We start from the raw sequence: 72,089 nt of genomic DNA on the forward strand, positions 1-72,089 counted from the left end.
AGTAGTATATTTCTATCCACAGGATGAAGAAGTAAAACTTACTAAGTGATCTTTCGAAGGGAAAGGGAAACCTTATTTGCAACAAACGAGATTTCCTTTAAAAATTGAGGCTCCAAGGTAAATTAAAAGAGTTATAGTAAGAAGCTTCACTGATGTTTTGTAGCGTTACATCTCTTAGGCACTTCCAAAGATTGCACTGGTGCGTGTACATTTGCTGGAGCTGGAGTTGAATTAATATTACATAGTGCCCTTTGTATCCTGCCCATCTCAGAACAATTATTAAAATGAAATATAATTCACCTAATAGCCCAACTGAAGATAGATGAGAGAATTTATCCAAATTAAAATTCAAGCCAACATACGCGACTATGTTATGACAGCAGGATTAGCAAAATGAATTTAATGCTACTGCCAACATAGGTGAATGCTATTAGGCTGGTAATTGGTTTAAGACCTTACTGATTACGTCCTGATTTTTTTAAAAAAGAAATCAAAGAAAGATAAGATAAAATGAATTTATGATACAATTTACAAAAGGCAACAAAGAGAACAGTGTTTGCCTTGCAAGTGCAGAACAATGATTGTCTGCCAGCCTCTGCAATAAAATCATTTGTTATACTTCCCACTCCAAATTAGAGTCACATTAAAAAGATTCTCAGATACCGTACCATCAGAAACCAGACACCCGGCACATTATGCTTTGGCCTAGATTAAAAACAACACTACACACAAACCAGTGCTTCAGGGTCACATACAGCCTGCAACAAGACTCCAACTTGACATTCATAAAGTTGCTATCAAATTAGGAATTTCAGTAAGACAAAAGTAGGATGTTATTACATACATAAGGATTATTCCCATTGAATTAATTTACATGTGAATTACACTAAATTAAATGTATGTCCCATCCATGTGGGTTGGACGGTGGGTGCCATTGGTACTCAGGTAAACCTGAGATAAACCTGAGAATGCAAAAGAAAGTATGTTCAAGATCTATAAGAGTATACTAAGTAAAAGTAGATTTAATTGACTGATCAAAATATAAGGATTAGCAATAGCAATAGCAGTTAGACTTATATACCGCTTCATAGGGCTTTCAGCCCTCTCTAAGCAGTTTACAGAGTCAGCATATCGCCCCCCACACTCTGGGTCCACATTTTACCCACCTCGGAAGGATGGAAGGCTGAGTCAACCTTGAGCCGGTGAGATTAGAACCGCTGAACTGCAGATAACAGTCAGCTGAAGTGGCCTGCAGTACTGCACCCTAGCCACTGCGCCACCTTGGCTCTGGGTACCATCTGGCATAACTTGACCATAATTTGATTTTCAGCCATTGTTAGAATGGTCTCTTTTCGAAAGGAAAGAATGACCTCAAGAATGGATGCTCTTTTGGGAAGCCATGATTCATTTAAGTTAGTCAAGGACTACAATGGGCAATGACGTGGTCAGGATGATCTGCAAGGTTGGCCAATAATAGTCAAGAAGACAGATGAGATTGTACAACTAATGCCCTCTCCCTATGTATGAATGTCATACATGTTGTCAGGCATGAACAACCACATTCACAGTGAAGAGTTAAATTGGCTACTTTATTGCTCATGCATATTTCACAGGAATCTTCCTAAGGTTTGCAGCTGAGCCAGACTAAATAAGCTTCAACGGCATTCAAGAGGGGCCAAACTAAGGATAATGATAATAAATTATATACATGGAGTATTAGAAAATTTTGGTATTAAATATTATGGATGTTTAGCTAAAACAGGATATGAGGATTTAAGGTTAATGGAGGATTTTACAAATAAGTAAATGAAATGCCAGCATGTGGTTATGTATTGAATCTTGGTATATTTAAGGATGAAGGAATAAAATAAATAAAAGTGGAGGTATGATGATGTTAATATAGTAAATATTTGAGTTAAGATATTTGCATTAATATGAATTATGTTTGATGACAGTGGAAGAGATGCACAAAAGCCTTTTGTAACCAGCTGATATACTTTCTACAATATGTAAAGAAGGAGGAGTTGTATGTTTGTTTTGAAAATAAATAAAAAAAATTAAAAAAAGAGGGCCCAAACTTGCCTTTTTGTGCCTGCATAAAGATTCAAGACTAATCCCCTACTTGACTCCTCTGTGTGGCTGAGCCAGCCTTGTCGGATACACTCTATGTAAAGGAATATATCTTTGATTGCATGGCACCATGTTGGTTTTCTGATCCTTCGATATTGACTTTATTTATTTTTTTACAGTCTCCACCCACTACACAGATGCTTCTGGCTGCTAGCACACTATCAGAGTAAATTAGCCTCTTATATGCCTCCTGCCTGGGCTAATTGTAAATACCATGAAATTATGGTTGTGAGGAATGCACAGGTTTTTTTCTTCTTCTCTTGTTTCAAGTAGGACCAAGGTTTCACGTGGACTAGCTTTCTTTCAAATTTTCGAGTTTTAATTTTGCTTGGGAAAACAAGAACATACACGCCTGCTTTTGACATTCTCTGTTGTTGTTGTTGTTGTTGTTGTTGTTGTGTTTAAAAAAGAAAATTCAACTTCTTTTTGGGAGGTGATTTCTCATTACTGCAAGAAACATGTTTGTTCTTTGTTCATTAAACACTCCTGGTGTAAAAGGATTTATAACATTATAGATAATACTCAGTGAACGTTATAAATTATGTGTCCAGTGAGTTGGATTTTAATCTGAAGCTCACTAGGGCATTGTGCTATGTATTGTTTAGTTATGTATTTGAGACAGTTGTGAAATTTATGCTTAGATACACGTAAAAGCATTCTGATTTTGCTTTGTTATTTTACCCATTTTATCTCTACTAAACTTTTGCTAGAAAATACGTTCTCACAAATTTTGCTTCTGGTGCAACTCAGCAGGATATGAAAAAATTAAAGCAAAATTCTGCGCTTGCATGCACACGCGTGAGCGCATGCACACACACATCTCCTTTTCCTGTGAAATCATTACTTTTTAATCAGAAACCTTCTTAATTGATTTTCCTTCTCTACAAGCCTTTTGCCTGAACAGGCCTCTTTTGATTCAGATCAGATTTCATTTTAAGCGAATTTTACCCATCAGTATGAGAAAGAAGAGGGGGAGGGGAGACAAATAAGAGAAATCCAATCTTCTTTATCTGTAGACTTCTGTGTCATCTACATTAATTTCTATTTTTTCTGCCTTTTAAAAAAAAATGGCAAAAATTGCATCACATAAAACAAATATAATTAGAAAAAGATTACGTATTTTATGTTTCCTGCCTGGCCCATTATAGATATGGTGATGAATGGGATCTGTGGCAAGAATACAGAATTTTATTTTGTTATACCCTCTAGCATTCAGAAATCTTTGCTGCGTTCCCATCATATATAATTTTTCTAACTCTTCTTTACAGCTTGATGCAGTGCCATGTAGGAAGTTTGTTCATTATTGATGAGCAAAAGGGAAAGCTTCAAGAGAAGTCTGCCAGCAAGAAAGAGCAACTTGAAACTTCTTCGCATGCTGTCTAATCATTGTGCCTCATTTAAGCACCCAGCCATTCCTTTTTATTTATTTTACTTTGTCATCCAACTACTCCATCCAACTGGAAATAAATAACACTCAGATCTTTGACAAGCTAAAAAGAAGTAATTTTAAAGCCTATGGAATTTTGCCTACCTTAATTCTAGTGGATTCTGTGATAAAGGTGGGAAAGCTATTTGCAAATAATTGATTAATCCAAGCACATTATCTATTTAGGAGGAGGAACTTTCAACAAGAAAGGTTGCAATGATAAAAGGAAGAAGCTAAAAAAAATTATTCTTTCCTATAATTCTGACCATTTGCTAGTACTGTCCAAAACATTATTCTGCTGAGATGAAAGATAAAGGTAGAGATAGAGAGATATAATTTTTTAACCTGAGACAAAGATATTCTTTCAATGCAGAGCAAATGATGGCTTAAATTATGGATTGGATGAAAATCCTTGTGCTTATCTTAGTTACAAAATGGTCAAGAGTTCTATCTGTGTGTTTCTGATGTTTCTAGTACAATCTTTGACATATGGGTCTGCAGCTACACTTGCTTCCCCTACTTTGTTGTGTTAGTTGTGAAATTGTGTCTGACCCATTGCGATCCCAAGGACAACATTCCTCCAGGCCTTCCTGCCTTCTACCATCCTCTGGAGTCCATTTAAGCTCACACCTACTGCTTCAGTGACTCCATCCAGCCACCTCATTCTCTGTCGTCCCCTCCTTCTTCTTTTGCCCCCAATCTTTCCCAGCATGAGGCTCTTCACCAGTGAGTCTTTCTTTCTCATTAGGTGACCAAAGTGTTTGAGTCTCATCTTCAGGATCTTCTAAAGAGCAGTCAGGGTTGATCTCCTCTAGGACTGACCAGTTTGATCACCTTGCAGTTCAAGGGACTCTCAGGAGTCTTCTCCAGCACCACAGATCAAAGTTCTCCATTCTTTGGCGCTCAGCCTTTCTTATGGTCCACGTTTCACAACCTTACCTTGCAACTGGGAAAACCATAGTCAGTTATGTAAGACATTAAAAAGAAACTCCTCCTATGAAGCTTTTCAGATTACAAAGCATGGACAGCCTGGGTGCCATTAAGTGATAGACACAAACAAACAAAAATTGTCAATGTCCCTCCCTCCCCCCTACAATATGTTGTTCCAGGCCTCAACAGTAAAGTAAAGTGAGAGCCACTTTCAGAATAAATGTAAAGAAATCCAATGCATTCCCCCCACCCCCATGTGTAAAATAGTATCCCTTTGCTAGGAAAAAGGGTCTTTTTTTTTTGATAAATTGGAAATAGGGTTCCAGCCCAATATTATTAGTAAGGCATATATGCCTTTCATCAAATCCATCAGAGGAGAAGATAGCTGTTCACATCTTATAAAATCCAAAGTGTACATTCAAAGGAGATACTCCTTTGTCCTTTCCCATCAACAGTCTCCTGCAGGCATTCTTTCACAAATGACTGTACAGCTGTATGCAAATTGGCTTATCCATGCAGATGTTATTGGAGTTCTGCCAGGGGATTATCAATATGGGAAGGGGGAAAGCATTGACCACAGGACCACTCTTAAATAATTTCTGTCGCTCACTGACAAAGCTCCTGGAGAGGTAGAGATTGGATTCCATTTTAAACATGATTGTGCTGAGCAGTTAATATTTCCAGATGAAAGTCATCACTGGAATAAGGTCCATGAAGGAGAAGCTTCAGATTTTGCACTGATATTACATTTCTTTCTAGATTTCCTCTTTAATCCACAGATACATTAAGAGCCACGCATGCGAGATGAGTGGTATAGAAATCAAATAAGTAAGCAATAAAATTATACATTATGAATGGAATTCAAAAAATATAATATAAAAAGGGATTCCAAGAATAGAATCAGAAGAGTTCTTTCCTTTCCTCTGAGAAATTCCATGCAGTATCCCAGCCGTCCTCCAAAACTGCCCTGGAGTTATGAGTTTCTTGAACAGGCATGGCCACAGACTGGTTAAAAAAAAATCCCTTATTGCAAGGGAAATGGTACTGCATGCCTTTGGAATCCATCTTTGAAATCCCCTTTGGTAGATCTCATTGCCTTTTAGATTAAAAGGCTAAAGCTGGTACATTCTGCATTATTCGGCACGATTACATTCAAGCCAGGATTTTCAGAGAGATGCAATGTACATATTTTTTCCATAATTCCTTTCCCTGGAGTTCAGATGCTATGAAAGGTTCTGATAAATTTCTTTATTCTTATTCTTCTTCTTTTATTCTTATTGAACATTTATATGCCGCCCTTTTCCCTGAGGGGACTCAGGGCGGCTTACAACAGTAGGGGAAGGGAGTGCAAGACAAGACTTTATGGACTGGCTTTGACCAATATGCACCAAGGCAACTTTTATTGCAATTTACGCTCTATGCTATACAGCATGCTTAAATTAAGTGAGATGATCAGCGCAGAACTGAAAGGATATCTCTGTTCCATCTGTACTATATTCTAGTGCAGTGATAGCTAAACTTTTTGTTGTCACATGCTGAAAGCAATGATGCAATGCACAGGTGACCTCTGCCGCATGCCCTGTGCTCCATGCATGCACACATGACCCACGGATCCAACTTTGGGCCCAGTAGATCTCCCTGCAAACTCCTGGGAGCAAAATTGGGCCACGGGGGTACCCCCTGCCCCCCGTGCATGCAATAGCAATAGCAGTTAGACTTATATACCGCTTCATAGGGCTTTCAGCCCTCTCTAAGCGGTTTACAGAGTCAGCATATCGCCCCCACAGTCTGGGTCCTCATTTTACCCACCTCGGAAGGATGGAAGGCTGAGTCAACCTTGAGCCGGTGAGATTAGAACCGCTGAACTGCAGATAACAGTCAGCTGAAGTGGCCTGCAGTACTGCACCCTAACCACTGCGCCACCTCGGCTCTCCCTTGTGCATGCATCCTCCCCCACGCATGTGCGACAGAGGCAGAAAATCAGCTGTCTGGCAGGAGGCATGTATGCATGGTGGAGCTGAGCTGGGGCAATGGCTCACGTGCCCACAGAGAGGGCTCTGCATGCCACCTGCAACACGTGTGCCATAGGTTTGCCATCATGGTGTATATTCTAGACCTGCTTCTCTGATTTGATCGACATTAATATTTTATCTCTGAATCAGTTCAGTTATAGAGTATGCGAAAACTTCAAAGTGAGCAGGAACCTTTCCTCACAGATCAAAATACTTCTGTGTCTCTGGGGAAACTCCCAGTTGTCTTCTCAAAATTCTAAATCAGAAGCTTGGACTCTTTGACTCAAGAAATGTATACAGAACTCACTGTGAATACTGCATGGATGCCAATCCCATGTGAGAGTCATCTTGAAATTATTTGAACTCTGAGCGAAATCAATGCTGCCATTTAAGGCCATCAACCCTTTTTGTTTGTTTGTTTTGGCAAATCTGGAAAGTAGAGGGCTCAATAATAGACATTCACTGTCTTCATAGTACTACTATTCAAATATTGAATTGAATTGAATTTATTGCATTTATATGCCGCCCTTTTCCCCGAAGGGGACTCACAATTCAAGTCAGGGAAGGGGGTACAAACAAGGGATAAAAAAGATGAACATAACAATACACAATTTAAAAGCATACGACAACCATACCATTTGAGAGGGGGGGCAAAAGCTCTTTAGCCCCAGGCCAAGGTGGCGCAGTGGTTAAATGCAGCACTGCAGGCTACTGCTAGATCAGCAGTTCAGCGGTTCAAATCTCACCGGCTCAGGGTTGACTCAGCCTTCCATCCTTCCGAGGTGGGTAGAATGAGGACCCGGATTGTTGTTGGGGGTGATATGCTGACTCTCTGTAAACCGCTTAGAGAGGCCTGAAAGGCCTATGAAGCGGTATATAAGTCTACTGCTATTGCTATTGCTATTGCCTGTCGGAACAGCCAGGTTTTAAGGGCTTTGCGGAAGGCCTGGAGGGTGGTGAGAGTTCGAATCTCCACGGGGAGCTCGTTCCAGAGGGTCGGAGCAGCCACAGAGAAGGCTCTCCTCTGGGTAGTCGCCAGTCGACACTGGCCGGCGGATGGAATTCGGAGGAGGCCTAATCTGTGGGATCTGATCGATCTATTGGAGGTAATTGGCAGCAGGCGGTCTCTCAAGTACTCTCAAATATTCTGTTCTGAAAGTCTGACCAATCAGTTTTAACCTGTATCTCTAAAAACAATAAGTAGATATATGAACACGATGCTCACAGATACGTTTAAATAATATTAAGGTATTAAACGAACTGTCCATTAACCAAAAACCTCTTCCTTGCTCCTTCCATAATGTGTTCCCTCTAATTGTCTCTTTCAGATTCTCCTATACCTGGCTGCTCACTTCTGCCCTCCTAGATTATTCCTTCAATTCTTCTCATCTCCATGTCACTCAAGCATCTTCATCTTCTTGAGAGAGATCTTCAGGTGCTTCTCAGCTTGTCTCCTTACAGGTAAAACTTCCAACTCTTTCACAGTCCAAATTTACTCGATAGCCACTCATAGCTGTGTGTTCTTTCCACAAAGACTTGTACCTCTTTTTCCTTACATCTTGGTCATGAGTAATCTTTGTGCCAAGGTTCTCTTACCTCTTAGTTCCATTATTTTTCCCAAATAATTTTATTAAAAGATTATAATTATAATATTAAAAACTATTATGAATGAAAAGAATGATAGAAAAACAGAAAGAAATTAAATGGGGAAAATAGGAAAGATGTAAAGAATTTTTTTAAAAAAAAACTAAGAATATAGAAAAGAAAAATAAATATATAAAGAAGTAGCTTCCAACCTCCATCACAAGTATAAACTTTTTACCTCCTCTTAAATTACAACACATTTCTTTTTCTGTATCCTATTTCTTATTTATATTAGCAAAGGTCCATAAAGAACCCCCCAAAATAAGTATATCTTTTGTAACCTTGATCCAATAAAGCTATATTCCTTCTTTTTACTTCTTACAATCTTAATCTTTAATCCATTTAAATAATGTTCCAGAACATGATTTCCTTTCATTTCTTTGTTCTTTCTCATAAGATTTTTCAAAGCTTTAAAAACATTTTAAAGTCAAATATAGAAAAAAATATTCAGGTCACTCACTCTCTTGGTATAGAATATTTTGCACTACTGAAACTCTTAATCAAGTTTATGTGTTTTTCTCCATTAGTTGATTTCGTTAGTTCCCTCTCATGTCAAGCTGTTAAAATCTTATCTGATTGTATATAAAAAAAAAACAATAAAAACAAAAACATTATCCCATCTGGAGGATTCTTTAAAATTAATTCTAAAGTCATTTTCAGATTTATCTGAACCCTCATTTCATTTGTAGTTTTCTAAAATCAATTTTTTATCCATCTTCTTCTGTTTATTTATTTTTTTAAAATAAAGTTTTAAAGCTTGTAGTTAAAACTTTCTTTTGCTAAGGGGTTGAAGCCAAACGCTTTCAAAATTGTTGAGCCGAAGTTTTCTAGCAGCTGAAAAGTATTTAATAATCAATTTCCAATTGTGATTAGGAAAGTAAGTATGCAACCTTAAGAGTCCTTTCGAAGGTACTGTCCATGGTTTGAACAAGATGTATATTTACTTGTCTCTCACATTCAAAACCACAGGAGACAGCAATCTTTCAGCCTCCTTGTAAACAACTCTCTGGAGCACTTGTGGCAATTTCTCATCCTCTTCTTGTCCAATGAGGTCATAGTTGTTTTTCACAATGATGGTGAGTTCCACTGTTCTTGGCGCCATCTGCACAGTTCATCATTCTTCCTCTGTAAGTCACCTAGCCAGTTAGTTTCAAATACCCTTACTTTCTTATTTTTCTTTTTCTCTTTCTTCTTGAGGTATCTAAGCTTTCTCTCTGCAATTTCCAAAATCACTAAGAGCCGAGGTGGCGCAGTGGTTAGGGTGGAATACTGCAGGCCACTTCAGCTGACTGTTATCTGCAGTTCAGCGGTTCTAATCTGACCGGCTCAAGGTTGACTCAGCCTTCCATCCTTCCAAGGTGTGTGAAATGAGGACCCGGATTGTTGTTGGGGGCGATATGCTGACTCTGTAAACCGCTTAGAGAGGGCTGAAAGCCTTATGAAGCGGTATATAAGTCTAACTGCTATGGCTATTGCAGTTCAGCAGTTTGGCTGTTCAAATCTCACCGGCTCAAGGTTGACTCAGCCTTCCATCCTTCCGAGGTGGGTGAAATGAGGACCCGGATTGTTGGGGGCCATATGCTGACTCTGTAAACCGCTTAGAGAGGGCTGAAAGCCCTATGAAGCGGCATATAAGTCTAACTGCTATTGCTATTGCTACTTCTTCCCCTCAGCCGTAAACTATAACCCGGATCCAGCAGTTCCTATAAAGAGGAAGGACTTTCCTGTTCCTTCCCACTAACTATACCTCAAATTACTTCCCCATTTTAGAGAAATCAATATCCAGAACCTTGAAACTTAAACCTTTCTTGACTTGTATCAACTTTACTGCAAGCCACTGGATTGCATATTGATAATCCAGATATAAGCATCTGTTTCAAGCAAGAATGGTGCTAAAATGACAAATCATGTGATATATCAGTACAAGTTCTGCCCATTTACGTTTGTGTTCCAACATAGAGGCAAAGTTTATATCATGCCTTTGCTATATGTTTTATCATTTTTTCCCTCTCACACCTAAGAATTTGGAGATCTGGTATGGAGTATTTGGACTAAGAATAGCAATAGCGGTTAGACTTATATACCGCTTCATAAGGCTTTCAGCCCTCTCTAAGCGGTTTACAGAGTCAGCATATTGCCCCCAACAACAATCTGGGTCCTCATTTTACCCACCTCGGAAGGATGGAAGGCTGAGTCAACTCTGAGCCGGTGAGATTTGAACAGCCGAACTGCAGTCAGCTGAAGTAGCTTGCAGTGCTGCATTTAACCACTGCGCCACCTCAGCTCAAGAGAAAATACTGTGCTTCTAACGTTCCAAATGTAACTTCTTAAGCCCTCAAACACTTGATAGTTTAAGGGCACTTTGATGAGAAGCTCTAGAAAACATTGATTTATCTGTGGTTGTGCAGTAGTTAGAATTGGTATTGCAGACTAACTCTGCCAACTGCCAGCAGTTCGATCCTGACCAGCTCAAAGCTGATTCAACCTTCCATCCTTCCAAAGCCAGTAAAATGAAGTCCCAGATTGTTGGGAGCAATATGCTGACTCCGTAAACCAGTTAGGGAGCGCTATAAAGCACTATGAAGTGGTATATACCGTAAGTCTAAGTGCTTTTTCTAAGTGCTGTGTAATTTATATAGTTCTCTCACAAACAAGTGACTTTGGGTGACATACTTCCAAAACATTTTTTGAGTGAAGACAATTCAGCTATCAGAATGAAGGGTGATTTGCTGTTCTTAAGAATCATCCCTTGATAGAAAGGTCCTGTTTCTCAAATGTGCCAAAATATATGAATTTAAAAAAAGAGGGGGGGGGTTGTATCTAAAATACTTTGTGTCTTAGAACAGACCTGACTAGAGCCCATTCGAAAATGATTTTCCTATCACTGACCCATTTTTCTCACAGGTTGGAAGAGGCTTGTCCTGGATTATAAGAAGGTAATTTACCTTCTACCTATGAATCAAACTTTCTTGGGAGCTGAATTGGCTTTAATAAAATTCTCTTTCATCAGGCATTTCATATCAACATCATTTCAGAATGGATTTTAGTTTCCAGTACATGTTTATTTCGATTTTTTCCCCATGTGTTTATTTTGTTTTGTTAGCTGCCTTGACTATCTGCCAGATAGAAAACATGGGGTATAAATCTAAATACGTAAAATATCAATTATACAATGCAATTAAAATGCTCACTATCCAAACCTTTTTTTTTCTTTCTGGATTCCAGCATATTTTAAATGAAAGAGTTTGCTATATTTATTTGCTTGCTCTGTTCGTTGGTTTAATACAGTGTTTCTCAACCTTGGCGACTTTAAGTCCTGTGGACTTCAACTCCCAGAATCCCCCAGCCAGCTCTGCTCCACAGGACTTAAAGTCGCCAAGGTTGAGAAACACTGGTTTAATAGCTTTCCAAACATTGGTGCATAGATGTAAATCAAATGGGTTTTCCCCCCCAGAAAGACAAAACATTTTATTTTGACAGAAGAAATAAAGATATTTCCAACTATAATTAATATTGAAAATAAGTTTACACAAGCATAGGGTAGCATATTGTGATTAATTAAAATGCACAAATCTTATCATACTTTTCAAAGTGTGCGTTTATCTAAACATTCGGTTCTTAACTTCATTTGTTGGTAAGAAGGTGTGCTGCGGCAGGCATCCACTGATTCGTCATTCATCATTGTAACCTACCAATTGTTTCTAAAATGCCAATACTGCTACACATCTTGTTGAGAACTGCAGAAACTCTGGGGATCTTGCTAATATCAGACTGGCATTTCTCGGGTTATATATCTAGTTTTCTCTATCCTCCTTAATGCTCCTGTCCAAGCTGTAATGAAATATGTCACTCTACTTGTTCTTTATTAAGACTATAATTATACCAATTTTGATCTTACAGCTGCCTTCCTGTACACCTTTCCTATAAAGCAAGAGATTCCTTACTTAAAATGTGGCATCATTGATACCACTTCCTGGCAGATATCTGTGATAAAGTATGTGATTTGCAGGATAATTTGATAATGTGCATGATGCTGATTTTTTCCCTCCTTACCTGGTTCTAGTGGTGATAGGAGGATAATTACTGATTTCAGACATAATAGCTGAGTCATTTTATTTATACTTGTTAATTATTTGCTATGCCAAACCAACCAATAGAATTTAGCTCAGAGATGCATAGGCTCTTCAAATTGTAGTTTTTAATGCCAGAGAGATAAAGCTTATTAAATACAGGAGAACAATCATATTAGCTTTATATAATGAGTTAAATTGGACTCTACACAATTTTTGTTGAAGTTTTGTTCTCGCATCACCCAAACAGACTTGGAGGTCACCACTTAGAAGCCAACTTTGTCCTTCAGACTAGTGAACCTTTGGTCTAGCTTAAATAATGTGAATAACCTTAATAGCAATAGCAATAGCAGTTAGACTTATATACTGCTTCATAGGGCTTTCAGCCCTCTCTAAGCGGTTTACAGAGTCACCATATCGCCCCCACAGTCTGGGTCCTCATTTCACCCACCTTGGAAGGATGGAAGGCTGAGTCAACCTTGAGCCGGTGAGATTTGAACCGCTGAATTGCAGATAACAGTCAGCTGAAGTGGCCTTCAGTACTGCACCCTAACCACTGTGCCACCTTGGCTCTTATTAAGTAGATTAATCTTGAAGATGCTACCTACAAATAAACCAAGCAGCTAAAAAAAAGCTCAATTTTTCATAAACCAGTACTAAGCTTTTTGAGTACTCTAGAGAAGATGGAGGAGAAGGAGAGGAGGAAGAATAAGAAATAAACAATTGGGGAAATCAGATCAGTAAAAAAAAAACCTTTTGTTATCAATCTTCAGGTCATGCTCACTTCTTAAGAATCCACCGTTAAGGCATGTTCCTAGGAAAGCATCAGTAGAATGATACGATTAATAATGCCATTTGTCATTTGCATGTCCTTTTTTCCATTTGACATCGCTGTAATTCTTTTTTATTCTTTCCAATCCAGCAGAATGTGAGACAGAAATTGTATAAAAGGGTTTACGATTCATTTGGCTAACTGCCTTTCTTTAGCAGAAAGGAACTCTCTGAAAACAGAATGGAAATGGGATCAATTCTCGCATGATAAGGAAAAAAAAAACGGCAAAAGTAAGATCAAGTTGGATATAAACCAGATGAAGCCAGGAATTATACAGAAAACAGAATCCCCAATATATCCTTCTAATAGGGATAACAACTTAAAATGCTTATGGATTCCTCCATTTTAAGCTGCGCACTCCTAGTCACATTAGTTGGAGAACTGGAAATTCTAAAAAAATGTGATTTGCATGCTTTCCCTACCTACCCGGTTTAATCCAGGGTACCTGACCTGCATTCTTTGATATCATATTGCACAATGGAGAGTTCCATGTGACTTTCTGTAGATTTTTTCTTCTTCCAGTTTTTATGCATGTATGTATGTATGAGTGTGTGTGCGTGTGAACTCATGAATTTTTGATCAGGGCCAGCTGCTTTCTAACAGATTTTGTTTGTCTAACTAGAGCTGACAGAGCTGAATTGTAAATAATCCATCCGAACAGTCAAGGGCCTGCAAGCAATGTAGAAAACACTATATTCTGCCCTTGGATTGTCACCCAGGTTTTGCCAATCGAGATCTACCTGCAGTACAGAGGTGGGTTTCTGCCACCCTGAATCAAGCGAGTTGGTAGTGTTGGTGGTGGGAGGCTTTGCATGCACAGAAGCATCGCATGAGTGCGGACGAGTGAAATGGTAGTAAAATAAATTTAAACCCACCCCTGCCACAGTAGCCTTAAAGTTGGTAGATTTGAGCCATCAGAGTTTATTCACAAGGGAACCTGTGCTGAGACATTTTTATGTCCCTAGGCAAGCATTCTGCCAGTGATTAGAATCCGCATTAGACCAAAATTGCTATTTGAAGGAATGACTCAAGGTTCATGATTACTTCGAATGGACATAATCACTCTTGTCCTTGACTGACATATTGAGCAAAGGGAAATAATTGGCTCGGCCTCTTCTTCATGTTCATTCTTCTAGATGAAGTCATTAGCATCTCAAAGGCTTTCCACACTGTACAATTACTCATGGTTCTCAACCCAATAGGAGCAAATAGAAGATCATTTGATCTCTTTTACTTGACATGGTTATTAGCCTAATCAATAAACAATTAACTACACTATTTTCTTTAATGACATATAAATTTTATTAGTTTTAAAGACCTAGAACTTTGGCACTGCTATCCAGACTCTAAGATAATTTCAACCATCTAGCATAAATATATTATAGTAATCAGTTATTTCTTTAGCAGGAAACAGAAAAATACAGCAAAGAATGTAAAATACAGCAAAGAATGTTAGAGTGTTAACCAAATTACTCTATATCTTTATTATGTTTTCTCAGATGTTGGGAACAAATTAGACTTCATTGATTGCCGTACATTCACTGTAGGCCACCAACTGTGGGAAAAAAAGACTTCTTTATTTACAGTAGGGCTACTATATATATCACATCAGTGGTGTATTAAACATTAAGCAGACTAAGCACGTGCTTAGGGCACCAGGCCCAGGGGGGGCACCACAACGTTGAGAAAGAAAGAAAAACCCAATGAAGATTTGTACAGTATGTACAAGGTAGGTGGTCACCAAGATTGGCCAGTGGTTAGGACACCAGTGAGCCTTAGTCCGCCACTGCTTCACATATGCATCTAGATTTGGTAGTAGAAAAACAATGGTTATCACTGAAGAGTTTACCAGCCATAGCTTACCAAAGAAATGAGCAGAGAATTCAAACAATGGTCTTATGGTATACTTAATAGATTGTGTGTATTTTGAAGGTATCATGGCACTAAATTGAGCAGTGAAGAGAGAAAGGTTGAATTAAAAGAACAGGGAACAGAAAAGAAGATCTAGGCATCCTAAGGAATGTTTTTTACTAGCTTCACTAATGATGGTTAAAAAAATGGTGGGTTTTTTTTCACTGCCAAGGAGAGTATCATTGGAAAGTTTCTTATTACCTTGAAATAATCCAGAGATGCCATCCACCAGTTGGATCTTACCCATAAATTATGATGGAGAATTTCAGAAAAGTCTGTTATGCCACATAGAGCCGAGGTGGCGCAGTGGTTAGAGTGCAGTACTGCAGGCTACTTCAGCTGACTGCAGTTCTGCAGTTCGGCTGTTCAAATCTCACCAGCTCAGGGTTGACTCAGCCTTCCATCCTTCCGAGGTGGGTAAAATGAAGACCCGGATTGTTGTTAGGGGCAATATGCTGACTCTGTAAACCGCTTAGAGAGGGCTGAAAGCCCTATGAAGCGGTATATAAGTTTAACTGCTATTGCTATTGCTATTTTGTTCCATTTCTTAAATCCACTGGATTCTTGCTATTCTTACATACTCTTGGAGAGATGATAAAGAATTTAAAATGTGGGAAAGGAAAAGTAAGGATATTTTCTCTTCATTGGATCCTGCCATTGCTCTTAATAATACTGTATGGCACCTGGTATAGCAGATAGACTCCCATATCTATAATAATATTACCATACAGTATTTTATTTTATTTTTTTCTAGTATTTTCTCCAATTTATTATACTTTCACTTCTTATTTCAGCGAAAGTGGCTAAAGCCATTGAGAATTAAGATAAAGGAAGTCAAGAGGTTTCTGTCTAGTTAGTTGGGACTGCAACTCTCACAACATTTAGCATTAGCTAAATTAGTTGAAGTTGTTGGAATTATAATGCAAATTTTGGGGGAATCCTAAACTTGCTGATGTGTCATTATTGAATAATCTCCATGCAATTCTAATAAGCAAAAGGCATGCAAGATAGATTTCAGAAAACTGCATTTTTGTCAGAATGCAAGTATATCTTGCATCCAAAATAATAACCCACAAGAAAGGTGTTTAATTATGGGTTTTTGATAAGTTTTCAGGCATGCTGCTATACTTTCAGTCATACAATAATCTAATTAATTAGGCTTCTTTAACAATTGCTGTTAGGCCTGCATGCCTTCAGTATAAGAATGATTTATTATTATTATAATTAATATAGCAAGCATACAACAGCCTACAGATAGTCCAGCAAAGATAAAACATGCTGATTCAATGAAGAAACTGTCCCATTAACTTAAAAATAAAAAAAAATTTCAACAATTGTTTAAAAAGTAGACTCTGCATTTTTCCATTTGCTTTTCTGATATGTTAGGCAAGGAATAATACTGAAAGTCTATGGAGTTCTCAGTCATCCAGGTCATGGTTGTCCCAAAGCTGCTTTTTTTTTTTTAAATTTCAAGATGCAATTGGACTTTCTGCATCCAGAAATTCCAGTTGACTCTTGAATTAAAAAAAAAAAGCACTTTTGTGACGATACAGAAGAATGATCATCATTTGCTCGTATGGAGAGTGATATGCTATCTGTAATCATTGGGTTTAAGAGACCCAGTTTGGCATAGTGGTTAAGGCAAAAGGCTAGAAATGGGAGACACTGAATACTAGTCCTAAACCAGCTAGAGGATTTTGAGTCAATCGTTCTTTCTCAGTCCTAGAAGGAAGCCAATGGCAAATCATTTTTGGTTGTTTTATTTTTGATGTGACTAAAATATATGAAGAATGGTTGCAAGAATTTGGTCTGGGCTGAGGTGGCGCAGTGGTTAGGGTGCAGTACTGCAGGCCACTTCAGCTGACTGTTATCTGCAGTTCAGTGGTTCAAATCTCACCGGCTCAAGGTTGACTCAGCCTTCCATCCTTCCAAGGTGGGTGAAATGAGGACCCAGAGTGTGGGAGCGATATGCTGACTCTGTAAACCGCTTAGAGAGGGCTGAAAGCCCTATGAAGCGGTATATAAGTCTAACTGCTATTGCTATTGCTACTTGGATAGTCTAGAGCAGGGCTGTCAAACTCACGTCATCACAGAGACATCATGTGACATATCGGGACTCCCCCCCCTTTTGCTAAACTGGGCATGGACAAGGCCAGCATGTTATGCATCTGGCCTGTGGGCCAGGAGTTTGACAGGTGTAGAGAAAAGAAGGACTAAGGATGACATTATAAGCAATATTCTGATAATTGGGTGGCTGACACAAAGAAGAGGGAGTCAACGTATTCTACAAAGCACCAGAAGCCAAGCCAAGAAACAATGGACGGAAACTAATCAAGGAGAGAAGCAACCTGCAATTAAGGAGACATTTTCTAGCAGTGAGGACAATTAAACAGTGGAACAGCTCACCTTCAGAAGTTGTGGGTGCTTCACCTTTGAAGATTTTAAAGAAGAGACTAGATAGCTACTTGTCTGAAATGGTATAGGGTCTCTTGCTTAAGCTGTGGGTTGGGCTAGAAGACCTCCAAGGACCCTTCCAGCTATATTCTGATTGATTGACTTCCAAAACTCTTGCCATAAAAATTCCAGGGACTTGTCTAAATAGTCCCTAGGTGTCAACAGACACAAAGGCACATGCAGACAAACACACACACATATCACTGGATTTAATAGAGTATTAGTGTAACTGGTTGGAAGCTTGACAATTCTGTAAAGATGCCCTCATCATTAAAGTCATGTTTGTTACTCATTATTGTTATTCAACAAACACTGCCATGGTTGAAGGCAAATATACATGTCCCAGGATAATGTTGCAGGATCCACTTGAGTCGATCACTGGGACCAGAGGTTTAGTCTTCTGAGCTTTTGTACCTGTGCTTGAGCCCATTTCTCTTACCAAAATGCCTCTCATACAATCCGATGAGAGAGAAGCTCCCTGAGGATGGACTTCAACATGAGTCTGAAAGCTCGGAAGTCTTGGTTATCGACCGAGATTGGATACTGCAAATGTCATGGTTGTTATTCACTACTGTTAGTCACTATCACTTTGTTTAGTTATTGGAGACAACGGATTCTATGAGAACCAAGGCCACTGAGAAAGGGAGACCATACAGAAAGGATCCAGAAAGGATGGCAAAAATGGCCTTGATTACCTTGGAACCTTGATTCTGAACAACTGACTTTTAAGTACATAGGTTAGCCAGGTGTTTTTTTTACTCATTCTTGGGAATCTTGAACCTTCTGCTCTCATGCAGAATTTAAAAGTTCAGACTGATTCAAAAGTATGTACTATATTGACCCAAGAATGCTTACTGGACTGATCAGCCTTAAGGCTATGAACAGAGTGCTGGAAGCTGTGTTGAACTCTCAAATGTAATGACAGAATCAGGCCAGAAGTGAAACATGCCATTAATATGAGAGAGGGGGGGAGGGAGGGAGGGAGAATGGGGGAGGGAGGGAGGGAGAGACAGAGAAGAAGAAAAAGGAGGAGGAGGAGGAGGAGAAGGAGAAGGAGGAGGAGGAGGAGGAGGAGAAGAGGAGGAGGAGGAGGAGGAGGAGGAGGAGGAGGAGGAGGAGGAGGGGGGGGGGAGAGAAGTTAAGGCTTGTACTCACCGCATTACAAATGCTGAGAAAGTGAATGAAGCCCCCCAAAAAAGGGTTAATCAAGTTATCCGAAAGAATTGGCTAGCTTAATGAGGTGGTAAAACTCATTGGCTGGCTCCTCGTGTCAATCAGAGAACCGATTGCTGCATTAAAACCTTCTCCATTTTCTTCACATATGCATGTGACATTATATATTATCTCTAATATGCAACATTTTCTATTACCAGTAATAACCTCAGAAGCAGAAGAAAAGCCATTGAATCAATTGTGTTTCACAGCCACTGATTTAAATTCCCTGCCTGAATACCAGTCCCCCACTTTGATTTGCAAATCTGCCATAATGGGATGATTTAATTAAAACTTTGTAAAATTGAAGCACTCTTTCGAAGCTTGGCGCAGCCTTATCATGTCTGCCACCTTGTCCTCTTTAAGAAAGATATAGCTATAATGCTAATGAATGAATAATAAATAATAATAAATAGTATTCTTTGCTTTTGGGAAAAACCACTTATAAAAGGCCATCCACCTGGCGAATTTGTATTCAGAAAATTTATTCACATAATTATGAGTGTAAACTGAAAATAAGATCATAAGACTGCCATTCCTATGTATCAGGGTATGTGTTTCTGATCTGTAAACAGCATATCAAATGCAATTCCTGGATCTCACAGGAAAATATATTATAAAAGAAATAATAAATTAGGACTTTCACCCCAAGCTGAAAGGGGGGGAGATGGGAAAGATTCTTACCAATTGTCATTCACTCTCAATTTCATGTTGGTTGAAATAGTCCCATGATATTATAACCAGGCTGATTTGATGTTTTTAATGTATACAGAATTGGAAGGGACCTTTCAGTCCAACTCCCTGCTCAGGCAGGAAACTCTATATCACTTCAGACAAACTGTCCAATCGCTTCTTTAAAAACCCCAGTGTTGCAGCACCCACAATTTTTGGAGGCAAGTCATTGTAGTGATTGATTGTTCTGTCAGGAAATTTCTCCTAAGTTCTAGGTTGCTTCTCTCCTTAGTTAGTTTCCAAACATTGTTTTTTGTCGTGCCTTTGGGGGCTTTGAAAAATAGGTTGATCCATTCTTCTTTGTTGCAGAACCTTAGATATTGGAAGACTGCTTTTGATTCAACTAAACCTACCCAATCCCTGCAAATGTTCTTCGTGTTTTAGCCTCCTGTCCCCTAATCATCTTTGTTGCTGTTTTTTGGATTCTTTCTAGAGCAGTGTTTCTCAACCTTGGCAACTTGAAGATGTCTGGACTTCAACTCCCAGAATTCCCCAGCCAGCATTCGCTGGCTGGGGAATTCTGAGAGTTGAAGTCCGGACATCTTCAAGTTGCCAAGGTTGAGAAACACTGTTCTAGAGCCTCCTTTTTTATATATTGTGGCAACCAACACTGGATGCAGTATTCCAAGTGTGGCCTTACCAAAGCATTATAAAGCAATGTTAACATTTTATGTTACCTTGATTACATTTTTCACAGGAATGTGAAACCATCTCTGTGATGACAGAGAAGGTTGAACCTAACACAACTTTCCCCGTGATGATGGACCTATCCGTATCTTTAAAAGTTGGCATTGTGGGCTGGCTTTGTAGCAAACATGGCAATTATTAACAATGGACGGCCACAAAATAACCTATAAAATTAAATTATTTGGGGCATCTTGAATATACCTGTCTCACAGTTCCTGAAAACATGCTCCATTTTAAATTCTGTTCCTTTTCATAGTATATATTATTACAGTATTTGCATTTGCAGATAATAATATATATAATTTGCATCATAAAACAAAACATTTTCTGACAGATTAGATGGCAAGGTGAACTAAAAGGCACAAACAGATTTTATATTCCCAAAATAATTATAGCTACGATATGTAGTGCATTGTTTGGTAGCAAAGTCATGACCTGACTTGCTTAAGTAGTTTGCCTGGCATAGATAGATAAATCAGCCTTTCAAGCAGAGCAAAATTGTACTGATATACAGAGAGCATTCAAATGTATATGAAATGAAAAGTAATAAATTTGGATATAGAGAATTATCTTTGTACAACAGAAATTCTACTATCTTCGGTACTAATGAAATTCCATTTGTTGTGTGTAGTTTTCACAGAAAATGAATATCTATGAAAGATTGGTATTATACATGGACGTGTGTGTGTATGTGTCAGGAAATCCATGTGCATGGTGTCAGGGTTCTGTTGTGACTCAGCAGAAACCTGTGAGTTGTTTTGGGATGCGGGATAATGAGCAGCTGTTGCTCGTTAGGGTCTTCTCCTGCAGATAAAAGACTGATGGTGCCACGCCTTAGTTGCAGAAGTCAACGTTCTCCGTTCATGTGTAACCATTGAGAGAAGCCTTTAGCTAAGTGTCTGGATTCACGTAACCCTGTTTGGTATTTAGTTTGAGTGAAGACTTTTTGTAACAGCCATTTATCTATGTTTATTTTGGGCTTGCAGCCAGCTTGAGCCGGGACTGATAAAGACATTCCTTTACAAGCTTTGTGTGGTTGTCGTTTCTGAATGAGCAAAGAGGGGGGTCAGAACAGGGTTTCAAATAGCATCCAAAAGTAAATCAGAGTCCAAGGCAAAGGATCGCTCAAAGTTCCAATTTAATGAAGAGACCAGTGTTGGCACATCTGGGAAAACTTGAATCTCAAGGCTTCCCTGTTTTCCCACCCAGTGAAAAGTTCAAGATCTTGCCATCCCCACACCCACAAGTCCATCCCATGGTCCAATCTCCCACTGCCATGCTGGCAGCTTCCGTCCATCCAGTTCCGGTCAGGTGCAGAGGTACAGAGACAAAGGATGACCTTGGCTTTCTAGAAAGAATGTTGTTATGGCTACATATCATCTAACTCTGTATAATCCCCCCTCCCATTTTCCCACAATAGAAAATGCATAGTAGAATAATAAAAAGTGTGACAGACCTGAGATCCACAAGAAAACATGGTGTCTAGCTGGATGCTATAATTTGGAAATGTTCAACACTAACACTACAAATTTGAAGCAAGTACTAAGTGAGGCCAAAGCTTTGTCCTATGTACATCTCATGGAATAAATATGGATGTTGAGTGGACTGGATGCAGAAGGAAGCTCTACAGAAATTCAGCCTTACAGTCATTCCAAATTTTTCACATACTTTTTTCTAGAAGAAATATTTGCAAAGCAATTCCCACCAACATATCCCATGAGAGCACAACATTTGTGCTCTGGGTAGAAACAAGCTATTTTGTCTTAAGAACAGATTGGAAACTAGCAGGCTATATAGCATTACTGCAAGTTAAATTGTGAAACTTCCTTAAAGTCCTTCTGCTTTTCAGAGGGCAGGGGACATCCAGAAAGCTCTCCAGAAACAGGCCATTCGTATGCCTTGCTGCAAACCGTGTTGCCGTGTCTTCTCACCATTATGCAGTGGGATTAATAATGGAAAATATAGAAATTGCCACGCATGATGAGTTTAAGATTCTTTTGTGGAACTCTTGGTCCAATCCACTACAACAGACAGGACAGTAAATGCAGATTAACATTTTCTCCACTCTTATAGGATTTTCTATTTGCAGTGAATGACAGTTTCAATAAACTAATGAGAACTGTTTCCAGATAGTTAAATAGTTAAGAAGCATACATGAAGATGCACAAAAAATATATGTGTTTTTAAAAGAGTAAGTCATTGATCCAAAGTGACTGAGCTTCTATCACTGAAGATAGACTTAAACAGTGCTTCCCCTGTTAAAAATCAATATTTTAACCTCTACATACTTTTCAGAGCAAAATATAGAATTAATGCTCTTCCTTTGATCCACATGGTTTTCTGTTGGATCTCTATTCTTATCTTGAAAACCTGCCAAAAGGAAAGAAATTTTCCGAGAAAGTATTTTACCTTGCAGTAAAATGATGACATTCTGCATTGTGATGGTTACAAACATCTTGCTTATTACGAAGTGTCTATAGTTGGGATGTCCTTAACACCTATTGTATTTTGCGATGTGTTTTACTAAAATGCCAACAAAATGAGAACAGTTGCTTTATTAGAAACCTGAGGTAATAAAGTAGAATATATATTCAAGGACTAATTTTTTAAACATTGTTTTGTTTCTGGATACAATTTTTTCTCAATTTAAGATGATCTTTAGTATGAGGAGCCCATGAACCACAAAATGTCCAGTCAAAGCTATGTGTGAACATGTAAGATGATTTATTTATTTAAGCTGTCATGCATATGTGATATCAAAGAAGGATATGGACTGGGGGCAGCTGAAAGTGGAAGGCAGGCAGGCAGGAAAGGAGGTGGAAAGGAAAATCTGAAGAACTTTATGTTTCCCATGTATACTTTAATTAATTCATATCCAGAAGTAAATTCATGCACATATTTTATTTTATTTAAGAACATTTATTTTATTTTTTATTTTTTTAAGTTTTTATTTTACACACATAAACACATCAACAAGAACAAACACATGACTTAAGACAACTAAGAATTCAAATATTGACAACTATAAGCGAATAAGCAAGCAAGCAGGCAATTAATTAATTAAACTTCTCTACATGATTTCTGCATAAATCTTGAAGACTGCCTTTTACCATCAAGGCATCTGATCACTGCATATCTCTAATAGAATATAGACACTGAATTTGCTCTGCCTGTGCAATCCAGCAGTTATTGTTGGTTTGTGTGGATGTTTACCAATAATGTTCATTTAATATTAAGATATTTAATTTAATAGTGGGAGCAGTGAAGGGTTGGACAATGAATAAGAACACACAGTTATAGATAATTGGTTGAAGAGAGCTGGCCACTGCATGAGGGAATCTGAGCTGTGATTGGTTGCTGAGGATAAAGGGAGAGCTTCCTTGTTTCCCGCCTTTTTCCTCAGTGCTTTCAAATTTACCTCAAGATGTTCCTGCTGTGTTGATTTACCTGACAATGATCCTGTTTGACTATCTATATTCGCTTATCTTATTTAACTTATTTATTTATATAAAACTACAAGTTTATGCCAGCATCTCTGGCTTCATTTGGACACCAGCTGTGCAATTCCCTGACATTTAATACGTAATAGTTATGTAACTGTGGAGGAGATCTTCAGGAGGAGATAAAGAACACCGGTCCTTTCTTTGATTAGTTACCTCATATAGCAATAGCAATAGCAGTAGACTTATATACCGCTTCATAGGCCTTTCAGGCCTCTCTAAGCGGTTTACAGAGAGTCAGCATATTGCCCCCAACAATCTGGGTCCTCATTTTACCCACCTCGGAAGGATGGAAGGCTGAGTCAACCCTGAGCCGGTGAGATTTGAACCGCTGACCTGCTGATCTAGCAGTAGCCTGCAGTGCTGCATTTAACCACTGCGCCACCTTGGCTCTTACCTCATAACTACCTCTAAACATAAACCATATTATATACGAGATACTAATATACAAAAATGTTTTCCTCTCTGATAAGTATTTTAGAGCCGAACTGGCGCAGTGGTTAAATGCAGCACTGCAGGCTACTTCAGCTGACTGCTAGATCAGCAGTTCGGCTGTTCAAATCTCACCGGCTCAGGGTTGACTCAGCCTTCCATCCTTCCGAGGTGGGTAAAATGAGGACCCGGATTGTTGTTGGGGGCGATATGCTGACTCTGTAAACCGCTTAGAGAGGGCTGAAAACCCTATGAAGCGGTATATAAGTTGAACTGCTATTGCTATTGCTATTTAGCCTGTTGTATTTCTGTGCATTTGGGTCATCTAAAATAGTAGTGGCTGAAACTTAAAACTCCACAAAGCCATGAAAAACAGGGCAGCTCTTTATCTGCCTGTCTAGGGGTGAACGACTTTGCAAGACAAGATGAGAACTACTCTTAATACTAGAACGATGTAGGACAATGAAATAAGATGGGAAATGGTTGTTTATGTCAGCGGGGCTGAGATATTCTTTTCTTTTTCTACTTTCAGAGTGATTGTGATGGTGAACTTTTGTTTCGGTTTTTATTCCCTCAAAGTGGAGGAAAAAACTGCCTTCCAAATGGCAGAAGGCCTCTGAGGGTAAGGAGGAGGACTGTGGGAAGAGGCTGTCAGAATATGAGGTAAAGAATACGTATCTATTCTAGATGATCGATGTGGCTAAAATTCTGGCAGTTGGCTGGGAATTCTGACCATAAAAGTATATGCTGTGTGTGTCCCAAATGATCCTTTGATTTATATGTGATGTTTCCGTTCTTGAACTTGAGCTACTGTCTGGATGGAGCTCATGGTGTAACTGGCTGAGCCTCCTGAGATTTGTGACTTCTTCCAGAAGTGACTACAAAGTTAGAGCACTTTGGTAAAGACAGAATGAAGAGAAAGCAACATTTAGTGTAACAGTTTTTATGGCAAATGGAGACTTTCCTGAGGAAATTATTATATTGCATCGCTTGGCTGTCAAATTCATTCGGGGAGGAGAAAGGAAAATCCTAAAAAAATTAAGTAAAACTGCATTTACTGGGCTGCCTGTTGTAGTGTTTTTCTGGTGAGACCAGGCTATCAGGTCAACCTGGTGTACCCAAACATGGGACGGAACCAGTGGTGGGTTTCAAAAATTGTTCGAACCTACTCTGTGGGTGTGGCCTCCTTTGTGGGAGTGGCTTGCCGCCCATGTGACTGGATGGGAGTGGCTTGCCGCCCATGTGACCAGATATGAAGATGCCGATGACACTTGTCAGAACCACCTTAAATGACCTCCCACACAGCACTGGCATGCATAAGAATAGGATGTAAATTTGTTTTTTAAAAGACATCTTTGGTTTGCGTTAAAACAACTTCAACACATGCAATGTTCTGATTGCACCACAAACGCAGTAGTCATCCTTACCTTTCACAGAGGCACTGAGTTTTATAAATAGGAGCATGATAGTGTAGAATAATCATGTCCAAGCACCAGTGGTGGGTTTCAAAACATTTGGGAACCTCTTCTGTAGGTGTGGCCTGCTTTCCGGGTCCACTGGTGGAACCTCTTCCAACCGGTTCGGTAGATTTGACGAACCGATTCTACCGAATAGGTGCGAACTGGTAGGAACCCACCTCTGGACAAAACATATGGATTTCGTGTTCGCCTTTTCGGTTCCAATCCAGGAGCCTTCACAGGCAGTCGCTTCTGCCTGTGTTCAATTTAAATTTACCGACAAAGTAAAATTTAAAATTGAAATTTAATTTAAATTTACGAACAAGGTTGTCTATTGTGGTGTTGTGTGGATTTTCTTTTATTTTCCCTTCTTTTTTCTATCATACTGGCTGGATTTCCTAAAAAATCAAAAATATCTGCAGGGCATGTTATCCATTATTGCAAAGAAAGTTATATTCTACCTCCGCATGGGATTTCTGCCCCATGCTGCATTCACTCTGCCCCATATACACCTCTCCCCCCTCCACAATGAAATCATTAGGCTTTAGCAATGAAGTAGGCACATTAGTTTTCCCCATTAGCTGAGGAATATTTTTTTCCAGATTGGCTTTTGGATCTGTGAATATGTTTCAAGTTTGTTTACTTAAGAAAGATTTCTAAACATGCATAAGTGTACTACCTCTTTAAAAAAAATAATGCAATATAAAGTATTATAAACAACAAAATATTTCTTCTATAGTGAATAATACATGTGTGGAGACTGATTTCATTACCTGACTAGATAATTCATTAATACTAATGAGCGTGGGATCTACTCCCTATTTATATATAGTAACTTGCCTTTGTCCTGAATATTTTCACCTGCCCATTTTCAATTATTTTTTAAAAAGATATATTTTAATCAGTTTTTTTATTCCTGGCACATGATAATTTTTACACAGGTTCCACTGAATAATTTTGACAATGGTATTAAGTTATTATTAATAATCATCTTGTGTAATCTTCTTGCATGAACTGAGCATATAATCTCCTGTTTCTTCTGCTTCTTTGCACAAACATACTTTATAAGCCATTGCCAAATTTTAATTTTATTCCCCTTCCCCTTGATATTTTGTAAAATTGACAATGTAGTGCTTTTCCTTGCCAGCATTGTGTGTGCATGTTTTCATTTAATTATTTCAATATTCACAATATTGCATTTTATGACTCTCATACTTATAAAAATATTATTGTGTAACTTTTCTGAAAGGTTTAATGCCCACAATGTACATTTCATCATTTATTAACCTTTGGGTCAAAGTATTAAAAAAAATGAAATTATAATAGCAAACACAAATAAAATGGAAATAACCACATGGAATGGATATTCTATAATCAAATGAAGTGGAAGTGAAATTAAATTTATATATCCCAGTCTAACTTTAAGTAGAAAACAGATCTGCCAAGTAGTCTGTCCGTATATATCTATGTATTTTAAGATAAAAGTCAAATTATTTTTAGTGTTATAAATGTTTATCATAGTTAGAATGGGTTCATATGTTCAGTATTAAAATGATCTTACACCTTCAATTGCATGGGAAATTATTATTTTGGATTTGAAGTCTTCCTAATTTATTTAGTTGCTGGTTTGAATAAGAGCTATTTTTATGCACTATATAAACATATTATTGATATTACTAGCAACATGCAGTATTACTCCTATACACATTGAGGGAGAAACAAGTCTATTAGCTTTGGTGCTTGTATTCTCTTAAATATGTTGTTGTTAATTCTTTGCAATGGAGACTATTCTCTGTCCATGAGAGCTGTCCGTATTACTAAAGATCCATCTGCATTAAAACAGAAAAAGTGGTATAGAGTGATATAGAGTTATAAGGAAGGACTATCCAAGGAGAGAGAATCTTTTTTGTGAGATGTTGGAGGATGTGATAGAAAGTTAAAGCCAGACTACTGTATTTAGAAACATCAAGAAAAGAAAATATTGGACAACCATTTGTCTGAAATGGTAGAAAAAACAAAAATCAAAATTGGAACAAGCATACTTATTTTTTGTTATATAACATACATGGTACCTTGATACTCATTTAGAATAACAGAGTTGGAAGGAACCTTGGAGGTCTTCTAGTCCAACCCCCTACTTAGACAGGAAACCCTATACCATTTCAGACAAACGGTTGTCCAATATTTTCTTTAAAACTTCCAGTGCTGGAGCATTCACAACTTCTAGAAGCAAGTTGTTCCATTGATTAATTGTTCTAACTGTCAGGAAGTTTCTCCTCAATTCTAAATTGCTTTTCTCCTTGATTAGTGTCCACCCATTGCTTCTTGTTCTACCCTCAGGTGCTTTGGAGAATAGCTTGACTCCCTCTTCTTTGTGGCAACCCCTGAGATATTGGAAGACTCCTATCTTGTCCCCCCCTAGTCCTTCTTTTCATTAAACTAGATGTACCCAGTTCCTGCAACCGTTCTTCATATATTTTAGCCTCCAGTCCCCTAATCATCTTTGTTGCTCTTCTTTGCACTCTTTCCAGAGTCTCCACATCTTTTCTACATCGTGGAGACCAAAACTGAATGCAGTATTCCAAGTGTGGTTTACCAAGGCCTTGTAAAGTGATATTAACACTTCATATGATCACTGTTAATTGGTTGTGAAAAACATGATGAATACCAAACAAATTTTCCCATAACAGATAATGTAGTAAATCATAAGGCATCTGGCATTGATAAGTTCTAGCTTGTGAATTAAATAAAGCTATTTTATTTATCCCCCATGTATTTAATAATTAAATATGACTATTGAACCATGAATGCTTAGGAAATTAAAACAGACTGTGCATCAAGAATTATTAAAGTTCATTTAATTTATATATCTCAAAGCTTGTGCTTTGAGTACCAAACTAACTATGACTACTGGGGCAACTTTTTGCATCAAAATGTGTTTCAAAGTAGTTGAGTACAAAGGTACCATTGTATTTATGATGCTTTCAAGGAAATTGTGTTTTTACGGTGTCTTTAATTATTAACATTACCATCTCAGGACATGCCAAAGAAAAATGGAGTGAGGAGGGGAGATTATAGGGTAGAATAACCACATACTATTTAATTCCTGTTCCCCCCCCCCCCACAAAAAAAGTCAAAATCTAAACTGACTGCAGAATCTGTCCTACAAAAATTGTTTTATCTAATGTCCTGATGTTGGAACAAATTATATTCCATAAGATTTTGGTGGGAATCTTCCGTGAATTCCCAAACATTGACTTCCAATGGAGAATTATTACCTAATGACTTATCAGTCCATTTCTGGTTTGTTTACTATATCAATTGTTTTCTACAGGAAGGTGGCAGAAACAAATGCTAAGGATTAAATATCAATAAATGGCATAAGCCAGTGTCTCTCAACCTTGGCATCTTTAAAATGTCTGCACTTCAATTCTCAGAATTCCCCAGCCAGCATGGAATAGCCACTTAATTTTATTGGCATGTGGGCTGCAGAATTCTGGGAGTTGAAGTCCACTCATCTTAAGTATTCAAAAACACAGGCATAAGGTTTCCTGAGCATGAAAAGAACATAGGTATGAAATTTGCTACCACTAGAGCCAAACCTAAGGTAAAAAAATAGCAATAGCAATAGCAGTTAGACTTATATACTGCTTCATAGGGCTTTCAGCCCTCTCTAAGCGGTTTACAGAGTCAGCATATTGCCCCCAACAATCTGGGTGCTCATTTTACCCACCTCAGAAGGATGGAAGGCTAAGTCAACCTTGAGCCGGTGAGATTAGAACCGCTGAACTGCAGATAACAGTCAGCCTGCAGTACTGCACCCTAACCACTGCGCCACCCGGCTCAGATAGATGTAGACGGTATCAGGCTCAGGTTTGGGTCAGCTTTTCAGACCCTTAACCCCCCTGCTCAGGACTTGTTTTATTTAGCAGAAGGCTTTCAGTTTCAACTCATTTTGCTTTTTTCAAACAAGACTGAAGGTGTACATGCACCAGAGGTGGGTTTCAGCTTGTACACACTGGTACGCGCATACCAGATCGAAGAATTTAGCGTGCTTCTGGAGGCCCCGTACCAGAGCGGTTCCTCCCTTAGCCTGCACCCCTGTTCGCTGCCCCCACCCAAACGGTTACCGCTCTCTTTCCCCTACCTGTCTGCATCAGGTGTGCCCCACCCACTCACCCACCCACTTCCTTTGTCAGAGTGGAGGATTCTGCGATTGGGAGAAGCCCACGTGGCGCACGCTGCTCCCTTCTCTTTGATAGCCACCTGGTTTCCAATGGGGAGGGGAGAGATAAATCTATGTGTTAGAGAGGGAGGAAAAATGGATGGATTTCTCCCCCTCCCCCATTGGATACCAGGCAGCTGTCAAAGAGAAGGGAGTAGTGTGCACAACGTGGGCTTCCCAACATCCGAACTTCCCTCCTGTTCCTTTTTCAGCTGTTGGGAGAAGCCCAACAACCTTGCCTTTGGTGCCCGAAGCCCTTGGGGGAAAGGCCGAACTTTCAGCACCCAGAGTCAGGGCAAGACAAAAGAAAGGAAGGAAGGAAGAAAAATAAAGGAAGGAAAGAAAGAAAGAGGAAGAGAAAGAAAGAAAGAAAGAAAGAAAGAAAGAAAGAAAGAAAGAAAGAAAGAAAGAGAACTTATGATCAAAATTGAACCAAAATTTTGGTTGATAAGCAAGAGCATTGTTCAGTGAGTTTCCCCACCTTTTCCAAGTTGGCCACACCCACCCAGTCACATGACTGCCAAGTCACTCCCACAAAACAGGCCACACCTACAGAATAGGTTCTAAAATATTTTGAAACCCACCACTGATTTTCCCACTGCACAGGAGAAAAATCTTTTACAAAGATCTGTCCTCCAGGGTTTAAATTCTTCCTACCAACTTTTTAATGAGTACTTGGCCATTGTCTTAATGTCTCCGGGAAGCATCTGACCCAGCTGTTCAGTCCAGCCTGGGAACCATTTTTTATCCTTCCTGAGCAACTTAATGCCTTTCAATGTGCTCAAGAACAAAACTTAACAGAAGCAACAAGCTGGAGAGAAATGTTTAAAGCATTTGTTATTTGTTGAGAAGTTTTATCATTTCAAGGTGATAATCTGCTTGATGAGCCATACAATGACTTTTTTTTTAATGTTTGCATTAATAGTTCATTTTAACAGAGTCATTCGTGGTGATTTCATCAAAGCAAAGTAGAAACAAACAAAATGCAAGTCAAAGTTCATGGTCTCTCACGGGAAAGTCAGGATGAATTTGTTGAATTGTGGTAGGAGTATGCAGAAGGCCATTCTGCCAGAGATGAAGAGAAGAAGCCCCTTCTTATTCTATCAATTCATCCTACTTTGATCAAGAACAACATGTGTCTATTTGTAAGTTATAACAAAGGAATGCATACATTTATCAGGAATGAAAAACTGTACAGCATTTATCACCTTTGAAATTAAACTGGAAAACACATATCTGAAATGTTAATTATCAGCTTGAAAAAAAACATAGTTGTTTTTCTGCAGAGATCAAGGCTGGGTAATGGCTTCAATATGTCAGAAAAATAGAAGATATTCAGCCTGCATTATTTCCAGAAATATATTTTCTCTCCTTATACTAATGATACCTTGTAGGTGTTAATGCTACAGCAACATACCTTAAACACTGAAATTGTTGGTCTCTGCAGCAATTTTTTGTAGATTTTTTTTGTTAGACCTATGACAGTTTACACAGCTGTTAGCCATCTACTCACAATGTTCTAGGTAATCTGGAAGACCCTGAAATGTGTTCTTTAATTACCAGTAATTTAAAGTTGGCACATCTAGAAGCACCAAAATGGTACTTCACCTCATATCCATGTCTTTTGTTGGTTATCTCGTACACGTTTCTTTCAAAAATTGATTACATAATTGAAATTTTACAAGAGACAGAATTCTTTAAGCAGCAGAAGAAATCATTGTAGAAATTATTGATAAAATAAAATAGTTTAGCGATCAATGGACTAAAATTATATAAAAAATATTCTTGTACTAGAAAACACGGGAATATTGCTGTAATGTGACACATCATTCACACCATGTGAATCACTATGATGTCAGAAGTTTGGTGATAACACCTTTGTTCTAACCCCCCCATGACACACCTGCAGACACACACTTGTGTGCATGCACACACACAAACAATTACACACAGAGAGAGTCTGCATGAAAAACAACAAAACAATGTTTTTCCATTTTTGGAAGAAATGCTCAGCCTTGAAAATGAACCCTCATCTGTGAGGTTTTCTCTAAACTATTATTATTTGTCTTGTCTATATTCACGGTGGCACAATGGTTCAATGATTAAAGATGCTGAGCTTGTCAACTGAGTTCAAGGCCTGAAGTCCACAGAACAGGGTGAACTCTTGTTACTTACTCCAGCTCTCACCCACCTAGATGTTTGAAAGCATGCAAATAGATTAATAGGTACTATTTTGGCATTCCGTGCACCTTTGAGGAATAGCCATGTTGGTCACAGGACCATGGAAATTGTCTCCAGATAATTCTGGCTCCCTTGTCCAAGAAACAGAGATGAACATCCTGTCCTAGAGTTGGACATAACTTACAGGGAAATCTTTACCTTTACTTTTTAAAATCCAAATTCACACATTAAAAGCACATTAAGTAGCAGTAGAGAGAAACAAAGGTCAACCTGTTTGTTTGGAATATTTCTATTCCCTTTTTTAGTTGCAGTATTGAAGTTATCCGTTTCTCTGGTCAGAAATTACAGTCTTTAAAATAAATGGAGGTATTTTTTGCTGTCCTTAGAAGTTCAGGTTTAGCCCATCCTTCATACCTATAACAATAAGAATTTTAAGATGGCATTCAATCATTGCAATAACCTTCAAAGGATCAACTTTCTTGCTATTTCACTTCTGCTCTTCATGATACTTTATGCCCAGTAGTCATTTTCTGTGTGCATCTTATTTTATTTTTTTCAAACTAGTTATTTATGTTTGTTTTTCGTATATGCATTTTTGAGCTTCTTCACCTTAGGTCAGTCTTGAGCCAAGGTGGCGCAGTGGTTAAATGCAGCACTGCAGGCTACTGCTAGATCAGCAGGTCAGCGGTTCAAATCTCACCGGCTCAGGGTTGACTCAGCCTTCCATCCTTCCGAGGTGGGTAAAATGAGGACCCAGATTGTTGGGGGCAATATGCTGACTCTCTGTAAACCGCTTAGAGAGGCCTGAAAGGCCTATGAAGCGGTATATAAGTCCACTGCTATTCTGGAGTTCATTTTTATTATTTCGTATTTGCTTTAAAAAGTTTGCAGAATCAGTGTTTTCCACTTCACTTGAAAACTTCAACCTCATTACTGGAAGATGTTGATCAACAGCTGACCCAGAAATAACTTCTGAGAAATGTCATATAAAATGTGGTTAGATGAAAGCTTGAATAGGAATAATATCCACCAAGTATAGCTCTATGTCGTAGCTTTATTTTAATGTTTTCATATATTTAACAATAAGCTTTTCCATCAGGGTACTATCTGATTGGGAGGAAGGTCTGACAGTGCCAGAAGTAATATCACACACAGGCCAACTTATTATTATTTTTTTTCATGGACAGAAAAAATCAATTTGGGCCAGTCACATTCTCTGGAATCAAAAGAAGGGGAAACCATTATAGAAATTTGGCCAAGAAACTGGCAGAGACTAATCTATACACCAGTGATGACTAACCTTTTTTGGATCGTGTGCCAAAAGTGGGGGGAGTGCAAGGGGCTCGTGCACGGGCATGGCCACACTCACGACCCCAGCGCACATGCGACCAGTGCTTTCCCCTGCTTTTGCCAATATTTTTTCACTCTCCCTAGCCTCCAGAGGCTTTCTAGGAGCCTGCAGAGGGCAAAAACAGACTTCCCACCACCCCAGAGGCCCTCCCAGACGCTTCAGGACCTTCCCTGAAGCCTCCTCCGGAAATTCGGGAATGGTGACTTCCGGTTTGTTCCTAGGGGCATTTTTTGCCCTCCAAAGCCTTCAGGGAAGCCTCCACGGCAACGCCTCGCGTGCCCTAACAAATGGCTCCATGTGCCACCTGTGGCAGGCATGCCTGTTGTGGCCTGGCAGGACCGTTGGAGCTGCCGCCAGACTCCAACAGCGAGGGGTCTTATGAGTCGGCCCTGGAAGAGGTGGAGGACCCTGGACAGGGTTCCAACTCAGAGCAGGGCGAGGAGAGACTTGTTGGCCACCAGGTGGCGCCTGAGCCTTGGATCAGTGGGGAGGAGACAAGAGTGAGTGATCCAGAAAACACCTGTGAGTTGTTCCGAGATGCACGCCGTCGAAGGGCTACTCGGCGCCAAGAACAACAGCGTAATTACAAGAGGTGATTACACTCAGCTGATGCTCATTAAGATCCTCTCCTGATTGTAAGAGACTGCTTGTGCAGAAGTCAACATTAAGGACTAACAAGAAACAAACTTGGCAGGCTGGATTGCTGCCAGAGTTTGTTTGCATTGCTGCCAAGTTTTGTGGGACTTGCTGCCGGAGTGCTTATCTCTTTGTTTATGTGGCTTGCAGCCAACGAGAGTCTTGACTGATTAAAATAAACCTTCTCATTTATGTTGGTTTCGGCTTTCGCTCCTGGACGGAGGAGGGGGGGGGGTCAGAACACATGCCATAGGTTCGTTATCATAGCTATACACTGTCTGAGAGTCAACAATAATTCCAAGGCACATATGTACATACTCAATCTCATTATAATACTAAAACTAAAATTTTCTTCTGTTTTCACCATCAAAATGTCAAAAAAAAACCCAACAATCATACCACCGATGTTTTTGTTATTTTGACCAGACATATCTTCCTGGAGTTTCAATTTGTTCATCCCCAAAGTATGCATATCTTTGATATGTTTGTATTTTTCACACCATATAAAAATTTGTCTTAATATTCAATTATTACATGCTAAGCACCAATTGGATGGCTTTCTGCTGTGGTTTTTCTTTCTTTCTTTTTAAACCGATTTTAAGTAATCAGGGCTCTGATCCATATTTAGAACATTTTACATAAATTGTAGACCCTTTGGCCACTTCATTCATTTTGCATGAACTGAAAAAATAATTTCATTATGGCGTCACTGATCTTACTTTTCCCCCAATTCCATTTATTTGTGTGAGAGTAATTCTGCAGCAAATCAGGTAGAGGAAGATCTCTGCAATCTACAATCTATGTCTATTTATGATCCTAATAGCGACCGGGTGAAAAAGAAGAATCAGCTGATTCATTATGTTCAGTTGGGTCCTTAAATAAATTATTAAAGTAGAGATGTGCATCTTTTCGGAATTCTTGACTTACAGCCATTGATTTAGTGACTGTTCACAGTTACAATAGCACTGGAAATGATTTACAACCTATAAATTATAATAAAAGAATTCACAGATTTTATCGATATAGGAAAATAAATGGGATACCAAATGTAAGCATATGAATTTAGCATGCTTATACTGTGAGAAAACCAGAGGTGGGTTCCTACCAGTTTGCACCTATTCGGTAGAACCGGTTCGTCAAATCTACCGAACCGGTTAGAAGAGGTTCCACCAGTGGACCCGGAAAACAGGCCACAACTACAGAAGAGGTTCCAGAATTTTTTGAAACCCACCACTGGTCCTTGGATATGATTATTCTATACTATCATGCTCCTATTTATAAAACCCAGTGCCTCTGTGAAAGGTGAGGATGACTACTGCGTTTGTGGTGCAATCAGAACATTGCGTGTGTTGAAGTTGTTTTGACGCAAACCAAAGATGCCTTTTGAAAAACAAGTTTGCATCATATTCTTATGCATGCCAGTGCTGTGTGTGAGGTAATTTAAGGTGGTTCTGACAAGTGTCGTTGGCATCTTCATATCCGGTCACATGGGCGGCAAGCCACTCCCATCCAGTCACATGGGTGGCAAGCCACTCCCACAAAGGAGGCCACACCCACAAAAATCGAAGAATTTTTGAAACCCACCACTGGAGAAAACCAACTGTTTATTTTTTTAAAGTCTCCTTTTCATTTGGCTACCTTTTTATTTGTTGATTCTTTAAACAAGAACTTTGAAAAGCAAATTGCAGGAATACAAAGCAAATATTAAGACAATTGAAGGTGTCTCCAAGTGCTTCAACAGTAACTCTCATTTTAATAAAGGAAAATATTTTTGGATATGAATTGAATCCAAATGAGATTATTTGCCAGGCTCTGAGGTGATCAATAGTGAAGCATCAAGATCAAAATAATAATAAGGAATGCCATTAAAACATTTTAAAGTACCATTGAGAGTCATGGACATTGGGCTATTAGATGGAAATTTTTAATATTATGGTTTAGCTAGAGCAAGATGCTTCACTTTGATTATTACAGCAAAATACTACATGTGGGGAAAACACCTAATTAAATAAAGAATTGGGTTCCTTCCAATTACCATTTCTTTACATATTTGAGACAGAACTAGAAATATAATGTCTGAACTGGACACTTGAGATACGGGTGGTCCTTGACTTATGACCTCAATTGAGCCAACATTTCTGTTGTTAAAATAAATACTTGTTAAGTTAGTTTTGTCCAATTTTATGACCTTTCTTGGCACAATTGTTTTTTATATGTTTTATTTTATTTTATTGTTATATATAGATCAATATCAATACATAAACAATGTGGCAGCTGGGTATCATTCATACAAATAACAATACTGATATCAATAATATTTTTTACATTTGCTAAGCTTATATACTCCTAAAATTAATGCTCATATTTGCATTAAGATATAGTCCTAGTGCCAATTGCAATATTATTTAAGCATGTATAATTATCTACATGTATAAGATATAATTAATACCATTGTTCAATCTCTAATCTTTCCATTTAATTATTTCATTTATTCTATTTAGTCAGGCCACATATTGTATTAAAATATAATCCCTATACTCCGTCCTGACATCAATATGCAATATTATTTAAGCATGTATAATTATCTACATGTATAAGATATAATTAATACCATCGTTCAATCTCTAATCTTTCCATTTAATTATTTCATTTATTCTATTTAGTCAGGCCATATATTGTATTAAAATATAATCCCTATACTCCATCCTGACATCAATATCCTATTATTTAAACATGCATATTAAATCCATCTTTCAATCGTTCATCTTTCCATCTAATTCAGTGTTTCTCAACCTTGGCAACTTGAAGATGTCCGGACTTCAACTCCCAGAATTTGCTGGCTGGGGAATTCTGGGAGTTGAAGTCCGGACATCTTCAAGTTGCCAAGGTTGAGAAACACTGATCTAATTATTGCTTTTATTCTATATTAAAAATGTGTATCCTTATTTCTACTTCTATTCTAACTTTTAATCAGGCCCCCATTACATTAAAAAACATTCCTTTCTCTCCCTCATCTCTCACCTATTGTAATATTTCAATTCTTGCTTGTTTTTGGCATGCCTCTCTTGGATCTTTGTGTCTATCTGCATCTACATTTTTACTATTTAGTCTGAGTACTCTTTCCATCTCTATCATCTTATGCCACCAAGCCTCCAGAGTATCTGCCCTAACTATCTCTCTTTCAAAGGTGTCTTCCCATCCCATTTTTAAATCTCTTAAAATGCTTTTTCCCTGATTTATTTCATTAGTGGTTATAATCCTTGTTGTCCTCTCCTTCTTATCTTCTAGTCTTGCCACAATTGTTAAGTTAGTGACCCAGCGGGTAAGTGAATCTGGCTTCCCCATCAACTTTCCTTGTCAGAAGGTTGCAAAAGATGATCACATGACTCCCGGGACACTACAACTGTCATAAATATGAATCAGTTGCCAAGCATCCCAATTTTGATCATGTAATTGCGGGGATGCTGTAATGGTCATGGAAAAAATGGTCATGTCACTTTTCAGTGAACCTCCAAATGGTCACTAATGCTAATTTTAATGCTTGAAGATCATGAACTCAACAAACTTTGCTCATTCAGTGTTGTCAATGAGCCAATCATGTATAAAGTTTTTGGGAGATCAGTGTTAGTCTGAAGAGAGGGATGCATCTATATAACCTATAATCTGTTGCAAGCAAAATAAGGGTTCTACTCTGAACTATGTGTCAGCCTCTGTTTTGCTGCTTGCTTTTCGGCTGCCATTGAACCAGGGAGGGAGGGCATGGTATTTGGGTGGGGGGAAAGTAATCTGTGCAGGAGGACTGTTAATTGGGAGTTGTTCTGACCATTCGTTTGCGCATGTGGAAGAAGGGGAGTTTCCCGCCAAGGCCAACTGTCCAGCATTCCAACCTGATGATGATGTTTGAAGATGTCTCCCACCTGACAGCTGTGGAGATATATGATGTGGACTGGGGTACCAAGGGGGGGGATTAATCATGTATTGATATCTATTGCTTTTGCTCAGATCCAGCTTTGCTTTGCTTCTCATCGTTTATAATCAGTAAAAGTACACTTAATTCTGAAACCTGGAGTTGAGTGGTTTCTTTCTTGGTTATTAAGTGAAGGAGCTCTGACATTAAGCTGGATTTGCCCCCTCTTCCCTTGTATATATTCTAATTCTATACAAAAGAGCTTAATATGAAAAGAGAAGTTAGTATGGAAAGGGCTGATTCACCTTTTCAACTTCAACAATTAAGTTAAAGGCTTCTATCTGAGTTCAGTTTGTCAGCAATGTCATAGCATTTGCAGAGAAGGTACCCATATCGTACATTGCATGTGAATTCAATGGGCATTTTAAAGCAATTAAATGCTTTGCCTCTGGAGCATGAGTAAGTCTTATTGGCATTAGTTCCATCACTTTTTCCCCCCTCTCTTTTGTTGGTTGAATTCTCCACGCACGACATTAGAATGAAAATCACAAAGTTCCCAGATTAGAAAAGGGGCGGGGGGGGAGTGCAAGGGGTGGGGGTAGAATCATATACAAGCTATTTGTTCAGTGGACTGTATAATGCTAGAGGCAGAAAGTATAAAAAGAAAACTTCAAAGTCTGCAACAAATCAACATGTCACTTTTAATCTACACTTCAATAAGTTATGCAGAAAAGCCCGGAGTTTCTGTCAGAACAACAACAGCAAAACAGATCCATGCCAGAAATCATATGAGCAAAATCTCCATTATAAGGTTGGTCTTAAAAACTATCTTGATGATCAACAGTTAAGCTGAGCACTGAGCATAAATAAAGGATCCAGTACATGGGCGACAACTTATGGCATGCACTGATCCTGTTTAGAATTCCAATGAGCATCCGTGTTATTTCAATATGATCAGTTCTGATCCAACAATTTTTGTCTCCCCCTGCACACTTTTGTGTGCCCCTCCCCAAAGAATGTTAAACACAAAATATTGAGTTTTCCCCAGTATATTAATATTTCTCTTTCATTGTAGATAATGCTATTTGAACTGCATAAGGATCAGCATTAATCTATTAATATTTCTCTTTTATTTGTAGATAATGCTATTTGATCTGCGTAAGGATCAGCATTTCAATGTCCCTAGTTATTTCAGTTTAAACCAGCAAGCATTTAAGGTTTCAGCTCATGATCTTAGTGTGCAAGAGTCTTTTTTTTAATTATTATTTTTTATTTTATACACATAAGCACATCAACAGAACACATAAACACATTAACAAAAATAACCACATAACTTAAAAACAACATAGGAACAATAAGTTCCATCGTATATCATACCGCAGTTCCGAATCGGTTTCTTTGCAGTTAGTGTTTTCCCTTCTATACATTTCTATCTTGCATTCATGGTCCCCTTATTCGTTATCCATTTTTATATATATTTCTTTATTTATTTATACTTAGCTACTTATGATCAAGCATTATTTACCTATATTGTGCTTTATATTTTTACTGTCATCTATTCTCTTACATGCAGTTATATTCTTTTTCTTTGCCATTCTTATATTATTATTATTATTCCATTTAAAAGGTTATAAGGTATAATTTGGAATGTATTATTTACCATCCTTCACACCTGCTTTGACACCACCTTGTTTTCTCTTTCTTTTCTTTTCTCCCTCCCTTCCTTCTCTACTTCTTTCCTTCCTCCTCTCCTTCCCCTTCTTCCTTCCCTTACTTCTCCCCTACTCTTACCCTCTGAGGAGGGACAGAGTCTTAGGAGGTGATCAAATCTAGATCTTACCATGAACAATCCACAACAATTTGTAATTTGCAGGGGTAGCAATAACAACCCTGTCTAATCAGTTTACAGAGTCAGCATATTGCCCCCAAACATCTGGGTCCTCATTTTACTGACCTCAGAAGGATGGAAGGCTGAGTCAACCTGGAGACACATCAGGGTCGAACTGCTGGCAGTTGGCAGAATTAGCCTGCAATACTGCATTCTAACCACTGCATCACCACAGCTCTGTGTACCTTACCAAATGTTGTTTAATGGTGGCTGTTATAATGCCTCTCTATTGAATACATTGTATATTCCATTTATTTTATGTATTTATCGTTAGATCTGGATAATGCCAGTTCCTGCAGCTAACATAAATATATATGGATAGAAGTTAGCATTCACCAAGATTTGTAGGGCTGCTCATTTTCCAACCCAATTTGAGCTGCACTTCAGGTTATTTGAATCAATTTCTTCAATGCATGGCTTCATATGGTTTCGCTTCCTCTTCTCTTTTCCACTGCAGTGTTTAAGCAAATATCAATCTGTGTACCTTAAGGAATTGTAGTTTATATTTTTCATTAACTGAAACAAAACAGGATCATGCTGTGTTTTGATATCCTCGGGTTTGTTTGTTTTTTTAACTTTGTTTTGTTTAAACTAGATTTAGGATAAAGTACTGTGCTCTTGCTTGGGACCTAATAGGAAATTGCAGTACTTTTCACTTGCTCCTTTCTGTGTGCAGAGGAGAGAAATTAGAAGGAAGCATGCACGAACTCAAGAAATGTAAACCATGTTTTATGTTCTTTGGTTACTTTTTTCTGGACTACTATCGATCATAATTAAATTTTGTCACATTTTGTATGTGGTTTGGTGTGCATGAACATGTTCTTATCTTGCAATGTGTCATTTCCTGATTTAGGGGATTCCCATGGACTCTCAGCGAGAGATGTCTTAAAAAAGGCACAGCCCAGATGACTTCCTTCTAGCCCATATTATCTGCATTGGGAAAGCAATGAGAGCATTTGCCTGCCTCGAGGTCTTTAACTAGGTAAGATATGTTTTCTAAAGCAGGAGAGTTTTGCTTCACAAATGAACCAGGCATATTGGTATCAATCATGAAGATCATTTGGATTTATAGTCATCATAGTTTGGCTTTGGTGTCCTGAAATCCAGTTATTTTATTTTATTGGGAGGAAGGTTTCTAGTTACAATATTAAGCTGTATGAATTTTGTTTGTTTGTTTATTATGTGGCCTTATTCTTCCCTCCAAAATTAGATATTTTGAAAGTCCTTAAGATTGGCTATGTGAACTGTTCTGAACCCACCTTCTCCGTTCAAAAATGAAAGCCAAACAGAACTTTAAAGGAATGTTTTTATCAGTCCCGGCTCTTGCTGGCTGCGAGCCGAAAATAAACACAGATAAATGCTCTGGCAAAAGTCCTCACTCATAAACTACAATAAAACAGGATTATATAAATCAGGTCACTTATCCAAGTGCTTTTTCTCGATGGTTGCACATAAATGGAGAGCTTGACTAGAACAGAAACAGAACGGAATGGAACGTTGACTTCTGCAACCAGGGCGTGGCACCATCTGTCTTTTATCCGCAGGAAGAGATCATAACGAGCCACAGCTGCTCGTTATCCTCTCCTGTGACTCAGTCAGCCCTTCTCCTGCGTGCATCCCGAAACAACTCACAGGAGGTTTCTGTGTACAGGCATACTGGAGCCTGCTTGGAGCACGGGGTACCCTTCTGGTACGGAGCTCCGGAGGGCCCACCTGCCCACCCGTGCTCCTTACCTGTTCTCAAGCCGGCCTCCCTCAGCAACCAAGAAAGAAACACTTAACTCCATTTTGTAGAATTAAGAGTACTTTTACGGGTTATGAAAAGATAGCAGCTAAGTAAAGCAAGGTCTGAGGCAAAAGTGCACAAAATCATACATATCAATATTTGTCCAACCCCCTCCCCCCCAGTAACCCCATCCCATTGTCCAATCTGCAAATCCCTCAGGTGTCATGTGGGTTTCATCTCCAAGGAGCATCATCAGGTTGGTATGCTAAACACCAGTCTTCAGCATGCGCAGTAGATGGTGAGAACAAAACTCCCTCTTAACAATCTCTCCTGTACCAAATCTTCCCCTCCCAAATACCACCCCCCCCCGTTTCAATGGCAGCCTAAAACAAAGAGCGGAGCAGAGGCTGACACCTGTCTTTAAACTCTTCAGCGCTTCCATGCACACTCATACAGCACCTGAGCAATGCTCCGCCGAGCAGCTGGAGCATCGCAGAGGATGGTAAAACGCATGTGCATGTGTGTGCATGCGGAGGACGCCCGGCCCCGTTGCAACCGTAACGGAACCCACCACTGGTGTGGGCTGATGGGTAAAAGTGGTGAGTCAGCTTCAAACAATATAACAGGTATTTGTCCCTCCACTAGATGAGGCTAGAGAGCAACAACAGTATATAAATATTATATATTGGGGCATGACATCTTGACTTACCACAGTTCATTTAGTGAGCGTTCAAAGTTACATCAGCACTGAAAAAAGTGACTTACAACCATTTTTTCACACTTATGACCATTGCAGCATCCCGATGATCACTTGATAACAATTCAGATGCTTGGCAACTGACTCATATTTATGACAGTTGCAGTGCCTTGAGGTCCTGTGGTCAGCTTCTGTGACCTTCTGACAAGCCAAGTCAATGGGGAAACCAGATTAATTTAACAACCGTGTTACTAACTTAACAACTGTAGTGACTCACTTAACAACTGTGACAAGAAAGGTAGTAAAAATGGGGAAAAATTCACTTAACAAATGTTTCACTTTGCCCTCAATTTTAGTCTCAATTGTGGTCATAAGCCGAGGACTACCTATATTAGGAAAGTCAGCCTGAGAGAGAGCCCCAATTGTCAATAATTTAATTTGTAATTTGTAATTTAATGATCTTATATGCTGCCCAATCCCGGAGGACTCCGGGCGGCTTACAAATACGAGATAAAATAAAAATAACAAATAGGGGAGAGAAATGGAAACAGTCTAAAATACACAACATGCATTCGGCTTAGCTGGGGGTTGGACCTGATTTATAGATCAACAGCCCCAGGCCTGCCGGAGCAGCCAAGTTTTGATGACTTTTTGGAAGGCCGCGAGAGTGGGAGGGTCTGGATCTCTGCTGGTAATTCTTTCCACAGAGCCGGAGCAGCTACAGAAAAGGCTCTCCCCCGAGTGGTCGCCAGTCGGCATTGTCCGGTCGACGGCACCCAGAGGAGGCCTAGCCTGTGAGTTCTTATTGGCCGTTGGGAGGTATGCAGCAATAGTCCATTCAACCAGATTATTTTTTCGTCTTCCACATGTACTTCAAAGCCTTCTTTACTTTCCCTTTACTTGCAAGAAGCACAACAAAAAACAACATGCGTATTGACCATCCACTGCTGAATTTCCTGAGAAAAGAAATTCAATATATCTATAGGATGCTAAATTTCTGAAGAGCAATCTGTAGTGATTTTGTACCGTATGATCTCAGAAGTGCTGCAGGCTTAGAGTTGGCTGACAGTAAACAGTTCAATCAGAGATAGTACAGTCTGATATAGCTGCACACTAAAGCTGGGTTAAATAGTTGCACTCACACCTTCTATTTCCTAAGACTTTGTCACTTTTCAATAAGCAGAAATGTCATTGGATTTGTTGACTAGGGTGCTTCTGAGCTCGCAGAATGCAACGCTGAATTGTATCTTAAATAATAGCAATAGCAATAGCAGTTAGACTTATATACTGCTTCATAGGGCTTTCAGCCCTCTCTAAGCGGTTTACAGAGTCAGCATATTGCCCCCAATAACAATCCGGGTCCTCATTTTACCCACCTCGGAAGGATGGAAGGCTGAGTCAACCCTGAGCCGGTGAGATTTGAACAGCTGAACTGCAGCTAACAGTCAGCTGAAGTAGCCTGCAGTGCTGCATTTAACCACTGCGCCACCTCGGCTCTATATAATAAGTCCAATCGTTTTCATGAACAAAATCATTGCCACCCACTCCCTGATCTTCAAAATGCTTCCCCCATTTTTAAAAGGCTCACGTGATCCACTCTTTGGCCCTCGTTTTCGTTCCTTCTGTAAGTATAATTTCTGAGAAGAAAAATCCTTGTCTTCTCCAATAGTAACTGGGTAATTTTTATTCATGGCTTCCATATTGATTAACGAAAGAACCATCTTTCCTCCCATTCCAGCAGAATTTACTATTGAATCAAGGGTAGAGCAGCAAGTCTCCAAAAGGTCACTCCCCCCCATCACTTTTGTTAATTAAATCTGTCTTCAAAGTAACAGAGCTAATGCGCTAAGGTCAGGAAAGGCAAATATGCCTGTATATGAACTGCAAACTGATAGCAATAGACTGTTATATGGGAGGTCCGGCTCCTGATTCTAATTCCTTCTCTCTCCCCCACTTTGGGAAACGATCAGCAGTCTGATATTGTGTCAGGTCTGTTTCTCCAGGTAAATGACTCCCTTGGGAGTGGAGATCTTGCAGGCTTACCCTGTAGGTAGAAATTGTTGTTAAAACATCAATTATTTATATGTTGCAATGCTCTTAACAACAAAAAAATAGGTGTCCTCTAGGAATTGCTGGATAAGCTATTAAAATTGTTTGTACTTTTGTATTCCCATGCGCATATAATAACTGATATATCTACCAAAACATTTCTTGAGTAAAAAGCAGGGGAAAGGGGTAAAAAGTGCATATGTTGAAGAACTTACGAAGGTACAGCAAATGGTTCCCTTAGGATATTTTAATTCAATGGTGATGCATTTTTAGTTACTTCTGCACTGCATTTCCACTTTTTTTTTTCCAAAACTCCCCTGTTATACTGTTCGCTATGAAAAAAAAATGAAGCTGTGCAGTGCATGAGGAGGTGATGGTGTGTGCAGGCAGAGAGCTTTCCCCACTCAATAAACTTTAACGTCATAATCAAAATTAATAGATGAACTATTGTACAGTTGTTCCAAAGGTCTTTTAAAAAAGGCAACTGGGCTTCCTTTATTTTTCCTTTGTTTTCCTTCTGACAATCAGGAGTGAAGAAGCTTCTGGAATGAGAAGCCAAACATCCTCAAGGTAAAACAGAAAAAATCCCAGTTGCCTTTTGAAAAAGCACCTTTGGGACAGTGGTGGGATTCAAAAAAAAATTACTACCAGTTCTTTGGGCGTGGCTTGGTGGGTGTGGCATGGCTTGGTGGGCATGGCAATAGCAATCAATAGTTAGACTTATATACCGCTTCACAGGGCTTTCAGCCCTCTCTAAGCGGTTTACAGAGTCAGCATATCGCCCCCACAGTCTGGGTCCTCATTTCACCCACCTCGGAAGGATGGAAGGCTGAGTCAACCTTGAGCCGGTGAGATTAGAACCGCTGAATTGCAGATAACAGCTGAAGTGGCCTGCAATACTGCACCCTAACCACTGCGCCACCTCGGCATGGCTTGGTGGGTGTGGCAGGGAAGGATACTGTAATATCTCCATTCCCTCCCCATTCCAGGGGAAGGTTTCTGCAAAATCTTCCTGCACCACCTTCCTGCAAGAGCCAAGGTGGTGCAGTGGTTAAATGCAGCACTGCAGGCTACTGCTAGATCAGCAGGTCAGCGGTTCAAATCTCACCGGCTCAGGGTTGACTCAGCCTTCCATCCTTCCGAGGTGGGTAAAATGAGGACCCAGATTGTTGGGGGCAATATGCTGACTCTCTGTAAACCGCTTAGAGAGGCCTGAAAGGCCTATGAAGCGGTATATAAGTCTACTGCTATTGCTATTGCTATAAATCCCTATTTCCTCCTGATCAGCTGGGACTCGGGAGGCAGAGAATAGATGGGGGCGGGGCCAGTCAGAGGTGCTATTAACCGGTTCTCTGAACTACTCAAAATGTCTACTACCGGTTCTCCAGAACTGGTCAGAACCTGCAGAATACCACCTCTGCTGTGGGACAATCATAACCTGGATCACTGACAATCTCCATAGAGTATTGTAAGCTTGGATATAATGGGTAAGAATTTAATATCCTACTTTTATAGGAATGGTGTTTTTTTTGGAGGGGGGGTTTGTACCATTGTGACTCAATGTGATCCAGTGTAAAAAGCATTCTTTTAGAGGACATGCATGGACAATAGATAATTGAATAGAAAGTACCAAAAAAAGTGATTGGGCTATTTGGATAAGAATAAATAAGAAAGGTGACTGACAAAACAGTTTTGTTTTTTCTTCGTTTTTGAAGTTTTGAAAAACTGTACATTTAGAAAAGGACTGAGTGTTTCAAATGTATGCTTTAAGCATAGGTGGATTCATACATGCACAGAGCAAAAAAAGTTAAATGGGAGATGGAGCCCTTTTGAAGAGCATTAAGTGTGCCTGAAGAAAAAGTGGAAAGTTGAACAGATTTTAGAAGATCAGTTAGTTGAACATTGAATGGAATGTGGATATTAGAAAAGATGAAGCTGATTGGAAAAGGCTGAAAATAATTGGAATATTCTTCATTGGCCAAGTGTGATTGGGCACACCAGGAATTTTTCTATGGTGCATAAGCTCTCAGTATATGTACAAACAAAATATTGCAAGTCACAATGCAAGACAGAAGGTAGTGGAGATTTACTGGTATTAGGAAGTTTGAAAAACCTGGTTGGTAGAAATGAAACGAAATGGCCTGTGGATTCAGGGGAAAATATACATAAGAGAAGAGATTCTTTAGAAAATGGAGATGAAAGGACTATATTATATATTATATACATGGGGGAGGGGAAAATAATGGCTAATAACATTTGCAAAGGCATTTTCAAAAGGGAGATGATCACATTGAAAAGCCATGATAAACAGACAGTTGTAATATATGATTGCCTCTATTCAACCTGGTAAGTGATATCTTCATTAAGTTTGTCTCAAACGTTCTGATTCAGCAAGTGTTTCATTTTAAGTAAGTTACTGATCAGGGTGGGTTTAATTATCTGCATGATTATCTACAGAGCTTTCAGGACAGTCTTAATATTGTTTAAAAGACTGATTCAGACAAACGATTAATGTAGGGATCTCAAAACATTAATAATTACACGTTCTGCAATTAATAAGCAATTTCAAAAGAAGTCGTTTGGAAGTTACAGATATGAGGTTAAGAAAGAGGCAGTAAAAGATGAAGGATATCAAAGATACAACAAATATGACCACAATATTTATTTATTTGTTAAGTTTGTTAAATTTACTGCCTACCTCACTGTGGGGCTACTCTAGGTGGCTTACAAAACATTTCCCCAGAATTCAAGTTCTTTTATTTGCAATTATGGACATATTTTTTTCTATTGAAAAGAACATGAATTTAGATAACAGGCGTCAAACTCATCGCATTACATTGCCATCACGTGATGTACCACGGCGTTTTTCCCCTCACAGAGCTGGATGGGCATGGCCTGCACATGATGCATCTGAGTCTGGGGAATGCTAGTTTGACACTCCTGACTTAGATTAAACAACTGTTGTGACTCAGCAGCAGTCTTCTGTGAGTCTTTTCGGGATGCAAGATTAATTATGCAGCTGGGACTCGTTAGGGGCTTGTTCTGGGGATAAAAGGACAGATGGTGCACGCCCTGGTTGCAGGAGTCAACGTTCCTTGGTTCGTTCAACATTGATTGATCAGCAGTCGTGGTTTATGTAAGATACACTTGGAAAAGTGCTTTGTTTTCTATAACCCTGATTCAAGGAGGCACTTGGAGAAGTGCACTGCATTGTAAGAGTTCTTGTTTGGTATTCTGTTATCTGGTCAGAGACTGTATTTATGTTATTTTTGGTCTCACAGCCAGTTTGAGCCGAGAACTGATAAAGAGAGTTCCTTTTAAGTTGTTTGCCTGTCGTCTGTTTAACGAGTGGAGAAGGGGGGACAGAACAGACAACCTATGTCACTTTATTCAAAAGTGGTTGGTTAAGGGGAGAAATTAATTTTCCTTATTATCTTAATATTTCAACTATAAATGAGGACAAGGGCACTTTTTTTCATTGAAGCTTCCTTTCAGAATATACCAGTAATCCTTGATTTATGACCAGTCACTTAAAGGCTGTTCGAAGTTACGATGGACCTCCGCAACATTACTTATGACCTGGATTCAAAATTCCAATGTCTGGACCTCCCACTGTGGTCACTTGATTGCATTGCACTGGCACTCAGCATAATGGCCCACATGTACAACAGCCATGTGTTGACAATTTATGGTTTTTTTTTCAAAACCCAACATTTATGTTTGGTTTAGAGCAAAAATCACACATTGCAAGCAATGGATTGAAATAACAACGGCAGCATTTCCTTAATGGCCCCAGCAAAAAGATTGATTACAATTAATTGAGCAATTGTAAAATTGATCAATTAACAATCAATCACCATGAAGTATTACTATAATTCTGTGCTTACCAACAATTGCAAGTCGAGAACAACCTGTAACCATTTTTAAACTCACCTTCTTAGTTGAGAAACTGAGATTCTTAGCCCAATTTTGTTCAATACTATCTACATTGACTAAATATAACTACTTCCTCCAGGCTTCAGAATTTTGGCTGTAAATGTTTACTTATTCTATTGTACAAAATTATTAAATAAAAGTAAGTGTGTGTGTATGTGTATGTGTGTGTGTGTTTTCGTAGATTTTCACGAATGTAGATATGCTGGTCTTGATGTATTCGGATCTTTTCCCGTGTAAGATTGAGATTGTCTTGGCAACGTTTCGACGAGGTCTCACTCACCATCTTCAGGCTGGTGTTTTCAGCTTAAAGCTTAAAAGCTGCCATCTTTCTATAAATCTTGGTGGGGGTGTGTGAAGTGCTGGCATTGTTTCAGTAAGCGGAATGATTGGTTGTGTAGTTGTATCATGATTGGTAGATTGTATTGATTGTGTGGTTATATCATGACTTAAGATGGCGAGTGAGACCTCGCCGAAACATTGCCAAGACAATCTCAATCTTACACGGGAAAAGACCCGAATACAACAAGACCAGCATACAAAAATATATAAATATTCTTGATCATTTATTTTGCATACATTTATTTTCTTTTCATGGATTAATGTTTCAGTTTGTACACAGATATTATTCAAATTTTATTAAAGGAGGTGGCTCAGTCCTTGACTCAAAAACAGCATTTGAAAAACGTTGTGCAGAAAATTGCATATGTTAGGTGAAATTATAGTAGAAAATTAATTAAAAGTGCATATGAAAATAAAGGCAAAATATTGTTTGTTTATGATGATTTAATTTGCAGGATGAATTAATGTCCAAACAAATATGACTCAACAGTTGATAAAGGGGATAAATATTTTATAACTGTGCAATTCAATAAATGTATATAAAGCACTGCTTCTCTATAATTAAAAGTTAAATAAATTTGGTCTATAACTCCGTAATCCTACTAAATTAAGAATGACTATTGTGAAGATGGGGGAAAAAATCTCAGGTTTTCATCTTAGCTCTGTTAATTTTTTTTTAGAAATAAAGAAAAAATCTACCATTTAAGATAGTTGAAATTATTTGCTACTTAATTTATTCTTTAATTTTCAGAAGACACCAGGGGAAATTAGAAGAAAGAACTTGGTCTTACTTAGGAATGCCTTGGCTGCCTCTTTGTTAACACCGTCTCTCCTATGTATTGATTTGCTAATATAGGCTGCCATCAATGTCTTTCCATTGCAATTATTCAGTTTTCACTTCCTGTTCAATGTAATGTCTTATTTGGCATAGTGATCAGCATAACCATCAGTAATAGGAGAATCAGCAACAGTGCAAAATATCAAATTAGTGATCTGAGTGAAGCTAGATTTGTATTAATAGGCAAGAGGAATTGTTGTTCTACTAGCTGTCAAGTCTTGTTTCAAAAATGTCAGCTGTTCAAGAGGTATTGCTGTCAAGAAACTGGAGGTGCTGAGGAATATACCATATTATTGAACAAGACATACCCTAATCATCTTTCCAAAAAGAAGGTACTCAGATACTGACAAGAGGATGATATCCAACTTGAAACTGTGAACATCAAAGCAATAATAGTGTTATGCAATATTCCAGGTTTTTAGAAAGCAGGAGAAATGAAATAAAGATCTGGAAGCTTGGTGGAGGAAGACATGGTATGTGTGAAGACATTTTTTTTTCTCGTGTGATAGTTTGGGATTTATCAGGCGGGAGTTTTCATTTTATAATTTTTTCTAACAATCTATATTTGAGCATGCAGTTGTGCAGTCATCCAACCCTGAATGATAAATTTGGGCTAATCATATTATGGAAGTTCATATTTTCACTTCCTCCTTTATCTTCTCTGGCTTTTCAAATTTTAAGAAAATAAAAATAATGAATTTGCATGAAAGCAATGAATGTTCTCCACTTTTTCCTCCTCCACCTTTTGGGTTGAGAGATTCAGATTTGTTTTTCAAAGTTAAGTTAGGCTACATTACCCTGCATTTCTCAACCTTGGCAACTTTAAGAGATAGGGACTTTAACTTCCAGAATTCCCCAGTCAGCAATAGCTGGCTGTGGAATTCTGGGAGTTGAAGTCCACATCTCTTAGGTTGCCACGATGGAAAAACACTGATTAGTCAAACCATCTTATGCTTGCAGGAAGTTAGCAAAAGATATGGTTATATTTTCCGTGTTGCACTGAAACATGAAGACATATGTTTTTCATACTTTGCATGTAACTTCTTTTAGTCATACCAAATGTTATATGCAATATGTAAGTTATAGCATTTTAAGTCATCTATGAAAATGCAAAAGGATTAAGATAAAACTGTGTACTCCCCTCTCGTTTCTTCAAATTATATGCTGAGTTAGTATGTATTGAGAGCAGATAGATTGGAAGTGTGGTTTTAAAACTGGACGAAGACAATCATGAAACATGGTGAAACAAATGAGACAAATTAAATTTTAAAAAGACAAAATTCATCACAATAAGTACAGCAATCAGCCTTCTAATTAACAATTAAGATATTGAACAGATTGATACCTTCTGCTTTTGGTATCTACTATCGATAATATCAAATACAAAGTAGGTTAGCAATTGATACAGCAGCAATGAAGGAGTTTGAAAAGATATTCAGATGTTATATTTTTATATCTATAAACATAAGATGTGCAGGACATGGAGTTTTTTACTTTTTATTTTTGATATATTATTGCTCTTTGTATTTCATCAAATATCTGAAGAAACAGACTGGAATTGGAACTTCAAAGCGGACCCACATCAGAACAGAAAATATACCTTCCTTGTAGTACAATGAAATTAAAACTGTTCCCCATGTTGAGATTTAAATCTTGATTCAGTGCATTCATCTACCAGAAATACCCCAATTCACTTCATCCTCAAATTTCTGCTGTTTTATTTCATCTCCTAATTTGTACTTCATAAATATAAGAAACAAAGAATATCTGTTTTTGAGATATTAATTAAATGATTTGTTCATTGACTTCATCTCTAGGTTAAAACATGACCTATTTCCATTATAAAGCAAGAATTGCAATTAACACATAAATAATGTTTAATCATTGCTGTATTAGAAATCATCCTCTAGCACAAAATATATCTTCGCAAAACTATTGCTCCATTTGCTGCTTGCAGCATAAAACAGCTAGGGGCAGCCTTTTTCCAAACATGTAGTAATTCCAAAAGTAAAACTTCTCATTTCAATCGTTTCTGAAATAATATCATTGCCTCTTCATTGAAGAAGCATAATATTAGCACAATATGAAAGCACAAATGCAAGAAGTTCTTTTTATTAGAAATATCTGGAGGCCAGCTTTAATGTTCCCAATTGTAATGGTGTTCAGATAACATTGAAGATGATTAGCTGAGATGCTTTATTCTCCCTGTTGCTGAAGGCCTGCAACATTATCATATATGTGTTGCTAAAACAAATAATGTTTAATCATAGATTTGGCAATTATATCTGGCAACTTTAGGAATTTCATATATATTTTGTGGGCTGTGTGTTAGTGCATTTCTAGGCATATCAATTGCTCTTTTAAGCTGCTCCTGTCCTGTGGTATGTGACAGTTAAATCCAGATGAAGAAAAAATGTTTGAATTGAGTCATGTTGGCAAAATCGTGGAAAGCATTCAATCTATGACACAAGGATGTATATCTTCTTTTGGACAATTCTATTGCTTATAGGCCCTCCCACCTTAAAACAATCCCAGTCTTATTACTGAATGCACTTACTACATTTCTAAAGTATTTTTTTCAAGGAATGCTTTGGGTATAGCAATAGCATTTACACCTATATACCACTTCATATCACTCTCTAGATGGTTTACAGAGTCAGAATATTGCCTCCCTCAACAATCTGGGTCCTCATCTTACTGACATTGGAAGTATGGAAAGCTGACTCAACCTTGAGCCAGTCAGGATTGAACCTCTGGCAGTGAGCAGTGACTTAGCCTGCAATACTGCATTCTAAGCACTGCACCACCATACCTCTGTAACTCTACATCATAATTTTACTATCAATAGCACTCTTGTTAGAACATTTACATCCCGTGAAAAATTTCCCCAGTTTGAAACCTAGAGGGAATTGTTTTTTAACCACTTGTAAAATAATGGGGGGGGGGGCAGGGGGTGTTTCTTTGTCCGTAAAGGATCTAATGAACTGCTGGGAATAGCTGTAAGGAAGTAAGGTATGCCAGCCAATCAGCTGTAAAAACATACTTTAAAACTACAGTAGCAGAACACCTCCAGAGTTTGCATATGGCATGGAGATGAATAAAGATGAGTACTATCTAGTCTGCCCCTCAAAAGTAAAAATAAAAATTTTCTTCTTGCAACAAGACAACCAGATAATGTGCATAAGTCCCCAGTGTGAGCTATTGTGTTAGTGCCACACTCATGTTAGTTAGTTGGTGCCATACTCCTGGGCAAATGAATACTATGAGACTATGAATACATGCATGTTCAGGATTTTTATTAATCTTGGTTTTCATAAACTTATTAGCTGCATGTACCATGTTTCCCAAAAAATAAGACAGAGCCTTATTTTCTTTTAGTCCCTGAAATAAGCGCTTGGCCTTATTTTGGGGATGGTCTTATTATTTTGAAGGGCAGGAGGCGGTGAGCATGGTCACCTCATGGCTACCGCTGTGTTGCAATATTTTCAGGGAGGGCTTACTTTGGGTGAGGGCTTAATTTTAGTGCATGCACTCAAAAGCCCGATTGGGCTTATCATCCATATGATTCCTTTTTGAAAGATAGCAATAGCAAAAGCAATAAGACTTATATACCACTTCATAGTGCTTTTACAACCCTCTCTAAGCGGTTTACAGAGTCAGCATATTGCCTCCAACTATTTGGGTCCTCATTTTACCCACCTCAGAAGGATGGAACACTGAGTCAACCTTGAGGCCCATCACGGTCGAACTACTGGCAGTTGGCAGAATTAGCCCTCAATACTGCATTCTAACTAGTCAACTTTGAGCCGGTGATATTTGAACTCCTGAACTAGCAGTCAGCTTAAGTAGCCTGCAGAACTGCACTCTAACCACTTTGACACCTCTGCTCGGGAATGTGGGGGCCTATCTCCTCAGGGTGAGAATATTTCACTTCCTGGATCCTCCCAGTTGAAGTTCTTTTAAGTGAAGGGGTCTGCAACTTACATTCCCTGCCTGACTGAGTGGGACAGGCCAATGAAATGGGACTCCTAGTATGCCGTGGGAATGATGCAATAGCATTTAAAAAATGGAAGAAGCTAAGTCTGCATCTCTTCATGTGTGGTGTAGGGTAGGAATCCAAACTCAAGCCACAGAAACAATCTTGAAATAATGTGCTATTCAGTGGCACAATCAAATTTCAGCAATGTATTTTTTAAATAATTGCTGGGGAGGAGGCCAGAAACCGCATAGATGGAGATGTAAGCAGTGTGGGAGAATTCTTGCTGTCATTCTCACCCTTGTTTTTGAAAAAAAATCCCAAAATGCTCGAGGGACTGAAGTGCTGTGAGTCTGGAAGCTAAGGTCCACCCGTGCATTCTGCAAATGGGAGATTGCAGCCAGCTACTATACATTATTTAAAAGAAATAGGGAAACGATGTGGTTATTTCCCTGCTCTAAATTAAACCATTATTCAGTGGGTTGTGATATTAATTAAGAAAAGCGTCTCCTAAAGAATGCTGTGTACCCTTATGGGACTTTTTTCCATAAGAAATATTCCATAAGAAATATTTCCCAAAATGTAACTTGGCTTTAAAGGAGGAAAAGGAATAAAATAATCCAGAAGGAGTACTTTTAGATATTAAGGCAAAATGCCTTCTTGCTAAACTAAATGCCCTGAGAACTGAAATTTTGGTTACTCAGTCCATTTGTCTACTGCAGAATACATGAGCCTCCCCTCTTTTACAAAATGGTGCAAGCTATTTTTTGAGGTGCTTTAATGCATTTGTAAGGAGTTCTACTTATTAAGTAATCCAGCTTTAGAAGCTATCAAGGTGCACCCAGTGGCACCTGCAGCCACTTCAGTTCTTCCGCTAGATACCGGAACAGCGAGGATGTATAAATAACCTGAAAGGAATGAAGCTGAGCTGCTCAGAGTGAAAACCTTTTGTTCACTCCAGATTTCATGCAAAATACTGTAATAACTGCAATGCCTAAAATCTGGATGAAATGTAAGACGGCAGCTTACAGCCATGTCCAGTAACAAAGGAAATGCATAAAGCAAGCATTTGTAATCCTATTAAAAATCCCCATGCTAATGAAGTTAATTACACATACAATCCAGGAAAATTGGTACAGCTTCATTGTTGAAGAAGCTTTGGGTGATTTAGCTGGCAAATGGATTTATGCATGAATTAAGGGGAGGGGGGGTTATTATAAACGAATGTATCAATTTTCTAGCTAACATTGTTCCTCCTTTCAAATCTGTGCACGTTTTTTTTTCTCCGCGTACAGGTGAAAGAAGAGTTCCTTTTGCAAAATCTTCTGGGAAGATGGCCACAAAACTAGAAAAAGCCTGCATGTTCTTCCTTTTTTTGAGAGTAAAGGATGGATCTTTGAAATTATATGCTGAAATTGTAACTCAGAATGATGGGAGTAAATCATCCTTGCCGTATACAATAGGCAAGCGGGCGTCTTCTTCTGTTACGATGTGGTGTGCTGGCAGTAAATCAATGTCATGTTCTATATTATGACCTAGAAATTTGTTGTATGAAACATTAACTAAGCCTGAGAGACCACACAATTATTTTCCGAGAGCTATATAAAGCTTGACAGCTTTGACAATAATAGTATCCCTCTGTTCTGTCAAATAAGAGCCAAGGTGGCACAGTGGTTAAATGCAGCACTGCAGGCTACTGCTAGATCAGCAGGTCAGCGGTTCAAATCTCACCGGCTCAGGGTTGACTCAGCCTTCCATCCTTCCGAGGTGGGTAAAATGAGGACCCAGATTGTTGGGGGCAATATGCTGACTCTCTGTAAACCGCTTAGAGAGGCCTGAAAGGCCTATGAAGCGGTATATAAGTCTACTGCTATAAATAATGCCTAACATCAGTCACTGACATAGCCAATATTTGTTTCTATACTCTTTAATTTCTAACTTGTTCATTTCATTAAAGTTGGGCGTCTGAATAACAACATACTGAATTTCCCTAATTAGCCAATCCTGTTTGTGGGCATCCAGAACAAGGGATTGGCAGTGCAGTTATGATATCTCCATGTAAAAGAAAGAGTTGTATTTTTAATTGTTAAAACTTTCTAGAATCTATCTTCTTAAAATTATTTCCTTACATCGGAGTTGAGAAAAATGTGTTTTCTCAGTTTTATGGAACTCGTGGTTTTATATAAAAATCTCTATTGAAGAGGTCAGTTTAGCTTTCTGGTAAGAGTCAGTTCAGTAAAAGTGTTGGAAGGGACCTTGGATGTAATCTAGCCCACCTCCCTTCTCATGCAGGAAGCCTGTACTATTTCTGACAAATGGCTGACCCGTCTCTTCTTAAAAGCCGCCAGTGATGGAGCAGCCACAACTCCCAAAGGCAAATCATTCCACTAGTTGATTGTTCTCACTGTAAGCTATTTTCTCCTTAGCTCTAGGTTGTTTCTCTCCTTGTTTAGTTTCAATTCATTGTCTTGAAGAGCCGAGGTGGCGCAGTGGTTAAATGCAGCACTGCAGGCTACTTCAGCTGACTGCAGTTCTGCAGTTCGGCTGATCAAATCTCACCGGCTCAGGGTTGACTCAGCCTTCCATCCTTCCGAGGTGGGTGAAATGAGGACCCGGATAGTTGTTGGGGGCAATATGCTGACTCTGTAAACCGCTTAGAGAGGGCTGAAAGCCCTAGGAAGCGGTATATAAGTCTATCTGCTATGGCTATTGCTATCTTGCCTTCTGGTGCTTTGGAAATAGGTGGCCTCCGCTTCCTTGTTGCAGCCCCTGAAATATTGGAACGCTGCTATCATGTCATCCATGGTCCTTCTTGTCACTAGACAGTTAACAAAAGAAAAAGAAAAGAAAAAGAAGGTAAATGTTCTCATTCATTTGTATTTCTGGCCTTTGACAAGTCAGATCTGAGGGCATGCCATCCTCTGCTGGACAAGGTTTTCCATCCCTGCTTAATACATTTAAATAACAATTTTGTTCTTGTCAGAAGAACAAAAGTGTATAATTTGATTCATAGGACTGAAACAATCTTTTGTGATTGAGCAATTTAGTGGTTAGCACAGATAGAATCATATGTGTATTCATCTGCTATTCTAAGGATATGTATCTATCTATCTATATCTATATCTATATCTATATCTTTCTATCTATCTATCTATCTATCTATCTATCTATCTATCTATCTATCTATCTCTATCTCTATCTCTATATCCATACACACACACACACACACATCCATATCCATATCCATATCCATATCCATATCCAATTCAAGGTGCAATTCAAGGTCTTACTTACCACCCATAAAGCGCTCCATGGTAGTGGATCTGACTATTTGAGAGACCGCCTTCTGCCAATAATCTCCCTGCGTCCCATCAGATCGCATAGAGTTGGCCTCCTCCGTATTCCATCCGCCAGTCAGTGCCGACTGGCGACCACCCGGAGGAGAGCCTTCTCAGTTGCTGCTCCGACGCTATGGAACAATCTCCCCGTGGAGATTCGTACCCTGACCACAGTCCAGGCCTTCCGTACAGCCCTCAAGATCTGGCTAGCCCGTCAGGCCTGGGGATAAATTTTCTTGCCCCTCCCGAATGCTGAGTGAATGTTGTGTTTTAGTACTTTTTAGTTATTTCACGTTTTTTTTCTGCATTTTGTCTTTCACTCCCCTTCCCTTATTATTGTAAGCCGCCCTGAGTCCCCTCAGGGAAAAGGGCGGCCTATAAATGCTAAATAAAATCAAAAATCAAAAAAATCAAAAATCCATATGGTTTACAGACTTTCTTCTTGCTCAAGATTGCTTACTGGCTTCATGTAAAATAATGGTTTAAACATGGACCACTCCCAATTTTAATTTTTCACTAGACCCAGGAATGGGTGCAAGTAAACCCCCAAAATATGTGTCCCTTCTTCCTTCCAGAAAAAAATAACTATGCAAGAAAATTACAAGAAAACCCTACATGCTCACAGACCCAGTTACAAAATTCACTTGTCAGATATTAAAGGCCTTTCTCCTAGCAGATAGCACTGTTTAGTAGGAAGACCCTCTCTGCCTAATCTTGCTGGATATGCAGTTTCAGGTAGATGGTTCTTGAAATATCCTGGCCCTCTACCATAAAGAATAGTGTATGCGACAACCAGCACCTTGAATTGCATCTGAGAATCTACAGTAACCCCTACAGTCCCACATTACCAGCGTTACGTGGATGTGCCGAAGTGTGTTTGTAATTATCTGCACCGCATTTTGAATAAGTTATAGTTTATGAATAGTTGTTAAGTTGTCAGTGTACAAAGTATTGCAATAATTCAGATGAAAGATCACCAGGCAATGAGTGAGGGTGAGCAGGTTCTCCTAAACCAGGAATGGTTGCAAATGATTTATAAGATGGATTTTTACAAAGCCTGCCACCTAGTCAAGCGGGATCTTCAAGAGATTGTCCAGATTGCACATTAGTTGTTACTGGGATAATGCAGCACCAGTTTACTAACAGTTACTAGCAATGGTAATCTGTAGATCCAGTGACCCAAATCCCATACAAATTTGACCTTGCTAGAATTGAGCTTGGGCCTGTTCCTTCCCATACAGACTTCTGCATCTTCCAGCCACTTAGCTATGTGTACATCAGCTTTGATAACACCCATTGGGCAAATTGCAACTGAAATGCATCACCAGTGTGCCACTCATACCTAATTGATGACACCAGGTGATCTCCCTCTTTGGTTTCTCATAGATTTTAAACAGAATAGCGGGGGGTGCCTAGCCCTATGACATCCTACAAAGCAGAAGAGCCGAGGTGGCACAGTGGTTAGAGTGCAGTACTGCAGGCCACTTCAGCTGACTGCTATCTGCAGTTCGGCGGTTCAAATATCACCGGCTCCAATCTCACCGGCTCAAGGTTGACTCAGCTTTCCATCCTTCCAAGGTGGGTGAAATGAGGACCCAGACTGTGGGAGCGATATGCTGACTCTGTAAACTGCTTAGAGAGGGCTGAAAGCCCTATGAAGCGGTATGTAAGTCTAACTGCTATTGCTAGAATGTGGAGTATATAAAGAGTTCATAAGTGTTTCAAACAATCTATAGATGTACATTATACATATTTCCGCATATTTATTTACAGTCTGATAGTTACTGATACACTGTAAGACCTACAATCAGATTTTTAATAGCAAAATTATCCAGCTTATACAATTTGTTTTTCTCTTTGCTAATTACTATTTAATTTACATAAATTAAAAGTAAATATTGAATTTATTATTGACCTATATGCAGCTACAGTTTGTAGCAGATTTCAAGAACCTAGCCTATACCATATCCTAAAGAGTACCATTATTATCATAGTCAAGTAAACAAAATTACACAATCAGTTCTTTCTCTTTGCTTTCTGAAAAATTAATAGAGCACATAAAAGCTATGGAAAATCATCATGGCAGGATAAATCCCCCCTGTGCTAACCAAAATAGAAAAATTGAGTTGTACTGAGGGTAGAGTAAGACATGATTTCCAATCTGTCTCCCACTTGTTTAACAATGACAATGATAACATAATTCCTCTGTATCCATACTTGATGCTGAATCACAGTGTTCAAATGGATATTATGGGTCATTGTGTTCAATCTCCTGCTAAGTTAAGAATCCATGGGGCAGAGCAGAAATGCAGTCTATGTTTAAAGACCTCTAGTGGGTACTAGGAGTTCTTAGGTCCGCGAAATGTAACAAGCACCAGCAATTTAACAAGCCACCCATTCTTGTTAGAATACAGCCAGAATTCTTTTCTCCCCATCTGGTTCTGACATAGACTAATTAACAGGGCGCCACAACTCATCCAGATTCATCAATCTGTTGCATTCAGGCCAGAGTCAGCATACGAAATTCAAGAGAAAAACAACAATAAAATATAACCTATCTATAATACTGATGTATATACTAATGCATTATGAAAAGAGCTGTGAACATTATTTTATTTACTGGATAGACTGAAAATTCTAAAACTATATTAAAGATCAAAAGAAAAAGCAGACATCCTCGTGAATTTTTGTCAGTTATGCATAAATTGTAGCTGTCTGGTAGTGTCTAGCAATTATGAATATTCTCTCACCAAGTTTCAATGATGGCTCTCACATGATAGTTGTCTTTTTGAGTTAGGATCTCTAATTCTGATTGTCTCACATCCCCTGGTGTAGAAAGAGCTGAAGCTTCAAATATTATAATTTACTGGTCCTTCTGCTGTTGCTTCCTGTGAAACTCTGAGGTTCCTTCTTGGTCATCAGTTTTTGAGTTTTGATTTCTTGAACCCTTAGTTGCATATTTGGTTCATTTTATTTCCTTAACTTTTTTGTCTTAACCCACTCTTGATGAGAGTGGAGTGGTTTATCATCAGAGCTTTACCTCCCCAAAAAGGCAAAATTCCACCTAATAATGAATAAGAAAACTTATTTTGGACTATCCTGGGAAGAGTATTCTTATCATCTAGTACAGAGGAACTCTTATATGCCCCTAATAAAGGGGAACATTTATGAACCAGTCATTTAGCAACATATATATATGATAAAGGAGTCGTTCTCTGTAGCTCAAAGGTTAACTCCCTGCCTGGGAGGCAATAGAGCACAGGTTCGATTCCCAAAACTTGGGTATGGCTAGCTGATGAGAGCTAAATAGCTTGAAATAGATCTATACTAGTCTCCCTTTATTTATTTATCAGCATAAATATAACATATATATATATATATATATATATATATATATATATATATATATATATATATATATATATATATATATATATATATATATATATATATATTTTAAGCACATAAACACATCAACAGAAACAGAAACATGACTTAAAACAACATAGGAACAAGAAGTTCCATCATACATCATACATCATACAGCCGTTCCATATCGGTTTCCCTTCAATACATTTCTATCTTGCATTCATGGTTCCCTTATTTGTTATCCATTTTTATGTACTATTCTATATTTATTTATACTTAGCTATTTATAACAAAGTATTGTTTACCTATATTATGCTTTATATTCTTACTATCATTTATTCTCTTACACACAATTATAGGTATACATTCACATAGTTATTCTTTTTCTTTGCCATTCTTATACTTTTGTTATTCCATTTAAAAGGTTATAAGGTACAGTTTGAGTTGCTTTTTTTGCCACCCCTAGCGCCTGTTGTAACACCACCTTATTTTCTCTTTCTTTTCTTTTCTCCTTCCCTTCCTTCTCTACTTCCTTCCTTCCTAATCTCCTTCCCCTTCTTCCTTCCCTTACCTCTCCCCTACTCCAAGTCTTATACGCAAAATGGAATAAAGGGCATGTATCTGATTTGGTCCTTTCAAACAACTTGTTTACTATTTATTGTCATTACTACAAAGTGACAACCATCCATGCTTTCAGCAAGCATATTATCAATTTGTTTCCTATCATAGCAATTTCTCATCTCCTAATCTTGGAGCAACTGATACTTTCTACCCTTTAAAAGAGCTTTCCCCCACCAGGAATATTGTGCAATGGAAGTAGAAAAGAGAAATTGTTTTCGATGGATTTACTTCTGATGGCTTCCCTGTAATAAAGTAGGTCTTAAAATGGACGACTTATTCATTTTCACATTTGGTAGAAGTTTTTCTCCATTGTCACCCAGCTCATTTTTCATTTCCCTGCACAGTGTATCAGTGGTTATAAAGTTCTAATAAAGTTTTGGTGGGAAGAGGGCAATTGTCCAATTCTAGGTGCAGATGCTACAAGTAACTATTGCCTTACCTTCATTCTTTCCCAATGGGATAGGGGGTGACCTACAGTCCAAAAAACCAGGCAGAACAAAGACAACAAAGTGAGTTTCTGCAGGACAGATATTTAATTCATCGTATTTAAATGAAATTAAAATTACATTAAAGTAAATATATTACTACGTAGAACTCAATAAAATTGAATATTTCTAGCAATATTTGGATTCCAGCCATGGGGATTCTGTGAGTTGAAGTCCACAAGTCTTAATGTTATCAAAATTAAACACTCCAAGATTACACAAGTTGATACCTTTTGCACCTCTGCCTTTCTATAACATTGACTTCTAGCGAGTGCATTCTAGGGCTGATTTTCTGCGATGACATTGATTATCTGGACATCAGAATATTCCAGAATCACTTTCTGGTTACAAACAAATTCAAATTTATATCTTATCAAATGTATAAAATGTCTTATGGAGAAGCATACGTATCAAATTACACCTAAAGGGTATTTATTTCCCCCCCCCTCAAGTTATTAAACACTGGGGGAAAAAACCCAATGGATGAATGATGGAAAGGTTCCTTTTACAAGTCCTTCGATCTCATGCCATATATATGTAAATTCATTTTTTTATCCATTTCACAGTGACACAAAAGCAGCAGCCAGTCATCCCAAGAGGACAACCCTTTTTCTTGTTATCTTTGTTTCATTCCTTCCTTCCCCTCCCCCCTCAGAGAAAATACCAGTTGAGCGTTCTTTCTAAACCAGCATTATATCCTGGGTATATATATATGACTGTTAGAATTTAAAGGGGTTTTTTTTTTTGGTAGTTTTAACAGCAAAGGAAAGTGTCCAGCTATCTTTCCATTTCTTCTTGACACTTCCGTGAAAGGACATCAATATCTCCTTTAAGACACTGCTTTTCTTGACAGCTGATTCTCACCACCTCTTTCCTCTTGCTGTTAATTATTTTCATCTGTAGCTAGCAGTTTGTTTTCTCTGAACCAATAAATGCAATCAATGGAAGAAATACCGTTGGACTCAGGCTGCAAGAATGAGGCTGCCAAAACTAATTTGACATAAGGGTGATTTGTTTCCCTTTCATTGTTGTGATAGAACATGAATCTGAAGTTTGATTTGATTTGTTCCCACAAGCCTGCGTTTTATACCTTCTGCTGAGACATTCTGCATATGTTGGGATGGCAATAGCAGAGAGAAATATCAGGCATGAAATGAAAGTGAATGCCTTCCATCCAAAAAATAAATAAGTAAATGATAGCAATAGCAATAGCAGTTAGACTTATATACCGCTTCATAGGGCTTTCAGCCCTCTCTAAGCGGTTTACAGAGTCAGCATATCGCCCCCACAGTCTGGGTCCTCATTTCACCCACCTTGGAAGGATGGAAGGCTGAGTCAACCTTGAGCCGGTGAGATTAGAACCGCTGAACTGCAGATAACAGTCAGCTGAAGTGGCCTGCAGTACTGCACCCTAACCACTGCGCCATCTTGGCTCAATATGCACAATATCCTAATTTATTTTCTAATGTAAAGATAGCATAGAAGAAAATCAACAGTTCAGTGGTAAAGGAGAAAAAAAATTAACTTTAATCCCAGGAAAGAATGCAGAGAAGAGCAACAAAGATGATTAGGAGACTGGAGACCAAAACATATGACGACCAGTTGTAGGAATTGGGTATGACTGGTCTAGAGAAAAAGAAGAACTAGGGGAGACATGATAACAGTATTTGAGAGGCTGCCACAAAGAAGAGGGGGTCAACCTACTTTTGAAAGCGCCACAAGGCATGACAAGAAGTAATGAATGAAACTTCTCAAGGAGAGAAGCAATCTAAAACTGAGGAGAAATTTCTTGAGAGTGAGAACAATTAACCAGTGGAACAGAAGTTGCCTCCAGAAGCTGATGGACAGCCGTTTATCTGAAATGGCATAGGATCTCCCACCTCCTCCTGTAGAGGCACTTTTTTAGAGACTTTTTTAAACAGTTAAGGACTAAGCAGAGTCATCCACTGTGACTCTGGCAGCAACTAGCTCAGCCTTTTTCCTTTTAATTTTTCTTTTCTTTTCATGATGACAATTTCACTTTGTGAAATTCAGGCCATCTCCCAACCAACAAGCCTTCAGCATATAAACATTGCTGAATCCAACTTGGGTATACAAGGCCACATTGGTTTTTTTTTAATTAAAAGCATAAATCTTCAACAAACAGAGCTGCCACAGCTCATCTTAGTCACCCGCCATTATGTTCAACTTACTTCTTTCCCAATTCTCCTGCCCAAAGTTCTTCTGGTAATTTAAGAATTGGTCTCTAATTCCACCCAGCATCAATAGTTCCTCTTTGCCTTTCTTATGGGGATGTCTTTGCCCCAGTTATTCATCCCAGAATCTAGTGCTTGTTTGTATTTCTGCACGGCTACATGAACAAGTTGTCAGAATCCTCTAACATTTATGGCAAAATTTAATGCAGTTTGGTGTTCTTCCAAATGTTAGTTTGCCAAGCAGAGGCATTTGTGGTCCTGCAATCATCACACAAAGGACTCTTGCTCAGGTACATTAAGCATGTGAAAAGTCTAGAATCTTTCAAATCTGAACAAGAAAAAGTAAAATCTGGATTGTCCCAATAATACTCAGAAAAATAATTCCATTTCAACAGTAGCTACAAATTTTTCCTTAGATACTATGGATTTAATCCTTAAATTAATATTTAATCCAGATTGAATCTAATTTGAGTTTGAGTTTGAGTTTAATTTTATTTATAGGCCGCCCAATCCCAGAGGACTCCAGGCGGGGAAAGAAAAATAATAAAAGAAAATAAGAATAAAAAAAGGCAGGTTAAAAACAACACAAATACATTCGTTTCAGTTGGGGCTGGACCTCAACAATGAGGTCAACAGCCCCAGGCCTGCCTGAATAGCCAGGTCTTGACAACTTTTCTGAAGGCCATGAGAGTGGGTGAGGTCCGGATTTCTGGGGGTAGTTCGTTCCAAAGGGTCAGAGCAGCCACAGAGAAGGCCCTCCTCTGAGGAGCCGCCAGCTGACATTGTCTGGCTGATGGCATCTGAAGGAGGCCCACCATGTGGGATCTCACCGGCCGTTAGGAGGAATGTGGCAGTAGGCGGTCTCGCAGATATGCTGGCCCTAAGCCATGTAGGGCTTTAAAGGTGATAACCAACACCTTGAATTGTGTCTGGAGACAATCTAGATTGTTACATGTCTCTATTATCACAATGTGATCCCTGGTGATCTGCACTTAGAAATATTTCCCAGTTCTTCCATTCCAACAAGTGAAAATTAACCTGTACTAACCAGATTCCTGAAAACAATGTAAGATCAGCTATGGGACTCTGTACACGAAGTAAATACCTACCAGCCATTGGTTACACCAAGTTTATTCTATTTCTCTCTTGCAGAAAAAGTATCTGCAGCCACTGTCAGCTGCCTTTTGATGATGCATTGTGCTTTAGCTGAGACTGGTAGACATTATTCCTACTTCAAAGCATCAATTTATACCTAGATGTCCATATATTTTCTTATCAACTCATGAAACAAACATAAATATTCTTGGAAGATTTTTTTTTCCCCTCAGCAAATATAGCAAACAGAGGAATATTTTTTTTCTGGCAGGCATAGGGGGAAAAAAGAAACCAAAAATACAGACTAAGCATTTATGTTGCTGTTTTATTTATTTTATGTCAACAGTTGTATTCAAAATATTTGCAACAACCTTTTTGTAAGATTTGGTAGAGCAGTATAAAAATCTGAAACATTTAAGCCACGGGGCATCACAATTACAATTAAAAATTAACTGTAATAAAAAAAATCAGAGGAATATTATACATATTTATATAAATTCGGATGATTAGCATTGGGTTAATCAAATTTTACCACGGGATGATGTAATAATATTAACATGCAACATTAGTTTGATTCATGACTTTATCCATGGTAAAGCAACAATAAAGATTTCAAAATATTTCTTCTACTTATTCCTTCATGCACCTGTAATCTTACCCAACTTTCACTCTTTTCAAATGAGCTAGCTGGGGAACCTGCAAATGTTTCAAGCAGCATAATTGGCATTTATTGATGTAATGGTCAAATGCCACCTAAATACTCTGCCACTGTGCTTCGAGAACTTCTTTCAGTGCCAATCTGCCATGAACTTCAAGAACCAGATGGAAGGAGGATAAACTTTAGAGGAATGAAAGTTCACAATTACTTTCCAAGTACTGTGTGAGGCTCAACCAATTGGGAACAGAGCACAGCTACAGTCCTCAGGAGACCATTCTAAAAACATTGCTTTTAAATCTGATTGGACATGAGATGACCAACTATGGGAGGACCTTTCCAGAAGGAGCAGTTACACTTGGGATTTTCCCATGCGAATTTCAGTTCTGGCTTTGCACTATTGCATCGTGGCACGACATAACCGCGAACGTCATAAGCGCGCCGACAACACCGCGGCGCTAAAACCGCGATGTCAAAAGCACGCCCACAACAGCGCACCGACAACAGCGCGCCGACAACAGCGCGCCGACAACAGCGCGCCGACAGAAGCGCGATTTAACTTAAGGTAAGGTTTAGGGTTAGGTTTAGGGTTAGGTTTAGGGTAGGTTTAGGGTTAGGTTTAGGGTTAGGTTTAGGGTTAGGTTTAGGGTTATTTTTAGGGTTATGTTACAGCGCGCTTCTGTCGGCGCGCTGTTGTCGGCGCGCTGTTGTCGTGCGGTTTTGATGGAGCGGTTTTGTCACCGCGCTTTAGTCTCACACACACTTAATCTACCGCGGTTTTGTGGTGGAACCCTATTGCATTTCAGTTGGCTTCTGATAAACTATACTTTTCTTAACCCAATGGTGTTATGGATCATTGTTACTTAGAGGCTGAAGCTGAGGTAGGCCTGACAGTAACACCTGATGTTGATTTTAATCCTAATACATTTATTATGGGAAAGCCTGGACATATGGATATGAATAGCAGAGCTACGTGAAGGTTCAAAGGGGGCTTCCATTTGAGTCTAATCAACCCCTGAAAGCAGATTTGTGAATTTTAATTTAAAACAACAAATAAAAATAATGGCTTCAAAAGACTCAAGGTCTTCGAAGTCTTTGCAGAGCCGATGGCTTTTCTCCTACTTCTGGGGTGTTTACAGACTTTACAGATGTTATAAGTTTGCTTCTGGTTATGTAGGCTGTTGAAGGAGACGTGGAGAGGTGTGATGGGCTCCCTGACACTGATATGAATTGCCATCCAGTGAGTTTTATCACCTCATTAAACTCTCTGCCTGTCAGAATCTTTCTTGGATGGCAAGGCTAACATTCCTTTGGGCGTCTTTCAGTTTCTCAGCTTTCAACTTCTCCCATACGGCCAACTTACAAGTCTTAGTTTTGCTGTCCCTCAAGGTAGTGGAAAGATGTGCTTCAATACTGATCCTTCCACTGCCATTACAAATTCAACTCTGCTCCCAGCTCTCTGCTCTGTGCACTCTGAATATGGGATCAGGGCTGATTAGTCCAGATTGCATTTTACTTTTACATCTGAGAGAGGTTTTTGAGCCAATCACTCAACAATGAGAAAATGGATCCTGGGCTATACTTTTGGAGCCAAACTTAAAGGGTTGATTGATTAAGAAAAGGAGGTGGCAAATGCCCCTTTTCTTGCCTTGTCCCAGTTTATTTCTGAGGTGTTATGCTTCATTGACAAGCTTTTTTCTATGTCACTGCAAATTAATTGAGTAATGGCTTGTTTGACTAATTGTATACCATCAAATCAGTATTTATCAACCACGTTGACTGTTTCCATTATGATCTATATGAGGTATTCCAACAATGCACCATCTCTAATTTAATTGAGATTGTCCACCTTTCTACTGGACATCCTCTTGTTCTTTTATGCTGTTTAATTCTCTGTCTCTATGTCCCTAATGCTGGTCTTTGGCCATAATATAAGTTTGATTAGTCAATTGACTAGGCTCAAATTGTCTTTCAAACACATTATCAAACACCCAGTTCTCTACAACAGTGTTTCTCAACCTTGGCAACTTGAAGATGTCTGGACTTCAACTCCCAGAATTCCCCAGCCAGCATTCGCTGGGGGATTCTGGGAGTTGAAGTCCGGACATCTTCAAGTTGCCAAGGTTGACAAACACTGCTCTACAAAAAGACTCTAATATTGGGAAAGTATAATGGGTCGGAAAGATCATTTGAGCCTAGTCAATCGATTGATCAAACCTTTATTACAGTCAAAGACCAACATAAGGGACATAGATACAGAAAATTAAAAACAAAATCTTTTTAAAAATACCAAAAGTTCTTTTGTATACAAACAAATGTTATAACACACACAGACACACACACAGACATACACACACACACACACACACACACACACACTCCACTTAGGAAAAAATAATAATTTAGAGCCTAGATCCGTGATTTGAAACTACACGGGGGAATGTGTCAAAATGTGTAACTGTTGTTCATGTATGTTTAAACAGATGAATTTCTTGGGACAAGATATATGCTCAGATGTTTGAATAGCGATCTGAATTAATCGAGCTAAAAAAAAAAAGGCTGCCTCGGGGAATCCAAGTCCCTGAAAACTTTGACTACGGAATTAAAATGCCAAAATAATAGGGATCTCTCTAAACATTATCATGCAACACTAGTTTGGTTCATTAGTTTGTATCCATTGTAATGCAACAAGAAATATTTCAAAGTATTTATTTTATTTGCACATTTGTGTACCTGTAACCTTATCCAATTTTCACTCCTTTCTAAGAATATAAATAGTCTAAACTGAAATTAATCATCCATTTAATTAGTTACTAAAATTACACTAAAATTAAATTTGTATTTATATATAATTCATGTAGTAAAGCAATGAAAGAAAGTGACTTGCATTTTTTAGGGAATGTAATACACTAAATATTGATGGAAAAACATTTTAACCCAATAAGCTACATTTCTTCATGCTTAGCTTTCTACATTCAATGCCAATAGTTAGCATAGTCAAAGCAAAAAAATAATGCTAATATTTCAATATAGGCATACACATATCCTTACTTTCATATATATCCATATATTGTCACAAGCCAGTTTCCAAATGTTCATCACAGGGTGAGAATTCCCATGACAGACAGTATTATGGAGCCATTCATATGTTACAATTGGAATGTGGAAAATTGTGAACGAACTGAGTCATGGACATTACTGGAAGATATTAGACCAGGCAATATCCGAGGCAATATAGAGCCGAGGTGGCGCAGTGGTTAGGGTGCAGTACTGCAGGCCACTTCAGCTGACTGTTATCTGCAGTTCAGTGGTTCAAATCTCACCGGCTCAAGGTTGACTCAGCCTTCCATCCTTCCGAGGTGGGTGAAATGAGGACCCAGACTGTGGGGGCAATATGCTGACTCTGTAAACCGCTTAGAGAGGGCTGAAAGCCCTAGGAAGCGGTATATAAGTCTAACTGCTATTGCTATTGCTAAATTCAAAGTGGCATGCTTTCCATTGTGTTTTTAGAATAGCAGAGTTGATGCTATGATATGCTCACTTCACCATGCCCAATAAATCTAATTTGAAACTGGTGTAAAGGAAAATATATTAATGTTTACTTTAAGGAAAATATAAAAATGTATTTTCTGAAGATCAGGGATACATCACCTGAGGAACTTGAAGCTTGCGGACAAATGCTAGAAATGTCTAAAAGCTGATACTCTATTGTAATAATGTGGGATAAGGAGGAAAGTACATAAAATTTGTTTAAGTACATGAATAGAAAATCCGTTCACATCATAAATTAATATAAGCATGGTATATTAGGTGTGTGTGTGTGCGTGTGTGTGTGTGTGTGTGTGTGTGTGAGAGAGAGAGTGAGAGAGAGAGAGAGAGAGAGAGAGAGAGAGAGAGAGAGAGAGAGAGAGAGAGAGAGAGAGAATGAATTTGATTTTTACTTTTTTAAGATAGTCCCCTGGGCACACAATTCAAAATCTTCCAACCCAGGATTAGCTGTATGGTCCCAGTATAGGAACTTGGAAGTTTTTTTAACCTGCATAAGGTAAATGTGATTGGATTGGCTCCATCAGGAAGAACCATAGGATTACAAAATTAGGAATCTTAGATTTATATTTTTATATTTTAAAAAAGTAAGTTTCTCCATTTCAGTAAATAAATAAAGTTGAAAGTGCAGCATAAATAAATATGTAACATAAATAATATTTCCAGAGTCTCAGGAAAACTTAATTTAATGTGTTTACCATGAAAACAAATCCTTGTTTGGTGTAATTTCATAGAAGTTCTCAAATGAGAGGTTTTTGAATTGCCAGTGACTAAAAATGAAGGTTGAGACCAAATCCTCAAGAATACGACTGAGAAGATATCAATGGGCTTAAAACACCCCTCCCCCAAAGAATCTGTTTCTGTGAAAGAGAGACACAGAATAATATTTTATATTTACAAAAAATATACTGACACCGTACAACCTATTCAATATAATAGAAACAAATCTTTTAGGTCGAAGGCTATTTACCATATATTTTGTCTCTCTTATTTGGAATTCTTTGTCTTATTTCAGAAAAGAAAATCACCCTACCAATGTTTACAAAGTATTTGCAAAACCAAAAAAAAAAACTATTTTAACCGAATGCATTATTCAGATCAAATAAACTTGCTCCCAGATCTAATTAGCAGGCGAACAGAACACATTTGTCTTTATTGTTTGCATCTGTTGTATTAATGACACAAAAGTAAATTAAATCTTCACCATTACAACTACCTCAGCTGTTGTGCATTGACAGCCTGTATTATTTACAACTGGGATTAGTTTCATATCAGTAGCCGCTCTTTCCATCCCTCTAAAATGTAATAGGGGTCATATCTATATTTGCCTATAAGGGACCATTTAATTCTTCTCATGACTCCTCACCAAAAAGAACCATCTTTTCCCCTTTCTCCTTTTCTTGTTTCAGGAAATCTCAGTTTCAGGAAATCTATTACTTTTATAGCTCGTGTCAGAAAGTTGCAAGAGCGTTCATTCTTCCAGAGCAATGGTTTACCCAACATTTTAAACATTCTTTCAATACTATTGTACAGTTCCCAAAGAAATGTAGTACAATTTGACTAGCACAATTGTAACAATCAGGAGAAGTCACTCCTTACATCTTATAAAATAACAATCAGAGATGAGACGTTTGTGCTCTTCTGAATGATCCCACATCTTTGGCTTCAACCTCCACGTTCACATGATAGTTGTAACCCAATGGTTGGAGAAGCAATTTGGAGCTCTTCTTTTCTTTGATATATGTTATTTTTAATTTTACTTCATTGTAAGCGAACAGTCACATGAAGTCAGGCAATCCATAATTGGAATATTAGATTAAATCTATATGAATCCTGTGGGGATTTTTCCCCCCCTATGAGTGCTGTGTCTGATGTTACTTTAAGGTGAATTATTTGTAAATCGTAAGGTGATTCTGTTGACATGCAGAAACCATTATCTTGATATTTTGCTTTTTAATTATAGTCATATTTTCTTCTTTTCACTCCTCTCTGTTTGTTTTTTTGTACAGCCTCCAGAAAAGTGATCCCCTCTGGTATTTTAGGAGATGCTGAAATGCAATTATTTAAAAATTAGCACTTGCAGAGCTAACCCAGGAAAAGCTTCTTTGCAGTGTATTAAAGGATCATCCCGTGTATTTCCCACTCAGAGCATTAAACACAGGAAAAAAAGGATGCTTCAAAACTACATTCAGAAATCTTGTTTCCACCAAGTAACCTATCAAAAAATAAGGTGTATGAGAAGCTATATATAAAAGACAGGTCTGTAACAAACCAGAAAAACAATAAAGACAGTTTAGTTAAGTTATAAATTCAGTGTTTGGCAGTTGGCAGAAGGCAAATTCTGACACAGAGTTCATTAACAAAGAGTCTGAAAATACAATGACCACTATAAAGCCTTATTGAGATATATGGCCCTTCTGCACCTGGAATTCTGTGCACAGTTCTAGTCATATTTGCAAGACAAAAAACTAAAATGTAGAAATGATATAAAACATATGAAGAAAGGTTGCAGAAATTGGGTATGTCTAATTATTGAAAAGAAGGATGAGGGATGACATGATAGCGGTGTTCCAATATCTAAGGGGCTGTCACGAAGAATAGGGAATCAACCTATTTTCCAAAAGCACCTGAACAATAAGCAATGGATGGAAACTAATCATCCTAGAACTCAGAAATCTCCTGACAGTTAAAAACAATTATACTAAACTGAAACCTCAACCGTTACAGCTGTTCTTATGTTTGTTTTGAAATAAACATTTCTTTTAGATGAATGACCAGACAACTACAACTTTAGAAGACACACAATAGCTCATACTTTTAAAAATGTTTATACCTATCAGGGTGACCTTCCAATTCCCTTCGTTCTTACTATTGACAATTCTGGCTGAGGCTTGTAGGAATTGCATTTTAACAACAACTGTGGGGGCACAGATTCACCCCCTTGATACAACAACCTTACTTGACAGAACTCACTTGTTCCCAAGTAAAAGGACAGATTGAATTTGAAGTAATATAGCTTAGTTACAGTTCTGTCTTATGTTCATAGATGGAAAAGGCTTGCTAGCTCATCACTCAAAAAATAGCTGAGTGTCTGGTTTTTGAAGTGTTTCTGTCAACTTGTCCTTCCTTCCATGTCAGCCAGTAACAATAAAACAGCAAATGCCACAAAGTTCTTTTCAAAACCAAGCAAATCTTCAGATAATTATAAGATAAATAAATAACTTGAAAGAAAATATAAGAACTAGGAAATTTCTTGCGATACCCACTTCAATTAGCTTCTATTATGAAATTCAGAAATACTTTCAATTTCAATTTGTTTCTGAGAATATACTCTAATATAGGGGTATCAAACCTGTGGCCCGTGGGCCAGATACATAAACCCCCAGTTTAGCGAAGGAGGAAAAAGTCACGATACATCACATGACATTGCAAGTTTGACATCCGTGTTCTAAGAGATACAATTTCTAATGATTAAGTTATTTGTTAAATTTGTACTCTGATATGTTAGAAGCCACAATATATTATTCCAATATGTTACTGCTTTAAAAAAATCCATGGTAAGAAAACAATTATAATAACTAGAGGAACAATAAAAACGATAACAATG

The sequence above is a fragment of the Thamnophis elegans genome, chromosome 10, assembly GCF_009769535.1.
Source record: "Thamnophis elegans isolate rThaEle1 chromosome 10, rThaEle1.pri, whole genome shotgun sequence".
In the NCBI taxonomy this organism is placed as follows: domain Eukaryota; kingdom Metazoa; phylum Chordata; class Lepidosauria; order Squamata; family Colubridae; genus Thamnophis; species Thamnophis elegans.